Source organism: Gossypium hirsutum, chromosome D10 (genome assembly GCF_007990345.1).
Source record: "Gossypium hirsutum isolate 1008001.06 chromosome D10, Gossypium_hirsutum_v2.1, whole genome shotgun sequence".
Classification (NCBI taxonomy): Eukaryota; Viridiplantae; Streptophyta; class Magnoliopsida; order Malvales; family Malvaceae; genus Gossypium; species Gossypium hirsutum.
In genome coordinates, this window is record NC_053446.1 from 56,320,380 (window position 1) to 56,375,128 (window position 54,749).

At 31.5% G+C, this 54,749-nt stretch overlaps 3 long non-coding RNA genes and 3 other non-coding genes across 6 annotated transcripts; 4 read left to right on the top strand and 2 right to left on the bottom strand.

The window, feature by feature from the left end:
• Positions 1 to 5,077: 5,077 nt before the first annotated feature.
• TRNAN-GUU (transfer RNA asparagine (anticodon GUU)) lies at positions 5,078 to 5,151 on the bottom strand. The gene has a single exon. It is a non-coding gene; the product is annotated as a tRNA-Asn (tRNA).
• Positions 5,152 to 8,272: 3,121 nt separating this feature from the next.
• On the top strand, positions 8,273 to 10,406 carry LOC121222485 (uncharacterized). The gene is made up of 3 exons (XR_005919786.1): positions 8,273 to 8,310; positions 8,784 to 8,864; positions 10,367 to 10,406. It is a non-coding gene; the product is annotated as an uncharacterized lncRNA (long non-coding RNA).
• Positions 10,407 to 15,886: 5,480 nt separating this feature from the next.
• Positions 15,887 to 18,024, top strand: LOC121222486 (uncharacterized). Its single transcript, XR_005919787.1, has 3 exons — positions 15,887 to 15,924; positions 16,398 to 16,478; positions 17,985 to 18,024. It is a non-coding gene; the product is annotated as an uncharacterized lncRNA (long non-coding RNA).
• A 5,481-nt stretch (positions 18,025 to 23,505) lies between these two features.
• On the top strand, positions 23,506 to 25,642 carry LOC107894789 (uncharacterized). Its single transcript, XR_005919788.1, has 3 exons — positions 23,506 to 23,543; positions 24,017 to 24,097; positions 25,603 to 25,642. It is a non-coding gene; the product is annotated as an uncharacterized lncRNA (long non-coding RNA).
• An 18,051-nt stretch (positions 25,643 to 43,693) lies between these two features.
• TRNAN-GUU (transfer RNA asparagine (anticodon GUU)) lies at positions 43,694 to 43,767 on the bottom strand. Its single transcript has one exon. It is a non-coding gene; the product is annotated as a tRNA-Asn (tRNA).
• Positions 43,768 to 54,383: 10,616 nt separating this feature from the next.
• On the top strand, positions 54,384 to 54,457 carry TRNAN-GUU (transfer RNA asparagine (anticodon GUU)). Its single transcript has one exon. It is a non-coding gene; the product is annotated as a tRNA-Asn (tRNA).
• Positions 54,458 to 54,749: the final 292 nt, after the last annotated feature.

Consider the following 54,749-nt stretch of genomic DNA (forward strand, 5'->3'; position numbering starts at 1 on the left):
GTTTTGAAAAGTTTGATGAATTGTGCAAATCAGAAAGGATCGTGAGACACTTGATAATTCGTCATACTCTAAAGCAAAACGGTGTTGCATAATGGATGAATGGAACAATCATGAAAAATGTTCGATGTATGTTGTCAAATGCTTGTTTACTGAAGTCATTTTGGGCTAAAGCGGCCTCTACTGCATATTTTTTGATTAATCAGTCTCTGTCCATTGCCATTGAGAAAAAGACTCCATAAGAGGTATGGTCTGGTAATCCTGCTAATTATTTTGATTTGAAGATTTTTGGGTGTCCTGTGTATGCTTATGTTGATAATGTGAAATTGAAACCTAGATCCATTAAATATGTTTTTCTTGGTTATAGGGTTGGTGTTAAAGGATATATGTTATAGTGTCCTGAAAATAGAAAAGCTGTGATTAGCAGAGATGTTATTTTTGATGAAATTGCTATGTTGCCTAACTTGTCTCTTACATACTCTTCCAATAAAGACCATTAAATCCCAAGCTCACATGTGAAGCAGGTGGAGCTATTGATTGGTCCAGAATCTATAATAGAGTCTACTTCTCACGTTAGTATAGAAACTCAAAGTAGAGTTACCTTTTCACCAGAATATTCTATTGTGAAGAATAGACCTAGAAAAGAAATTAAACCTCCAAAGAGGTACGTTGAGGTTGATCTAGTTACTTATGCTTTAAACGTGGTTGAAGATATAGATACAAATCAATAGCCATCTACTTATTCTGAGGCAATTAGCTGTGAAGATTCAGGAAAGTGAATGTTTGTCATACAGGAAGAGATGAAATCATTCCATAATAATAGAACAAGGGATCTAGTGAAGCTTCCTAAGGGTAAAAAGGTTGTTCATTGTAAATGAGTGTTCAAGAAAAAAGAAGGGTCCCCAGGAATTAAAAAACTTAAACATAAAACAAGGGTGATTGCAAAAGGTTACAGTCAAATTCTAGGTGTAGACTTCACATATATGTTTTCTCCAGTTGTGAATTGGATTCTAGCTTTTCTTGGTATTATGGTCATGTATGATTTGGAGCTCGAGCAGTTAGATGTTAAAACAACGTTCTTACATGGAGAACTTGAGGAAGATATTTACATGCAACAACCAGAGTGTTTTATAGTCTCAAAAAAGGAGAACTATGTTTGCTTGTTGAAAAAGTTCCTTTATGGCTTGAAACAGTCACCAAGGCAGTGGTACAAGATGTTTGATTCTTTTATGACTACTCATGATCTCAAAAGAAGCAGCTTTAACAGTTGTGTTTATTTTAAGAACAAATAGTGATGATTCTTTTGTGTATCTACTCCTATATGTTGATGACATGTTGATAGCAACCAAAGATGAATGAGAGATAAGAAAGGTCGAAGCCTGACTTAGTAAAGAATTTGAGATGAAAAATTTGGGAGTAGCAAAGAAAATACTTGGGATGAAGATTCTCAGAGATAGAAAAGCATGTAAATTGTACCTAAGTCAGAAATGGTACATTGAGAAAGTTCTTCACAAGTTCAATATGCAGAATGCCAAGCCTGTTAGTACTCCATTAGCAGCTTATTTTAGACTTTCATCTACTTTGCCTCCATAATCAAATGATGAGAATGACTACATGGCACATGTTCTATATTCTAGTGCAATGGGATCTCTCAGGTATGCTATGGTTTGCTCACATCCAGATTTATCATATGCAGTTAGTGGAGTTAGTAGATACATGACGAATTCTCGTAAAGAATATTGGAAAGCAGTTTAGTAGATTTTCAGATACTTAGGAAGTACTAATGATGTTTGATTATAGTTCGGAAGAACTAGAGATGGAATCATGGGGTATGTTGCTTCTGATTTTGCTAGAGACCTTTTTAAAAGAATATCTCTCACTGGGTATGTCTTTACTATTGGAGGTTGCACAATTAGTTGGAAAAACACTTTACAAACTACAGCTGCTTTGTTTACTATTGAAGTTGAGTACATGGTAATTACCGAGGCTTGTAAAGAAGCTAATTGGTTAAAGGGACTCTTTGGTGAACTCAGTAAAAACCTTCAGATCGGTACAGTGTTTTGTGGTAGTCAAAGTGTTATGTTCCTTACGAAGGATCAAATGTTTCATGAGAGAAAAAATCACATTGACGTTTGGTATCATTTTGTGTGTGATATTATTGCTCGTGGTGATATCGTTGTGAGTAAAGTTAGTACCCATGATAATCCTGTAGATATGACGACTAAGTCACTTCCTATAACCAAGTTCAAGCATCGCTTGGACTTGGTTGTGTTCATTGTTGAAGAATACCCTTAAAGGGTTTCGTGGAAGAGGTGGAGAGCTTATTTGTTGAGAATTCGTGTCAAGGTGGAGATTATTAGAGTTTTGTGACCCAAATTCTAAGAGATTGCTTGAAAGTCAAGTTAAACAAAATATATTTTCTTTCTAGAAAATTTAGTACTTATTAGTATAATATATTTAGCATTTATTAGCATAATATATTTGACATTGATTAGAATTAGGTTTTTTCTTTCAACTTATAAATAGATGTAGTCAAAACTCCTCTTGTATCATTCGAATTCGACATTAGTGAATTTTCTTTTCCTCTACCCGTGATTTTTCCCGAAAGGGTTTCCACGTAAAATCTGTGTTCTATTTTTTTTTCTTTGCAATCTTTCTACATTGCCATTATCAACGTTCAGTTTTTTTAATAATAAGAACTTCTTGCTTACCATGTTATCATATTCGATTGAATATGTAAGTTTAATTTATTTAGTTTGAGTTGCATGTTTATATATAATTGAATATATATATGTGTGTGTGTGTCAGTTGAATTTATTTTTAAAAGTGATTTATGATGAATACATGGTTACAAGCCTAAAATAAATTTTGAGAAAAAAAGAAGAAAAAGAGAAATTATTTTATGTGGTAAATCCATAGTTGGTTACTAGAAATATGTGTGATAGTGTGAAAGTGCATATCTAGGAATAGTTTTGGCTAGGAAAACTTGGTACTTAAGAGTGTTATGTACAACACCTCTCTTTCGTGGGAAATTACCTGATGTTTATTATTCAATTATGCTCACTATTGTAGTATCCAATTGAGGTGACAAACTGGACCATTATATAACTCTATGCAGAAATCAATAATGGAGGAATGATAATCTTGTTAAGCCTAATATCAATTTGGTCGAAGCAAATTATATAATTGTGTGGCTATTTCTCAAATTAATATTTTGACTAATGTGAGAGAGTAAGGGATAGACAATAATGCCACTTGACACATTAGTGGTAAGTAAAGTACCTTAGCCTAAGTGAGGTGCTTCATATTCCTAATCTTCAAACCAATTTGGTTTTCACTGGATTATTAGAAAACGTTGAAGTAAAAGTTTCCTTCGATTGTGACAAGATCAGGATGACTAAAAATATATTTTTGTGAGAAAAGACTTTTGTAATTATATATTATTTATTGTTTGATTTTAGAAATTATTAATGATAATGCCTAGTATATCTTCTTGCACGATTGTTTATATCATGATCTGTTTGACATGTTAATAATGAGATTTGTGAGTATATGTTGTCGTGTAATTGAAATAAAATTAAGGTATTAAAATACATTCAAATATACTGAAATTATTTGCATATTATTTGTGCGTGTTAGATTCCTTATATGATAATGATAAAACACACTATGTTTTAAAGATTATTTTTTCTAACTTAAAATGTATGAAAATGTGGGGTGTCTAAAGATTATGTCTTTTGATCTTAAGAAAAGGAATACGAACTCTAATTGCATATTCATTGACTATGTTGAAATTAGTGTTGCTTATATATTTCTTGTTATAAATAGTGATGTATTTGATTATAATACTATACTTGAGATAAAAAAAATATTTAATTTTTATGCATATTTTCCTTCAAAATTTAATGATTTTTCTCATGCACTTGTTATACAAAATAATTGTAGATATGAGGATTTAAGAAGGCTTAAAGATCTGGTGTAACATCCCGAAAATTTGAGTTCCTGATTTGTTAATTTTTGTCAAGTAATTTGTTCTAGTTTAGTGGTTAAGTGTTGTGGGTAGTGTGTGAGAGGTTTTAGTTTTGAATCATTTCCTTGAAATTTTGTTAATTTTTGATTCAATTCTTGTCTTTGGATATCTAACTTAAATTTAATTCTTACGTAAGTTTTAACAAAAATAAGCCTGTTGATTCAGTAATAAAACTTTAGCTTACCTTTTGGTCTATTCCAGCCACCCATATAGTCGAGTGTTAAGTTTTCCTAACTAAGCAACACTATGCACATTTGGAGTTTAAATCACCTCATTTCTGGTCTTCTAAATGTACCAACAACCCACAACTAGGAATGTAATGAAGATTTCGAATAATTTTTAATCTAGTCGAATTTTCTTTAAAAATATTTAAGTAAGTTGAATTAATTGAGTGTAGGAATTTGTGAATTTTTTGCAGCAACATGTCTTAGGTAAATTTAATAAAAAATTAAAAACAAAATAAAGAAAAAAAAGTTAAATCATCGAGTCAAAAAGTGTGATAATGAAATGCATTTATTTATAAAATAGTTAAGATTGAATATGGTTATATATTTTAAAGGGGTAAAAATATAAAAATTCAAAGTGCAAACTAAAATTGTTACTATATCAATTAAAAAAGTGTCAATTAATAGTCAGGTGACAATAAAATTAATTTTAAAAAATTTAGTGATTAAATTGTAATTTTTTTAATTAAGTGATCAAAACGAAAATTTACTCATAATCGAGTGTCAGTTAACATTTTTTTTTCATGGCAACAACTCAATTACATATATATATAACTTCAAAGTGAGAAAATTTGACCTCAAAGGAGAAATATAGATTAGCTTTTAAATCAAAAAATAATTTTTAAAATAAATTTGTAATTTTTAAAAATATATAATATTAAAATAAGAACAGATGGTTCACAGTAGCATGGGTGGTAATTGATTATGTTACTAATTTTGGAAAAATAATAAATTTGTTAATTTTCGTAAATTCCTATGTATTTATTATTTTATTGGTAAAATATTGTTAATGTTTTCAAATTAAACCATAAAAATTTCTGAGAAACGTTAGAAGGAGGGCTAGAACCTCCGACCTTGTGGTTAACAGCCACACGCTCTAACCAACTGAGCTATTCCAGCAACTAGCATTGTTTTCATGCGTACTATATTTATTGAATTTTCTTGTTTTATAATTCTATGCAACCCACTTTAATTCAACAACGCCGGTTAAAGACCATATAAGTTTAAATTATTTGAGAACAATACTAGTTGTATATATAGTAGACAATATTATTGCAATAATTAGTATATCTTTGCTAGCAAATTTTTTGAATTTTTTTATTATATTACTAAATTATTTTTTTATATATTAATTTCATCTTAATATTTAATTTACAATTATCATTTTAGATTAATTGTCACTTAACTAGTGCTACAGTTATATGCCAATTAAAAGTAAATTGAGCTTTATAAACATTATAACACTTTCAAGTGGAATTTAAAACAAGCTAGGAAAAAAATAATTTTTGTTATTATTTATTAGGTTCCCTTGTTAACGTTAATAAGACACTAGAATGTGATGAAAAATTAATTTAATCGAACATGAGGCTGTTTTGTGATATTGATATTTTATTTTTATTCACTTTTTACTAGTTTAATTTTTAAATATCATGGAACTAAAATTCAAGCTTTGATGTTTAATGACGTTGTGCTAAAATTCAAGAACCAATTTTGATCGAAGATGACGACGAGGATGATGGATTGAAGAGGAAGATCAAGAAAGAGGATGATGACGAGGAGGATAGATTGAAGAAAAAGATCAAGATAGAGAACATTTAAATATGTTTATTGGATTTCATTTTAATTTTTTTAGGAAGTTGAATTTCGGTTTGGTTACATATAATTTAATTTTAATTATTTTTTATTTATCTTTGATTTACAATATATTGTTTTTTATAATAAAATTAAATGATTTAATTTCAATAATTATTTCACTTACAAAAAGAAATTACTATAAAATTTTAAAATAATTATTATGACAACCTCATCCCACTTAAATAAAATCAATTTTGAACATGAATTATGAAGTTTGATTGTACTTGATTCAATTTTATTTTACCTTTAAATTACATTTTTATTCTAAATTTAAATATATATTTTAAATATAAAATATTAAAAATTAGTTTTTTAAGTGGATTTCAAAAATTAAAACTAATGTTTTACTTTAAATTAAAATTTAATATTTAGTTTGAAATATTATTTTGAATGATAGGTTCGGAACCTTGGCGTACACTGAAATGGGCATTCCTAGCAGTAGTTCCTTGTATTTTTATCTTCAGCTGATAAAATTTTTGGAATACACCTAGAAATGGTGGTTCATTGTGTATACAATAGTCTATGAAGTAAGCTACCAAAGTCCACCAGGACAAGGTTGATAGTTTTCTAGGTGTGATACCATACTCATTCAGTTCCATACAAAAGAATGGATGTAGTGGAAAAATGAAAACTAACCTCTAATAAAATTAAGGGAAGAATAAAGTCTTGGGTATTGTCACTCAAGCGACACCTCGATGGTCGTCTAAATTCATGGGAAAATTTTGGGTGGATAATACCCTGAGTTCCTAAATACATGTGTATTTCTTATTGGGTGGTGCTACATTCATACGAAGGAGTCTCCACAGGCTGTAACATCCTAAAAAATGGGTTAGAAGAAATTGGATTTTGAAACCAAGAGTGGTCATCCCTCGACTATGAGTTTAGATCTTGGAATTTTCTAACAAGTATATTAGTCTAGTTTAAGTGGTCAAGTGTTTTAAATATGTGTGTGAGGTACTGGGTTCAAATCTAATTTTTGGAAATTTTGTTATTTTGCTTAAACCCATTACCATTGAACGTTTGGTTTATAAGTTAAATTCGATCAATTAATGATAAGAATGAGCCTGCCAGTTCACTAGTTAAGCTTGTATGACCTCTAGTCTTGTATTCGAGTCTCTATGTAAGCAAGGGGGAAATATTTTGCGCTATTCCTTAATTTAGTTTGTTTTGTTTTGATTTTAAAGAAAATAAGTTAAGTAACTTCCTTTCTTTTCATCTTCGGAGGGAAATTCTTTCCCCTTTAAATTTTCTTTTTGTTTTGCTTCTGTTCAGACTGAATATACTTCATTTTCTTTTGCTTCAATATCTTGTCGTTGAGTTTTTCTATATTCGTTACACCAAGTTCCATTGTGCAGTTAATCTTCAAGCGAATTGTAAATGGTCCTGATTCAGTTTTATTACTTGAGTTTGACAATGGTTGGTGTTAAATTCTTTTTGTCGAATTGGATTTATGTTTTGTGTAAGTTCTTGTCAGACGAAGATCTCAAGAATAACGTTCTTCCAATTCTACGTTTATACTATTGATTTCGAGCGAGGGCAAGCATTAGTTTTCGATTTGAGATTTCGTGTTAAATTCCTTCGACATAACTTCAGTTTTGGATGCTAATCGTAGTGATTTGTTTCGAATAAGTCGTCTGATTTGTTGTTGTAATTTCATTTTAAGTGCAGGAATTCATCTTTGTTGCTTCTGCATCGAATCCGTAATAGGTGAGTATTGAAAACCCCTTCCTCTTTGAATTTTAGTTGTCAAAAAATAGGATTGTCGATGTCATACAGCCATGTGACAAGCCGTGTAACTCACTGTTCATGATGGTTGGAGGCACACAGGCATTTGTTCAAGGTGTGTGTCATTGTGTGTTATGCAGGGTTCATACGAGCCAATGACACGGGTGTGTGTCCATGCCGTGTAACTTTCTGATTGTGGATTAGGACCATATGGACATGTAACAACCCGGTTTTGACCCTAATCAGAATAGTGGTTTCGGGACCACAAATCTGAATTAGAAAAATATTATTAATATTATTTTGTGTGTTTATTTCGTGTGCATTTGATTGTGTAAAATTTTCGTGTTTTAATTTCGTCGTTTAAGTGTCCGATTTAATAAAAGGGTTTAATCGCGTAAAATAAAAGTTAAAGGTTAAAATTTAAAAGCACCTATTTGTAGTTGTCTTTTTAAGTGGGAGGTCTAAAGATGTAATTAGACCAAGATTTAGTTAGTGGGTGGTATATGCCAACATTGCCCTTAAGTTATGTAATTTATAATTTATTTAATTAAGGTTAATTTAGTCATTAAGTAAATTATAATATTATAACTAAAATAAGTCATAAAAAGATGAATATGTTCATTTTTGTTAGCCGAATATTGGAAAGGAAGAAACCATCCATGGTTTCTTAAGTTTCGGCACTTTCATAGCAAAATTAAGGTATGCTTTGGTTTCGGTTTTTGATAATTTTTACGTTTTTGAGATCGTTGCTTTGAATACTACCCGACCCATGCTTGAATTTCTAATTTTAATGAATATTTTGAGTTATGCCATTGATGAATATTTGTGTTTTATGATGTTTGATGATGAATAATGGAAGATATGTCTTAGATTAACATGTTTTGTCTTGGGATTTTTGATGAATTTGAGTATTTAGGGCTAAATTGTGAAAATAAATTTTTGAGGGACTAAAATGTGAAATAAATGCAATGTGTGGACTTGTATGAGAACCATGAATATTCGGCCCTTATGTGGTATGGACAAATTTTGTGTATTTTGTGTTTTGTGCAAAAAGGACTAAATTGCAAAAAGTGTAAAATGTTAGGGGCAAAATGGTAATTTTACCATTTATGTATTTTTGGACTTAATTGAATGTCTTGATGAATAAAAAGGTTAAATTTAATTATGTTTAGATCAAGAAACGAAGAAAACGAATTTGGATCGGGGAAAAACAAAAGCAATCGAATAGTCGATTGTGTCTGCTGATATTCGAGGTAAGTCTATCAGCTATTTAATGTTATTAAATTAATATATATGTAGGTATATCTATTATGTTTGTTGTTGAGCTAAAATTAAAAGAAATTTAATTGAATAAATTCAAATTATAAATGGTATAAATATGTATATACAATGTTCGAATATATATATGCTTATATAAATATTTTTGAATTAAGTTAAAGTATGAATGGTATAAGGTATATATATATATTCAAATAATTATATATGTATCTATATGTATATATACTTGAATTTGGTTGGTTGTATGAGAATTATATATATATGTGCATATAATATTCAATTATATGTAAGTAAATACATGTAGAAATTCTTGCTTAAATTAAAGATATGTATAATACATATGTATACATAAGTTTCGAACATATATATGTAGGTAAAACATTGGGTTTGATTGAAGGTATGTATGTTGTAATTGTACAGATAATTTCGAATAAGTGGTTATAAGGGAGTTGGAACATCTATATATATATGAATAGGTCTTGATTATATTTTAAGGTATAAATGTTAAATACGTACTTGGGAGTTCGAATATATCAAAATGTATATTCGTGTACAGATTCTTGAATTTAATTGAATGTATGAATTGCAAACTCTTTGTGATTGAATATGGACTACAATGAATGTGTGTTTGCTATAAATAAATATTTGAGAAATTATTCTATATATGGAAAAATTGAGATTTTCAGGCTTAGAGCTTAGCAGGCTTATTGCCGGTGAAACACTTCAGACAAAATGTCTAGCAGGCTTAATGCCGGTGAAATATTTCAGACTATATGTCTAGCAGGCTAAGTGCCGGTGTACTGAATCAGGCTTTAAGCCTAGCAGGCTAAATGCCGGTGAATCTGTTTTTAAGTATGTGATTAAGTGTATAATTATATGATTTTGGATATGTTTAATTGATAAGTATATTTATATATACATTCGGCTAAGTGCGTTTGATGATTATATATATATTCGGCTTATGCACTTGTAAAATATATATATCTGCTTGGGATTTTGTATTTGATAAGTATATACTTATAAATATTTGGTACACATACTTGATTAGTAACTACATATGCATTCGAGATATATATATACCTTTGTTTATAAGTATTTGATAAAAAAAATGAATGCATTCATTCATATGTATTAGAATTGTATTTGCTTAATGTTTATCATGAGTATACATACATATTCGGTTATGATATGTGTATAATATATATATATATGCTTAGTTGTGTACATTCGGTTGTAATGTGGTTTGGTATAAATATAAAATCAATTGATCACATTCGACAAGTATATATATATTGGACTATAAATAAAATGATCTGAGTACAATAATGTATAAATATTAGGTATTCGTGTTAATTGAAATCTCAGTGAATTAGATTAAAGAGTTATATTATTTATATTTATATACATTTAGTTATGCTGTAGACTTACTAAGCTTTAAAAGCTTACTCTGTTTGTTTTCATCCATTTGCTTTTATAGATTTTGGAGACATGTTACGAGCTCGGGGATCATCAGCATAGTCCATCACACTATCGACTTCTTTTGGTATTTTGTTAAATATTTGAACTTAATCGTATGGCATGTATAGGTTTGAGTACAATGTTAATTACATTTTGATTGTAAATTATAATAGCTATGCGAAAGTAATTAAATTTTCATGTTGTGATCAGTTTGGTTTTAGAAATGGTTGTGTTTGTTCAGTAATGCCTCGTAACCCTAATTCGGCGACGGAGACGGGTTAGGGGTGTTACATTTTATTGGTATCAGAGCTACGGTTTAGTCGATTCTTGGGCTAACGTAGCATGTATGAGTCTAGCTATACATGCCATAATTTTTATATCGAGATAGTGTGATGACTGCTGATGTCTAAAAATGTGTTTTCGTATAGTAATGGATCCCGATCGAGCCGTAGCCGATGATGTTGAGAGTATAGCGCCTGCTCCCGCACAAGGACAGAGCCGGTAGATTCTCGACCGACCTCGAGTAACCAGGAGGGAGAGGTTAAACAAGCCTTCTACCAAATGATGAATGACTGGTTTACTCAATATGTCTGAACTAATCCGGTTGCACAACAACCTCCACCCCCGACTAATCCACCTTCAATTCCTGTTAGACCCCAAGTAAGTGATCTGATGAGATTACTTAAGCCTCCGGTTGACAAAATTCGAAAACACGGGGCCGAAGAGTTCAGAGCTACTAATGATGATGATGCTGAGCGAGCTGAATTCTGGCTTGATAATACTATTCGAGTGTTTGATGAGTTATCTTGCACCCCTGATGAGTGCTTGAAATGTGCCATATCTTTGCTACGGGACACTGCATATCACTGGTGGAATACACTAGTATCGATGGTTCCGAGAGAGCGAGTGACCTGGGAATTCTTTCAGACTGAGTTCCATAAGAAATACATTAGCCAGAGATTCATTGATCAGAAGCGTAAGGAATTTCTTGAATTGAAACAGGGTCGTATGACAGTGATAGAATATGAGCGGAAATTTGTGAGACTCAGTAGATATGCTCGAGAATGTGTTTCGATTGAAGCTATCATGTGTAAAAGATTTGAAGAAGGGCTGAATGAAGATATTAAACTGTTAGTTGGTATACTTGAGATAAAAGAGTTCGTAGTACTTGTTGAACGAGCTTGTAAAGCTAAGGAGCTCAGGAAAGAGAAGAGGAAAGTTGACTATGAAGCTCGAGATTCTCGTAAAAGATCATTCAGTAAATCGTTTCAGTCGACCTCAAGGAAATCCAGAGAGGATCATAGCCGATTTAAAGCTACTACAGGGTTTCCTAAGTATGATAGAGATCGACCCCCTGTGAGTTCACGAGCTACTTCAGTTGCTAGCGTTGGTAGTGTTCAACAAAATAGATTAGAGTGCAAGCATTGTGGGAAATGGCATCCTGGAGATTGCAGATTACATGATCGGTCTTGTTTTAAGTGCGGTTCAAAGGATCATTTCATTTGAGAGTGTCCGATGGTAGCTGAGCAAAACACTGTGCAGAATACCAGACCGAGTAATGTGCCAGTACGAGGTAGACCGCCGAGGCATTTGAGTAATGTAAGTGGTAGTCAGAGAGGAACAAAGGACACGGCAGTTCGATCTGAGGCTCGTGCACCTGCCAGAGCATATGCCATCCGTGCTCGGGAGGAGGCTTCTTCTCCAGATGTTATTACTGGTACTTTCACTCTTTATGATACTAATGTTATTGCATTGATTGATCCTGGTTCGACTCATTCTTATGTGTGTGAGACTTTAGTATTCAGTAAGACTTTGCCTATTGAGTCTACTGAGTTTGTAATTAAAGTATCGAACCCCCTGGGCCTGTGTGTTTTGGTTGACAAAGTGTGCAAGAATTGTCCGTTGATGATTCGAGATTTATGTTTTCTGGCTGATTTGATGTTGTTACCATTCGACGAGTTTGATATAATTCTGGGTATGGATTGGTTAACTCTGCATGATGCTATAGTAAACTGCAAACGGAAAACTATTGATCTACGGTGTCAGAATGATGAGATTATTCGGATTGAATCTAATGATCTGAATGGTTTACCAGCAATAATATCCTCGATGTCGGCTCAGAAGTATGTGAGAAAAGGTTGTGAAGCTTACCTTGCATTTGTTCTTGATAGTAAAGTGACCGAAAAGAAGATTGAATCTGTGCCACTAGTGTGTGATTATTCAGACGTGTTTCCCGAAGAATTACCGGGTTTGCCACCTATTCGAGAGGTAGAGTTTGGTATTGAGTTAGTACCAGGGACGACTCCGATTTCGATAGCTCCATACCGTATGGCACCGACCGAATTAAAAGAATTGAAAACACAGTTGCAAGAGTTGACTGATAAAGGTTTTGCACGACCAAGTTTCTCTCCTTGGGGGGCACCAGTTCTATTTGTGAAAAAGAAAGACAAAACGATGAGAATGTGTATTGATTACCGGCAGCTCAATAAGGTGACTATAAAGAATAAATATCCGTTACCACGGATTGATGATTTGTTCGATCAGTTGAAAGGGGCTACTGTGTTTTCGAAGATAGATCTGAGATCAGGCTACTATCAGTTGCGAGTTAAAGACTCTGATGTGCCAAAGACTATTTTCCGAACGAGGTACGGACATTATGAGTTCTTGGTTATGCCTTTTGGACTTACTAATGCACCTGCTGTTTTCATGGATTTGATGAATCGGATTTTTAGACAGTATCTGGATCGGTTTGTGGTAGTATTTATAGATGATATTTTGATCTACTCTCGTGATGAAATCGAGCATGCTGATCATTTGAGACTTGTGTTACAAACTTTGCGAGATAAACAGTTGTATGCAAAGTTCAGTAAATGCGAGTTCTGGTTACGTGAAGTTAGTTTTCTGGGCCATGTTGTGTCAGCATCGGGTATTCGGGTTGATCCAAGTAAAATTTCAGCTATACTTGATTGGAAATCTCCGAGAAATGTCTCTGAAGTTTGAAGCTTTCTGGGACTCGCTGGTTATTATAGACGGTTTGTGAAAGGGTTCTCTATGATTGCGACCCCGATGACAAAGCTACTACAAAAAGACGTTAAGTTCGAGTGGTCAGAAAAGTGTCAGAAAAGCTTTGATCAGTTGAAAGTTCTTTTGACCGAAGCTCCAGTCCTAGTTCAACCCGAATCGGGTAAAGAGTTTGTTATCTATAGTGATGCATCTTTAAATGGTTTGGGCTGTGTTTTGATGCAGGAAGGCAAAGTTGTAGCCTATGCCTCAAGACTGTTAAAGCCGCATGAAAGGAACTATCCGACGCATGATCTGGAATTGGCCGCTATTGTATTTGCGTTAAAAATATGGCGTCACTATCTGTTTGGCGAAAGATGTCATGTTTATTCCGATCACAAAAGCCTGAAATATTTGATGACTCAGAAAGATCTGAATTTGAGACAGCGTCGATGGTTAGAATTGCTGAAAGATTACGAGCTTGTGATTGACTATCATCCAGGAAAGGCTAATGTTGTTGCTGATGCTCTAAGTCGAAAATCACTGTTTGCTTTGAGTGCAATGAACGCACATATGGTTATGTCTGATGATGGTGCGATAGTAGCTGAGTTGAAAGTAAAACCGTTATTTGTTCAACAGATTTGTGAAGCCCAGAAGGTCGATAATGATTTACTTGCAAAACGAGCTCAGTGTGACTTAAATGTTGATTCAGAATTTCTAGTTGATGCTGAGGATTGTTTGAGATTCAGAAATTGATTATGTGTTCCGAGAAATTCAAAGTTAATACAGGTGATTTTGAATGAAGCTCATAATAGTCGATTTTCTGTTCATCCGGGAAGTACGAAAATGTATAACGATCTGAAACAGCACTATTGGTGGCACGGTATGAAACGAGACATTTTTGACTTTGTTTCAAAATGTTTAATTTGTCAGCAAGTTAAAGCCGAGCATCAGGTACCATCTGGGTTGCTTCAGCCGATCATGATACCTTAATGGAAATGGGATAGAGTTACGATGGATTTTGTATCCGGTTTACCGTTAACACCGAGCAAGAAAGATGCAATTTGGGTTGTTGTTGATAGATTGACAAAATCGGCTCACTTTGTTCCGATTCGTATTGATTATTCACTTGATAAACTTGCTGAATTGTACATTTCTCAGATTGTGAGATTGCACGGAGTGCCTATTTCTATTATTTCAGACAGAGACCCGAGATTTACATCGCGGTTTTGGAAGAAATTACAAGATGCTTTAGGTACGAAACTACATTTTAGTACAGCTTTCCATCCGCAGACAGATGGTCAATCCGAACGAATCATTCAGATACTTGAGGATATGTTGAGATGTTGCATTCTCGAGTTTGAAGGTACGTAGTAACGATACTTACCTTTGATTGAATTTGCTTATAATAACAGCTTTCATTCTAGTATCAAAATGGCACCTTATGAGGCTTTGTACGGTCGTAAATGTCGTACACCACTGTATTGGACCGAGCTCAGTGAAAATAAGATACACGGGGTTGATTTGATTAAAGAGACTGAACAGAAAGTGAAAGTGATTCGGGATAGTCTGAAATCAGCATCGGATCGTCAGAAATCTTATGCAAATGTGAAAAGAAAGGATATAGAATTTCAGATCAGAGATAAAGTGTTTTTGAAAGTCTCACCGTGGAAGAAAATACACAGATTCGGTCGTAAAGGCAAATTGAGTCCGAGATTCATTGGACCGTATGAGATTATAGAGCGTGTTGGATCGGTTGCTTATAGATTGATGTTACCGCCTGAGTTAGAAAAGATTCATAACGTGTTCCATGTTTCGATGCTCCGTAGATACCGATCTGATCCTTCACATGTGATTAGTCCGACGGATATTGAAATTAACTCTGATATGACATATGAAGAAGAACCGATTAGCATTCTGGCTCGTGAGATCAAAGAATTACGAAATAAGAAAATTCCGTTAGTTAAAGTATTGTGGCATAAACACGGGGTTGAAAAAGCCACTTGGGAGTCAGAAGATACAATGAAAGAGCGTTATCCAAACCTATTCGCCGGTAAGAATTTTCGGGGACGAAAATCCCTAAATGGGGGGAGAGTTGTAACAACCCGGTTTTGACCCTAATCAGAATAGTGGTTTTGGGACCACAAATCTGAATTAGAAAAATATTATTAATATTATTTTGTGTGTTTATTTCGTGTGCATTTGATTGTGTAAAATTTTCGTGTTTTAATTTCGTCGTTTAAGTGTCCGATTTAATAAAAGGGTTTAATCGCGTAAAATAAAGTTAAAGGTTAAAATTTAAAAGCACCTATTTGTAGTTGTCTTTTTAAGTGGGAGGTCTAAAGATGTAATTAGACCAAGATTTAGTTAGTGGGTGGTATATGCCAACATTGCCCTTAAGTTATGTAATTTATAATTTATTTAATTAAGGTTAATTTAGTCATTAAGTAAATTATAATATTATAACTAAAATAAGTCATAAAAAGATGAATATGTTCATCTTTGTTAGCCGAATATTGGAAAGGAAGAAACCATCCATGGTTTCTTAAGTTTCGGCACTTTCATAGCAAAATTAAGGTATGCTTTGGTTTCGGTTTTTGATAATTTTTACGTTTTTGAGATCGTTGCTTTGAATACTACCCGACCCATGCTTGAATTTCTAATTTTAATGAATATTTTGAGTTATGCCATTGATGAATATTTGTGTTTTATGATGTTTGATGATGAATAATGGAAGATATGTCTTAGATTAACATGTTTTGTCTTGGGATTTTTGATGAATTTGAGTATTTAGGGCTAAATTGTGAAAATAAATTTTTGAGGGACTAAAATGTGAAATAAATGCAATGTGTGGACTTGTATGAGAACCATGAATATTCGGCCCTTATGTGGTATGGACAAATTTTGTGTATTTTGTGTTTTGTGCAAAAAGGACTAAATTGCAAAAAGTGTAAAATGTTAGGGGCAAAATGGTAATTTTCCCATTTATGTATTTTTGGACTTAATTGAATGTCTTGATGAATAAAAAGGTTAAATTTAATTATGTTTAGATCAAGAAACGAAGAAAACGAATTTGGATCGGGGAAAAACAAAAGCAATCGAATAGTCGATTGTGTCTGCTGATATTCGAGGTAAGTCTATCAGCTATTTAATGTTATTAAATTAATATATATGTAGGTATATCTATTATGTTTGTTGTTGAGCTAAAATTAAAAGAAATTTAATTGAATAAATTCAAATTATAAATGGTATAAATATGTATATACAATGTTCGAATATATATATGCTTATATAAATATTTTTGAATTAAGTTAAAGTATGAATGGTATAAGGTATATATATATATTCAAATAATTATATATGTATCTATATGTATATATACTTGAATTTGGTTGGTTGTATGAGAATTATATATATATGTGCATATAATATTCAATTATATGTAAGTAAATACATGTAGAAATTCTTGCTTAAATTAAAGATATGTATAATACATATGTATACATAAGTTTCGAACATATATATGTAGGTAAAACATTGGGTTTGATTGAAGGTATGTATGTTGTAATTGTACAGATAATTTCGAATAAGTGGTTATAAGGGAGTTGGAACATCTATATATATATGAATAGGTCTTGATTATATTTTAAGGTATAAATGTTAAATACGTACTTGGGAGTTCGAATATATCAAAATGTATATTCGTGTACAGATTCTTGAATTTAATTGAATGTATGAATTGCAAACTCTTTGTGATTGAATATGGACTACAATGAATGTGTGTTTGCTATAAATAAATATTTGAGAAATTATTCTATATATGGAAAAATTGAGATTTTCAGGCTTAGAGCTTAGCAGGCTTATTGCCGGTGAAACACTTCAGACAAAATGTCTAGCAGGCTTAATGCCGGTGAAATATTTCAGACTATATGTCTAGCAGGCTAAGTGCCGGTGTACTGAATCAGGCTTTAAGCCTAGCAGGCTAAATGCCGGTGAATCTGTTTTTAAGTATGTGATTAAGTGTATAATTATATGATTTTGGATATGTTTAATTGATAAGTATATTTATATATACATTCGGCTAAGTGCGTTTGATGATTATATATATATTCGGCTTATGCACTTGTAAAATATATATATCTGCTTGGGATTTTGTATTTGATAAGTATATACTTATAAATATTTGGTACACATACTTGATTAGTAACTACATATGCATTCGAGATATATATATACCTTTGTTTATAAGTATTTGATAAAAAAAATGAATGCATTCATTCATATGTATTAGAATTGTATTTGCTTAATGTTTATCATGAGTATACATACATATTCGGTTATGATATGTGTATAATATATATATATATATATGCTTAGTTGTGTACATTCGGTTGTAATGTGGTTTGGTATAAATATAAAATCAATTGATCACATTCGACAAGTATATATATATTGGACTATAAATAAAATGATCTGAGTACAATAATGTATAAATATTAGGTATTCGTGTTAATTGAAATCTCAGTGAATTAGATTAAAGAGTTATATTATTTATATTTATATACATTTAGTTATGCTGTAGACTTACTAAGCTTTAAAAGCTTACTCTGTTTGTTTTCATCCATTTGCTTTTATAGATTTTGGAGACATGTTACGAGCTCGGGGATCATCAGCATAGTCCATCACACTATCGACTTCTTTTGGTATTTTGTTAAATATTTGAACTTAATCGTATGGCATGTATAGGTTTGAGTACAATGTTAATTACATTTTGATTGTAAATTATAATAGCTATGCGAAAGTAATTAAATTTTCATGTTGTGATCAGTTTGGTTTTAGAAATGGTTGTGTTTGTTCAGTAATGCCTCGTAACCCTAATTCGGCGACGGAGACGGGTTAGGGGTGTTACATTTTATTGGTATCAGAGCTACGGTTTAGTCGATTCTTGGGCTAACGTAGCATGTATGAGTCTAGCTATACATGCCATAATTTTTATATCGAGATAGTGTGATGACTGCTGATGTCTAAAAATGTGTTTTCGTATAGTAATGGATCCCGATCGAGCCGTAGCCGATGATGTTGAGAGTATAGCGCCTGCTCCCGCACAAGGGACAGAGCCGGTAGATTCTCGACCGACCTCGAGTAACCAGGAGGGAGAGGTTAAACAAGCCTTCTACCAAATGATGAATGACTGGTTTACTCAATATGTCTGAACTAATCCGGTTGCACAACAACCTCCACCCCCGACTAATCCACCTTCAATTCCTGTTAGACCCCAAGTAAGTGATCTGATGAGATTACTTAAGCCTCCGGTTGACAAAATTCGAAAACACGGGGCCGAAGAGTTCAGAGCTACTAATGATGATGATGCTGAGCGAGCTGAATTCTGGCTTGATAATACTATTCGAGTGTTTGATGAGTTATCTTGCACCCCTGATGAGTGCTTGAAATGTGCCATATCTTTGCTACGGGACACTGCATATCACTGGTGGAATACACTAGTATCGATGGTTCCGAGAGAGCGAGTGACCTGGGAATTCTTTCAGACTGAGTTCCATAAGAAATACATTAGCCAGAGATTCATTGATCAGAAGCGTAAGGAATTTCTTGAATTGAAACAGGGTCGTATGACAGTGATAGAATATGAGCGGAAATTTGTGAGACTCAGTAGATATGCTCGAGAATGTGTTTCGATTGAAGCTATCATGTGTAAAAGATTTGAAGAAGGGCTGAATGAAGATATTAAACTGTTAGTTGGTATACTTGAGATAAAAGAGTTCGTAGTACTTGTTGAACGAGCTTGTAAAGCTAAGGAGCTCAGGAAAGAGAAGAGGAAAGTTGACTATGAAGCTCGAGATTCTCGTAAAAGATCATTCAGTAAATCGTTTCAGTCGACCTCAAGGAAATCCAGAGAGGATCATAGCCGATTTAAAGCTACTACAGGGTTTCCTAAGTATGATAGAGATCGACCCCCTGTGAGTTCACGAGCTACTTCAGTTGCTAGCGTTGGTAGTGTTCAACAAAATAGATTAGAGTGCAAGCATTGTGGGAAATGGCATCCTGGAGATTGCAGATTACATGATCGGTCTTGTTTTAAGTGCGGTTCAAAGGATCATTTCATTTGAGAGTGTCCGATGGTAGCTGAGCAAAACACTGTGCAGAATACCAGACCGAGTAATGTGCCAGTACGAGGTAGACCGCCGAGGCATTTGAGTAATGTAAGTGGTAGTCAGAGAGGAACAAAGGACACGGCAGTTCGATCTGAGGCTCGTGCACCTGCCAGAGCATATGCCATCCGTGCTCGGGAGGAGGCTTCTTCTCCAGATGTTATTACTGGTACTTTCACTCTTTATGATACTAATGTTATTGCATTGATTGATCCTGGTTCGACTCATTCTTATGTGTGTGAGACTTTAGTATTCAGTAAGACTTTGCCTATTGAGTCTACTGAGTTTGTAATTAAAGTATCGAACCCCCTGGGCCTGTGTGTTTTGGTTGACAAAGTGTGCAAGAATTGTCCGTTGATGATTCGAGATTTATGTTTTCTGGCTGATTTGATGTTGTTACCATTCGACGAGTTTGATATAATTCTGGGTATGGATTGGTTAACTCTGCATGATGCTATAGTAAACTGCAAACGGAAAACTATTGATCTACGGTGTCAGAATGATGAGATTATTCGGATTGAATCTAATGATCTGAATGGTTTACCAGCAATAATATCCTCGATGTCGGCTCAGAAGTATGTGAGAAAAGGTTGTGAAGCTTACCTTGCATTTGTTCTTGATAGTAAAGTGACCGAAAAGAAGATTGAATCTGTGCCACTAGTGTGTGATTATTCAGACGTGTTTCCCGAAGAATTACCGGGTTTGCCACCTATTCGAGAGGTAGAGTTTGGTATTGAGTTAGTACCAGGGACGACTCCGATTTCGATAGCTCCATACCGTATGGCACCGACCGAATTAAAAGAATTGAAAACACAGTTGCAAGAGTTGACTGATAAAGGTTTTGCACGACCAAGTTTCTCTCCTTGGGGGGCACCAGTTCTATTTGTGAAAAAGAAAGACAAAACGATGAGAATGTGTATTGATTACCGGCAGCTCAATAAGGTGACTATAAAGAATAAATATCCGTTACCACGGATTGATGATTTGTTCGATCAGTTGAAAGGGGCTACTGTGTTTTCGAAGATAGATCTGAGATCAGGCTACTATCAGTTGCGAGTTAAAGACTCTGATGTGCCAAAGACTATTTTCCGAACGAGGTACGGACATTATGAGTTCTTGGTTATGCCTTTTGGACTTACTAATGCACCTGCTGTTTTCATGGATTTGATGAATCGGATTTTTAGACAGTATCTGGATCGGTTTGTGGTAGTATTTATAGATGATATTTTGATCTACTCTCGTGATGAAATCGAGCATGCTGATCATTTGAGACTTGTGTTACAAACTTTGCGAGATAAACAGTTGTATGCAAAGTTCAGTAAATGCGAGTTCTGGTTACGTGAAGTTAGTTTTCTGGGCCATGTTGTGTCAGCATCGGGTATTCGGGTTGATCCAAGTAAAATTTCAGCTATACTTGATTGGAAATCTCCGAGAAATGTCTCTGAAGTTTGAAGCTTTCTGGGACTCGCTGGTTATTATAGACGGTTTGTGAAAGGGTTCTCTATGATTGCGACCCCGATGACAAAGCTACTACAAAAAGACGTTAAGTTCGAGTGGTCAGAAAAGTGTCAGAAAAGCTTTGATCAGTTGAAAGTTCTTTTGACCGAAGCTCCAGTCCTAGTTCAACCCGAATCGGGTAAAGAGTTTGTTATCTATAGTGATGCATCTTTAAATGGTTTGGGCTGTGTTTTGATGCAGGAAGGCAAAGTTGTAGCCTATGCCTCAAGACTGTTAAAGCCGCATGAAAGGAACTATCCGACGCATGATCTGGAATTGGCCGCTATTGTATTTGCGTTAAAAATATGGCGTCACTATCTGTTTGGCGAAAGATGTCATGTTTATTCCGATCACAAAAGCCTGAAATATTTGATGACTCAGAAAGATCTGAATTTGAGACAGCGTCGATGGTTAGAATTGCTGAAAGATTACGAGCTTGTGATTGACTATCATCCAGGAAAGGCTAATGTTGTTGCTGATGCTCTAAGTCGAAAATCACTGTTTGCTTTGAGTGCAATGAACGCACATATGGTTATGTCTGATGATGGTGCGATAGTAGCTGAGTTGAAAGTAAAACCGTTATTTGTTCAACAGATTTGTGAAGCCCAGAAGGTCGATAATGATTTACTTGCAAAACGAGCTCAGTGTGACTTAAATGTTGATTCAGAATTTCTAGTTGATGCTGAGGATTGTTTGAGATTCAGAAATTGATTATGTGTTCCGAGAAATTCAAAGTTAATACAGGTGATTTTGAATGAAGCTCATAATAGTCGATTTTCTGTTCATCCGGGAAGTACGAAAATGTATAACGATCTGAAACAGCACTATTGGTGGCACGGTATGAAACGAGACATTTTTGACTTTGTTTCAAAATGTTTAATTTGTCAGCAAGTTAAAGCCGAGCATCAGGTACCATCTGGGTTGCTTCAGCCGATCATGATACCTTAATGGAAATGGGATAGAGTTACGATGGATTTTGTATCCGGTTTACCGTTAACACCGAGCAAGAAAGATGCAATTTGGGTTGTTGTTGATAGATTGACAAAATCGGCTCACTTTGTTCCGATTCGTATTGATTATTCACTTGATAAACTTGCTGAATTGTACATTTCTCAGATTGTGAGATTGCACGGAGTGCCTATTTCTATTATTTCAGACAGAGACCCGAGATTTACATCGCGGTTTTGGAAGAAATTACAAGATGCTTTAGGTACGAAACTACATTTTAGTACAGCTTTCCATCCGCAGACAGATGGTCAATCCGAACGAATCATTCAGATACTTGAGGATATGTTGAGATGTTGCATTCTCGAGTTTGAAGGTACGTAGTAACGATACTTACCTTTGATTGAATTTGCTTATAATAACAGCTTTCATTCTAGTATCAAAATGGCACCTTATGAGGCTTTGTACGGTCGTAAATGTCGTACACCACTGTATTGGACCGAGCTCAGTGAAAATAAGATACACGGGGTTGATTTGATTAAAGAGACTGAACAGAAAGTGAAAGTGATTCGGGATAGTCTGAAATCAGCATCGGATCGTCAGAAATCTTATGCAAATGTGAAAAGAAAGGATATAGAATTTCAGATCAGAGATAAAGTGTTTTTGAAAGTCTCACCGTGGAAGAAAATACACAGATTCGGTCGTAAAGGCAAATTGAGTCCGAGATTCATTGGACCGTATGAGATTATAGAGCGTGTTGGATCGGTTGCTTATAGATTGATGTTACCGCCTGAGTTAGAAAAGATTCATAACGTGTTCCATGTTTCGATGCTCCGTAGATACCGATCTGATCCTTCACATGTGATTAGTCCGACGGATATTGAAATTAACTCTGATATGACATATGAAGAAGAACCGATTAGCATTCTGGCTCGTGAGATCAAAGAATTACGAAATAAGAAAATTCCGTTAGTTAAAGTATTGTGGCATAAACACGGGGTTGAAAAAGCCACTTGGGAGTCAGAAGATACAATGAAAGAGCGTTATCCAAACCTATTCGCCGGTAAGAATTTTCGGGGACGAAAATCCCTAAATGGGGGGAGAGTTGTAACAACCCGGTTTTGACCCTAATCAGAATAGTGGTTTTGGGACCACAAATCTGAATTAGAAAAATATTATTAATATTATTTTGTGTGTTTATTTCGTGTGCATTTGATTGTGTAAAATTTTCGTGTTTTAATTTCGTCGTTTAAGTGTCCGATTTAATAAAAGGGTTTAATCGCGTAAAATAAAGTTAAAGGTTAAAATTTAAAAGCACCTATTTGTAGTTGTCTTTTTAAGTGGGAGGTCTAAAGATGTAATTAGACCAAGATTTAGTTAGTGGGTGGTATATGCCAACATTGCCCTTAAGTTATGTAATTTATAATTTATTTAATTAAGGTTAATTTAGTCATTAAGTAAATTATAATATTATAACTAAAATAAGTCATAAAAAGATGAATATGTTCATCTTTGTTAGCCGAATATTGGAAAGGAAGAAACCATCCATGGTTTCTTAAGTTTCGGCACTTTCATAGCAAAATTAAGGTATGCTTTGGTTTCGGTTTTTGATAATTTTTACGTTTTTGAGATCGTTGCTTTGAATACTACCCGACCCATGCTTGAATTTCTAATTTTAATGAATATTTTGAGTTATGCCATTGATGAATATTTGTGTTTTATGATGTTTGATGATGAATAATGGAAGATATGTCTTAGATTAACATGTTTTGTCTTGGGATTTTTGATGAATTTGAGTATTTAGGGCTAAATTGTGAAAATAAATTTTTGAGGGACTAAAATGTGAAATAAATGCAATGTGTGGACTTGTATGAGAACCATGAATATTCGGCCCTTATGTGGTATGGACAAATTTTGTGTATTTTGTGTTTTGTGCAAAAAGGACTAAATTGCAAAAAGTGTAAAATGTTAGGGGCAAAATGGTAATTTTCCCATTTATGTATTTTTGGACTTAATTGAATGTCTTGATGAATAAAAAGGTTAAATTTAATTATGTTTAGATCAAGAAACGAAGAAAACGAATTTGGATCGGGGAAAAACAAAAGCAATCGAATAGTCGATTGTGTCTGCTGATATTCGAGGTAAGTCTATCAGCTATTTAATGTTATTAAATTAATATATATGTAGGTATATCTATTATGTTTGTTGTTGAGCTAAAATTAAAAGAAATTTAATTGAATAAATTCAAATTATAAATGGTATAAATATGTATATACAATGTTCGAATATATATATGCTTATATAAATATTTTTGAATTAAGTTAAAGTATGAATGGTATAAGGTATATATATATATATTCAAATAATTATATATGTATCTATATGTATATATACTTGAATTTGGTTGGTTGTATGAGAATTATATATATATGTGCATATAATATTCAATTATATGTAAGTAAATACATGTAGAAATTCTTGCTTAAATTAAAGATATGTATAATACATATGTATACATAAGTTTCGAACATATATATGTAGGTAAAACATTGGGTTTGATTGAAGGTATGTATGTTGTAATTGTACAGATAATTTCGAATAAGTGGTTATAAGGGAGTTGGAACATCTATATATATATGAATAGGTCTTGATTATATTTTAAGGTATAAATGTTAAATACGTACTTGGGAGTTCGAATATATCAAAATGTATATTCGTGTACAGATTCTTGAATTTAATTGAATGTATGAATTGCAAACTCTTTGTGATTGAATATGGACTACAATGAATGTGTGTTTGCTATAAATAAATATTTGAGAAATTATTCTATATATGGAAAAATTGAGATTTTCAGGCTTAGAGCTTAGCAGGCTTATTGCCGGTGAAACACTTCAGACAAAATGTCTAGCAGGCTTAATGCCGGTGAAATATTTCAGACTATATGTCTAGCAGGCTAAGTGCCGGTGTACTGAATCAGGCTTTAAGCCTAGCAGGCTAAATGCCGGTGAATCTGTTTTTAAGTATGTGATTAAGTGTATAATTATATGATTTTGGATATGTTTAATTGATAAGTATATTTATATATACATTCGGCTAAGTGCGTTTGATGATTATATATATATTCGGCTTATGCACTTGTAAAATATATATATCTGCTTGGGATTTTGTATTTGATAAGTATATACTTATAAATATTTGGTACACATACTTGATTAGTAACTACATATGCATTCGAGATATATATATACCTTTGTTTATAAGTATTTGATAAAAAAATGAATGCATTCATTCATATGTATTAGAATTGTATTTGCTTAATGTTTATCATGAGTATACATACATATTCGGTTATGATATGTGTATAATATATATATATATATGCTTAGTTGTGTACATTCGGTTGTAATGTGGTTTGGTATAAATATAAAATCAATTGATCACATTCGACAAGTATATATATATTGGACTATAAATAAAATGATCTGAGTACAATAATGTATAAATATTAGGTATTCGTGTTAATTGAAATCTCAGTGAATTAGATTAAAGAGTTATATTATTTATATTTATATACATTTAGTTATGCTGTAGACTTACTAAGCTTTAAAAGCTTACTCTGTTTGTTTTCATCCATTTGCTTTTATAGATTTTGGAGACATGTTACGAGCTCGGGGATCATCAGCATAGTCCATCACACTATCGACTTCTTTTGGTATTTTGTTAAATATTTGAACTTAATCGTATGGCATGTATAGGTTTGAGTACAATGTTAATTACATTTTGATTGTAAATTATAATAGCTATGCGAAAGTAATTAAATTTTCATGTTGTGATCAGTTTGGTTTTAGAAATGGTTGTGTTTGTTCAGTAATGCCTCGTAACCCTAATTCGGCGACGGAGACGGGTTTGGGGTGTTACAGGACAGGTGACACGGGTATGTGTCAGGCCATGTGGAACACACGGGCAAGCACACGGGTGTCTGCTAGATCGTGTGGGGGCACACTGGCCAGCTATCCAGGTTGTGTGAAACCACACGGGCATGTGGACTAATGTTTGAAATTTTCCCTCGGGCCACAAGCGTCATTCGAAATGAACGCATGCCTACTGTAGGGTATGTATGATCTGAATTAGACTATATAATTTGATATCTGATGATCTGATGATAAACAACTTGTGATCTGTATGTATGTTTGCTGTACAAGCCCAATTTTAGCCCGGGGACCAAAACCCAAACCAAATTAAACCTAACCTAAACTTACCCAAACCCAATTACAATACCTAAATAACCCAGTACACGCCCAAAACCCAAACCAACTACAGCAGCCCAAACTCGAGGCCCAATATCCAAACCCAAAAAAAACCAAAGTCAAACTAAGGTTTCAAAAAAGCTAAAACCCTAGCTCCTGGCCGCCACCTGCTTCTGACCTTTGCTCTTCTGTCGCCGCCGCACCCTAGCCTCCAGACCTGGCGCCGCCATCAATCACCTGCAAAGAAGAAAAGCACGCAAAGAACAGTAGCAAACAGAGAAAAAGAAAAAGAAAATTAAAATAACATGTAAAATTGGCTATAAAAGCCGAGTATAATCTCTGTAACAACTTCTTCACCCTTTTCTTCACGATTTCAAGAAATAAAAAAGCAAAAAAACAGACTCAAGGATTCCTTTCTTCTTTTCGGCATAAGATCTATTTTTCTTTTTATTTTCTCTTTATTTTCCTTCCTTTCAAAACTGTTTATATACATACATATATTTCTTTAGTTTTCTTTTTTAACTATTTATACACATATATATTAAAAAAGAGTTTAAAAAAAAGAGAGAAACTTACCTTCCTTTGGATCGCCTGAAAAATGGGGGTTTTTTCGACCTTCCAGCCGCCGCATACGGCGACGCCGGTGCCGGCATAGATGGCTGACACAATGGCGATTGGCCGAATTTCAGCCGGACCCTTAGCCGGAGAAAAAGAGAGCTTGAGAGCATTTTCAGAAAATTTTTTTGAGAAAAGAGGGGAAAATGATTTTTTTAGACATTTTTTAACTTATATAAGGGTGATAAAATGACGTCGTTTTGGCTGGTGCTCAGAAGCCCCAAAGCGGCGTCGTTTTGAGGCCAACCCAAGAACCGACCCACTCCAGGTCAAGATCCGCATGTTTTTATTCAGAAGGGCTGATTGCACCTTTAGCCCTTCCGCTTTTTAATGGTTTTATAATCAAGTATTTTTATTGTTTTTAATTTTACCCCGGATTGTTTTTGCATTTTCAATTTAGTCCCTACTGGAACTCTACGTTTTGCAAGAATGGGATTATTTCCCATTTGCCCCCTCCTCGTTTTCCTCGCGTTCAAGCTGATCCTTTCTTCTTTATTTGTTTTCGATTTCGCCCCAAATGTTGCTTTTTTTATTTTAGTCCTTTTCTATTTTTATATTATTATTAAACCAATTAAGTTAGTACTATTATTATTATTATAAGTATTATTACTGTATTAGTTTATATATCTATTTACCTTTTTTATATATATTATTTTATTTTATTATGTACTGTTATTTTTATTCTTTTTATCATATATTATATCTAATTTCATAATGTATTAGTTTATGTTTTCATACTAATTCAATATTTTCTATATATTTTAAATAATTTTATTTTATTTTGTAATACATTAAATTTTTATATATTTTTATGCTTTAAAAATTAATAATATTTTTATACCATCCTATTTTATGTATATATAAATTATAATAAACTATTTTTGTTCTATATACATATCTTTGGTTTATATATGTACATACTTATATTTTCATATATATTTCTATAATTTATATACATATCTATATATCAATACACATTTTAATTTCATGAATATATATATACTTACATGTTTTTTTATCTTACAATTTTTTTATACATATATATATACATATATATATTACTTTTGTAATTTTATTCATTTCTTTATTTATATTTTCATTATTATTTTGAATGAATGTTTTAATTTTATTTGCTTATATGCATTGTTATTTTGTATGTTATTGATTTATCCTTTTATTTAACTTATTTTCGTTGTTATTACTCATATTATTTACGCTTACATCACTATATTCATTTTTATTTTGTTACGCATATCAACTTCGTGTTTCATTTCTACTATTTCAAGTTAGTTTAATTTATCTCGACGCATAAGTTTCGACTTTCAAATAATCAAAATTTTGTGTTTAGATTCGAGAGGATTGTGCCCTAATGTATTGGGTTCCAATTTTCTTCGTTGAATCTAATAATCGAGAATGCTCTTTAATCAAAAAATATATAAAAAGCTCATTGTCGGGAATTCAATAAGTTGTGTCCTAATGCATTGGATATGACACGTTTTCTCAAGATGAGGATTTTTTCTAAAAAATAATAAAGGCAATATTCAATGTTTAGAATTTTGAGAAATTGTGTCCTAACGTATTAGGCTGCGATTTTTTTCATCTGACTTAAACAATTGAATATCCTTTTAAACTTTATTGTACGAGTTTTCAGACAAGCTAATTTTTGAGGAGGTGAAATATCATGCCCTAACTCATTGGGTATGACATTTTCTCTCTTTGAAATGAGAGGGTCTTAAATGACTAATTTGATTTATCCAAGTTTTTTTTAATACAAGGATCGTATTTTAAAATCTTTCAACCTTCGACATTAAGACGTTAATTAATCAACTAGGTACTAATTTTGGGCGATACGAGGGTGCTAATCCTTCATCGTACGTAACCGACTTCCGAAACCATTTTCTGATTTTCATGGACCAAAATCGTTGTTTTGATAAAACCAAATTGTTTATTAAAGCAACCATTTTACAAGGTGACCCAACCACACCTCATCAAAAAAGATTGGTGGTGACTCCCAAGTTCGTTTTTGGTTTTCAAAATCCAAGTCGACCCCGTTTTATCAAAAAATGGTGTCAACATCTGCTATATTTGAACTTAAGTGAGTAGGATCTGTCAAAACGTAATGTGCTATTGTCTAATGTGTGTGAATTATCCAAGTACAATCTATATTTTGTTAAGTTTGTTAGTACGCCTCCTCGTTACTCTGTTGGTGAAGAATATGCGTTATCTAATTATGTTAGATTGACTGTTACTGCTTCTTATTTATAACTGTGCATATAACTTCATGACAAATTTGGTATGATTTGTTGAGGTTTGATAAGTCTAACTAAAACATGAACCCTCATGTCTATTGATTCTGTTATTGAATGATAGCAAGACTTACATGCCCCATCACTCCGATTTTGTATATGCATGCTATCACACATTGCATGGGGTTTGGGTTGATGTGAACGAAAGAAGTTCTAGCAGTTTAATGATCTGCATTATCTGGTGGTTTATCCACAATTCTGTTCTAGCAGTTCGAATGTAATATAGTGGTTTGACCACGTATATCTGGTCAGACAATTTCAACTACAAATATTCTGGTGGCACTTTCCACAATTATCTGTTAGTGTGATCTGGTTGGACGAGTTCTGGGGGAACTCTATTTTGGTGTGTAGAGAAGTTGGGTAGGATGTTTTTTTTGATAAATCTGCATTCTGATCTGTTTGAAAAATACTGCATCTATATAAACATACGTGCTCTGTTCTGTTCTATTCTATTCTGTTATGTTCAGCATTGCTTTGTTCCATTCCTTTCTGTTATGTTCTACTCTATTCGATTCTATTCTGTTTGAACTGCATTGTTCTGCTCTATTCTGTTTTGCTTTGTTCTGTTGTATTACATCTATTGAAACCTCTGTGATACTCTAGATCTATTTCATACTGGTTATGCAACTGTAATCAAATAAATACTTGCTTTACTATGATATATATATTACGCTCTGTTTATTTGTATTTTGAGTTTGGTTTTACGCGGTGCTTGGTGACTCACCCTTGTCTTACCTTTATCTGTTTAGGAAAACATTTGATTTAAGATCGGACGACGTGCAGGAGCTTGGATTGTTTTGCACTGAAATAAATACAACTTAATCCTTTGGATTTGTAATATGTTTTGGACTTGTCTTGTTTTTCGTTTTATAATCTTGCCAGCATCTGCCAAGTCCTAAAACAAAACTAAAAAATCACCTAAATCGACTAAAATGAATATCTGGTTTTCAAGGTTAAAACTCTAGAAAGAAATACATTTTTAATACATTGGTGTAACTCGTATTGTATGCCCTATTTGTCTGAGTACTGTGCTATTTGGGTTGTAATGTAACCTAGTTAAGAATTAATTGGATTGGCTAGTCTCATATCAATTACACAGGATTTTCATTCATTTTTTTTTTAAATTTGTAGGCCATTAGGAAAGACAAACTCTGAATTAAGTGACACTTGTTGAGTTCCACTTAGTGGGGTTAGGATATTTATATCTGTGTGTGAGAAAGGTTTTGGAAAAAGGTTTTTCTTTCTTCAGATATTACTCTCTATTTCTCTTTCTTAAATCTAATGGCATATCTTCCTCATTAAGCTAGAAGCTAAAGTTCTTGGTTTACTTAGTAGTCATTCCATCTTCGGGTAAGTGTTAAGTTCTAAAAGAGTATGTAACACCCCAAACCCAGCCTAGACGTTATGGCCGTATCTGGCAATGTCACACGATAGTGTTTTTGAAACCTCGTTGTTACATTGAAAACATTTCATGTTGTTATCTTTAGTAAACCTTTGTTAGAACTTAGGAAGTCGTCTTTATTCATTTAAAAAATTTGTTTTGAAACATCCCTCGTTGCAGAAGCTTTAATAAAATAGTCTAAGTGATCATGCGTCTAGAAACTACTTTAACTTTTTGAAAACCGAATTTCCTACGACCAACATGTATAAATCCATAAAGTAAAATAAATAAATAAAAACTCAAAATTTAAAACCAAAGTCCTAGAGGGTCCTTAAATTACAACCAAATAATAATTAAATCATAAAACGCAAATTGAAAACCATGAAGTCCAAAAATTTCTATGGTCACCGCCGAGTCCTCCGTCGCACCGATCTGTCTAAGTCTGGGGATTACCTATGCACATTAAAAAAAAAGGGTGAGTTTACGTAAACTCAGTGTGTAATCTCGCAGAAACAAACAAACAATTAGTATTCACAGTGCACAGTTGAACAGTCTTGGGCCTAAGCCTTTTTCAATATCAGTGACAGTTTGAGCCTTAGTCCATCTCAGTACAGTGTCAAAAATGCAGTAGGGCCTTAGCCCATCTGTAACACCCCTTACCCTTATCCGTCGCCGGACTAGGGTTACGAGGCATTACTGAATAAAACACACCTCAATACAAACGTTCAATAGAATTCAAGAATTTAACATTGATATGCAATTCGTTTGAATACATGTTTAAATCAACTATTTCTAAATCAAAATATAAGCATTGTATATATATATATAAATGGAAATATATTAAGCTTAGCCAAATTTTAAGTAAGTATAATTATAAATTCTACTTTAACCTTTTTAAAACAAAACATAACATTTTGATCCCGTTAAACCATAAGAAAATAAACCATTTTCGTATGGCTATTAATTTCATATACAATATATCAAAGTACGACTTCCAAAACATTTATCTAGCCTGTACATGCCAAAGTTAAAATTTAAACAGTTTAATACCGAGACAGTAGATAGAGTGATGAACTTGCTGACGATCCCCGAGCTTGAAGCTTGATCTTAAGTCTAAAAATCAGAAATACATAAACAAACAAAGTAAGCTTTTATAGCTTAGTAAGTCTATAGCATAACAGAAATTATAAAATAATTATGTAATTTCCTGATATACTTAATGAATTCGCAAATACTATATATGTTAACTATTACATATAGTCAAAAGCATACTTAATTATCAACTCTTAAAACCGAATGTAAATTCACCATAAACATGAATAGCTGAATGCTTATATACATATATGCTTAACAAATATTAGCTCCAAATGTATATACACTTATTATAACTAAATGTATATATGTATTTATCACCTGCATATATCTAAATGCATATATGTGCTTATCGCTTTCACTTCATCGAATGCATATATATATTATTCAAATACATATGCCAAAAGCATATACTTATACTTATCAACCACATGTGCCGAATGCACATATATATTTTTACTATAATCCACATATGTCGAGTGCATACACATATATATATCCAACAATTTCATGATAACCAACATATATATATACTCACTAAACACAAAGATTCGAACGTTTATATGCTCATCAAATACTTAGAAACAAATGTTCATATATTTATCCATTACATATAACCAAAATCATATATATACCTAATGCAAATAATCACTTAATTTAAACAGGTTCACTGGCACTTAGCTTGTTAGGCTTAAAGCCTGATTTAGATCATCGGCACTTAGCCTGCTAGGCTTATAGCCTAATCCAGTTCACCGGCACTTAGCCTGCTAGGCTTATAGCCTGATTCAAATCACCGGCACTTAGCTTGCTAGGCTTATAGCCTAATTCAGTTCACCGGCACTTAGCCTGCTAGGCTTATAGCCTGATTCAGTTCACCGGCACTTAGCCTGCTAGGCTTATAACCTGATTTAGATCACCGGCACTTAGCCTGCTAGGTTTTAAAACCTGAAATCTCAATTTCTCATATACAGAATAATTCCTCAAATATTTATTAACAGCAAACACATATTCACCGTAGTCCATGCTCAAACATAAATGAGTTTGCAAATCATATTTTCAATCCAATTCAAGTACTAATAACTTATAATCATATAAATATATATATTCGAACCTCATTTATAAAAACATAAAGTTTTATGTCTTTAATTCAATCTAAAAACTTGTACACAAATGTACATATAGATATATATTCAAACTCCCGTATACATATTTAACATTTGTACCTTTTAAATAAAAATTAAAAGCCTATACAAGTATGTTTATTTATATTCGAACCTATATGAATTTATATATACACATTCTTGCCTTTACCTAAGTTCACAACTTATTCATGAATATATAAATATACATAACTAAATTTAATACAAATAATTTACATGTACTTATGTATACACACCTATTCGAGCATAATATATATATATTTTTTGTATCTAAGCTCAATATGAAAACATATTTATGTACATCCATACATATTCAAAACTATACATACATGCTTAACATTCATATCTTATAATATAATCAATACTTAATTATATATATAAATGTTCCATCTCACATATAATCACCTTATTTAAAAAAAAATTACCTATACAATTACAATATACATATCACTAATCAAAACCCAAAGTTTTTTTTTACATAAATATATGTATATTCGAAAACCCATGTATACATGAGTATAATACGTACCTTTTATCAAAGCAAGAATTTATACATGTGTTTATTTTCTCATATTCGAATCTTATGTGTATATATATAACCTTCAAACAATCAATTAAATTCAGAACATATTCATATAGATACATATATAAATATTAATACATTATATATTTATATATATATGCTTTTATAGCATTCCTACTTTAACTTAATTCAAAATTTTATATAAGCATATATATATATTCGAACACTTCATACACATATATATACCATTTATAATTCTAATTTATTCAATCAAATTACTTCAAATTAAAGCTCAACAACAATTACAATCGATATACATACATATATACTAATTTAATATCATTAAATAGCTAATAGACTTACCTCGAATATAGACGGAGACGTTCGACTATTCGACTACTTTTGTTTTTCCCCGATCCAAATTCGACTTCTTTAATTCTTGATCTAAATAAATTCAAATTAAACTTATTTAAACATTATTCCATCAAATTTAGCCTAAATTCACATTAAATGGGAAAATTACAATTTTGCCCCTAACATTTTACATTTTTCACAATTTAGTCCTTTTTTTGCACAAAACACAAAATATTCCAAATTAATTTTACTATAGTATGGCCGAATACTCCTAATCTCATATAGGTCCTTGCATGTCATTTATTTCACATTCTAGTCCCTCAATTTAATATTTTCTTAATTTAGTCCTTAATACACATTTTTATCAAAAATTACTAATAATAACATGAAAATCTAACAACATATATTTATTTTCCACCTATTAACATCATAAAACTCAAGCATTCATCAATGGCACATTTCAAAATTATCCACAATTCACAAAATTAAGACATGGGTTTTAAAGTATACGAAGCAACGATCTCAGAAACGTAAAAATTATCAAAAGCCAAGCAAAATACATACCAAATTTTAGCTTCCTAACTGCCGAATGTTTAAAACACCAAAGGTGTTCTTTGTTCTTCAATTTTCGGCAAAACAAAGTCAAATGCATGGCCACTTTCATGTTTTATTTTATTTAATACATATAAATACCTAATTTACTATTTTAACCTTTATTTATTCATTTAAAATCCACTAACACTTGTCTATAATAGTCCACTTATAATTTATTTGGTATAATATCAACATAAGGACCCCACATTAGAAAAACCATAGCAATAAAGTACTTTAACAATTAACTAGCCACTTTTGCATTTTACGCGATTAAGTCCTTTTATCAAATTAAACACACAAATAGTCAAATTAATTTACGAAAATTTCACACAATCAAATTCAAATATCACAGACATAGAAAATAATACTAAAATATTTTTTCTCAGACTTGGATTTGTGGTCCCGAAACCACTATTCCGATTAGGGTCAAAAATCAGGCTGTTACACCATCACAGTATCAGAAGCCGTAACAGTTATGTAGTAGCAAAATCCTACCCATCCATGCTCTACACACCATCACCGTCCAACCCTACACTCCATGTGGGGATATAATCAACCCACATATCCCTACACTCCAAGTAGTACCGAATGCGACACAAAACAGTAGTTTGTAGCTGAGCTGCCAGTAAATCAGGCTTAAAGCTTTTCAGTACACTTCCTCCGAACAACAACCCCCAACCCAATGCAATGCAACATACAATGGATGATATGTTATTATGAAATTTCAGTACATATATTTGGTTCAAATATTAACATGCTCAGTACAGATATCATTCAATCAATTTCACACATTTAGGGGTTTAAGTAGCGCTTACCGACCTTACAGTAGGTTCACAGTCGACTTGATCGACTCGTGCAACCTTAGAATCCAGTAAAAATGGGCCCACACGCCCGTGTATGCCCGTCTGGCCCACTCGACTGAGATTAGCCTTGGCCGTGTGATCCATTTTTAATGTAACCCATCCTAGCTAAATATTCATATATATTTTCACTATTTACTTATATGTTCATTCAATGTTGTTTACTTGAGTCATTGTCCCTAAATTATTTTTATCTTGAGCTACAGAATTCCAAATTAAGATCTGCTTAATGTTTTCGAAACTAGACTCAAATACCTTTCTACCATAAAATTTTTAGATTTTATAGTTTATCAAATAAGTACAGTAAAATCTTCAAATCTATCCCAATTCTGCTATTTGCAGTTTCAACCTTTCCTTACTAAAAATTATTTATATCTTAGTACGGAATTCGGATGATGTTTCAGTTTGTTTCTCTTGAAAATAGACTCGTTAAAGATTTAAACATATAAATTTAAGCCTCTAATTATTTTTTTATAATTTTCGATGATTTTTTCAAAGTCAGAATAGGGGAACTCGAACCCATTCTGGCATTGTCTCACAAAATTCATTATATCTCATAACTTACAATTTCATTACTTACACTGTTTCTTCCATGAAAAACTAGACTCAGTAAACTTTAATTTTGTATTTTATTCAACCTCTAACTCAATTTCCACTATTTTTGAAGATTTTTCAAAGTTAGACTACTACTGCTATCCAAAACTATTTTAATGCAGAATGTTGATTTCCAAGTTTATAACACCCTTATTTCCTTTCTCTACAATTTTTCGCATCATTTTCTCTTATTTCTCTTATTTCTCGACAGCAAGCAATTTTGGCTTTTCGCCAAATCCCATTTTCATCATTTCGGGTACACACCTGGTATCTTTTCTGATGCGTAAGCACTCCTAAGCCTCTAGAACCTCGCTTGAGATACCATGACTTTGCACAATCACAGCGTCAATTCAAAACCATCAACCCCTTGATTAACTCCTAAACACCAAAAAGGAATCCCCCTTTCAGAGATTAACCAACAACAATTAACAATAGAAAAAACCATTACTTACCGAACACACGCAACCAACGATGAACAACCAAATCAATTGGAAAATAAAGAAAGAAACGGAAGGGGAAAAATAATGGAAATTTCGGCAGCAACTAGGGGAAAGAATCGGCAGAGGTGGGAAAAAAAGAAGAAGAAAATGTCAGAAAAAGTTTGGGTAATGAGAGAGAAAACTGAAACTCTTCTTTTTTTCTGCAACAAAAAGATAATCAAACTATTTTCTGATAACCTCTCCCCCATTATCTCCTAAAATCACTCTTTATTAACCCACTAAAACACAACTACTCAGAATTTTCCCCCAATACAACTCTTAGTCGAAATTGGAGCAAAAATACTATCTCCACGCCATCACAGAGAATTGAACACAAGACCTCCTTTACACCAACACTCCATTTATCCACCAGACCAGTAGGCACATTCTGTTAATTATTTGCCAACTTTTACTTAAAAGCCTACTGACCAAAGATAGAGCTTATTCACAACAATACCAAAATTTGCCCAAGTCCTGGCTTGAACTTGGGACCTCTCACACACCCAAAACACTTTCGCAAGAACAAAAATAAAAATTTTGGGGCATTACACACACGGCCACACCCACATCACCACACGGTTGTGTCTTGCTTACGACCATGCCTTCATCGACTACACGGACGTGTCTTCGCACACCGCCAACCACACGAGCGACCACACGCCCGTTGTGGTATCGACAGTTTGCACTTTCAATTTTCGTCGAAACTCGATTTTCAGCGTAAGGGGTACACACTTGGTACCGTTTCAATGCAAAAAATCTCGAGCCTTCAAAAACCTAGAAACATAATACCCAACACCAATTTAGAAGGTTGAGTAATGAAATCGTTAACAAAAACCAACACGAAAATGACTTACCACCGACGACAAAACACCTCTAACACGCACTAACCGATGTAGTGCAGTTATTCACTTCACAATCTTCACCTAAACACCGAATCCGCTAATTAAACACAACAACCTAACATCGCTAAGCCAAACCAATGAGAAAGGATACAAGGTTTTACTTACCAACTGAATAAAGAACCAGAGATTCACAACAACAATGATTGAACAACATATTTCAGCAGAAGTTAAAGGAGGCAATGAAAATCAAAGGTGGAAGATAGATAAAAACAATGTCAGAGAGAAAGAGTTTTGGGGGAAAAGAAAAAGAATGAAGGAAAATCACGTCAAAAATTCTGGAGGAGAGAGAAAACCAAATTTTGAAACCAAAATAAAATAAAAATTCAATAACCACCATATCACAACTCCCCACAAACCACATAATCTCAACTTCCTCAGAATCCCAATACCAGTCAAACACTGACATTAAATTGAGCAAAAATTACACCCACACTCGCGTAAGAATTTGAACACAAGACCTCTAACACAACAACCCCTTACCACTCAAACCAATAGACTCATTTTAATATGGATTAACAGACAATTTTATACAAGCCCGCTCAACAAGGGTAAGGCTTGAATCAAAAATAACAAAATTTGCAAGCATGGGACTTGAACCCAAGACCTTTCTCACACACCTAGAACACTTAACCACTGAAACATATACACAGTTGTGTAAAATATTTTAAAAAATAGAAATAAATTATTCAGGGCATTACATATTAGCTCAATTTCGTTATTTAGATACCCCTAAAATTCTGCATTTTTCAATTTAGTTGTTAAAATTGAAACTATCATAATTTTCATATTTAAGCCACGTTATTCATTCTGATTTCATTTTCATCCTTGAATAACCCTCTAAATTCAGTAATTATAGAAATTTTGTGTAAATTTCAAAATATTTTCATTTTAGTCCTATTACATTTCTAAGCTTCAACTCCTACCATTAAACATTAAAAATCTCAAAAACCATCAATGAAAATATTTTAAAACTTTAAAATTTTACAATTTAATACCCTGGCTAACTAGATTAAGCTACAACAATCTCAAAAACATAAAAATTATGAAAAATCAACCTCAAAATCACTTACATGTAAAGGATGAAAGCTTGAATAATTAACAAAACAAAGTCAAAATCTATGTTCCCACTATCCACTAATATTAAAAAGTGGTAAATTGTCACTTAAAGCCTTAAATAATTTCTAATTAAGTATATTAGTTAATAAAATTCAATAGTAGTTAATTTTTGTAGTTTTTACGATTTAGTCATTATACCTTAATTAGTCACTAATTTGGTAAAATTACCTATCCAAACCTCAATTCACCTATAAAACAACCTTATAAATATTTAATGAAAATATTACAGACTCTTTTTTAGGGAAATGAGGTCCTGATACCTTATTTTTGAAAACCACTAACTTTAGGGTCGGATCACTTGTACTTTTGCTAACTATCCAATAGATAAAATTCATTAGATCAAAATTCAATATAACACTATAAAGAACTTATAAATATTAGTAAATAATATTTACTAACTCAGTTGTCGGAGTATAGGGTTCCAAAACTACCGTTTTCGGTACCACTAAAAATAGGTTGTTACAATTCTGATTTCGTGAGGTAGAATTTTTGGGACATGTTGTATCTATTGAGGGTATTCGAGTTCACCTTAGTAAGACCATTGTCATTATGAATTGGAAACCCTCGAAGAATGTTACAGAAGTGAAAATTTTCTTTGGTTTGGTTGGATACTATAGGAGGTTTGTAAAATGATTTTCGATAATCATATATTCATTGTTGAAGATACTTTAGGACAAGTGCTTTAAAGTCACTTAGAATTCTTTTTAAGAGTTCATTTAGAAATTTTTATGTTTGAAGTATGTTGAGAATGAACTTTCAATGTTTTCAAGTATCTTTGAGCCTTAATTTGTGTTGGCATATTTATCAGATGTTTTGGGAAGGTTTTAAGGGTGTTTTCAACTTATTTTTAGTCAGTTGACAACAAAAATAATTTTAAAAAGTTTAGTGATCAAATTGTAATTTTGTTTAATTAAGTGGCCAAAATGAAAACTTACCAATACCCGGGTGAAAAGTTTAGCATTAATGGCAATAGTGGGTGTAACACCCCAAATTCGGCCTAGACGTTATGGTCGTATCTGGCGATGTCACATGGAAAGGGATTTGAAGACAAGATTGTCGAGTTTAAAAATCATTACAGTAAGTTAACTTTTATTTAATTTGAAAAAAACTAGTTGATTTACTTTAAAACTTGTCTTTTAGCGGAAGCTTTTGTTTAATTTAGGGAAAATCGTTTCTATTTACAAAAAACCTTAGTTTTTAGAAAAAAAAATCATGTTTTGTGGAGTTTAAGTTTAAAAAAAATCCATAAAAAATAGTATAAAGTCCCAAATTTAATGCCAGCCAGTCCATAGTCCAGAAGATACATTAAAAACCCCAAATAAGTAATAAATTCTAGGCATTAACAGAAAACAGCCTAAAATTTACATGTGGCCATTGTCGAGTCCTTCGCTGCACCGACCCGTCAAGTCTGAGGATTACTTGTATAGATTAAACAGAGAAAGGGTGAGTTTTCACAAAATCAGTGTGTAATCCCCACAGAAAACATGCATACAGATAATCAACAGAATTCAGTTGGATACAGTATGGGGCATGTGCCCATCACAAAATCAGTTTGGGCCTTAGCCCATTTAGATACAGTCTCAGAAATACATTAGGGCCTTTGCCCATATCAGATACAGAATGTAGATACAGTAAATCAGAATCCTACCCACCAACCTCTACACACCATCTCCGTCCAACCCTACACACCATGCAACCTTATAGAACTTTTTAGAAAAATGGGCTCACACGCCCATGTGGCCCACTCGACCCAAATTGGCCTTCGCCACGTGATCCATTTTTAATGTAACCCGTGCTAGTTAATTATTCATATATGTTTTCACTATTTACTTATATGTTCATTCAAAGTTGTCTACTTGAGTCACTGTTACTAAATTACTTATATCTTGAGCTACAGAATTCTGAATTAAGATCCGCTTGATGTCTTTGAACCTAGACTCAAATACCTTTCTACCATAAAATTTTGATAATTTTTGCTTTAGCCAATAAGTACAGTAAAATCTTCAAACTCACCCCTGTTCTGCTGTCTGATAGCTTCATCCCTTCTTTGCTAAAAATTAATTATCTCTTAGTAAAAAAATTGGATAATGTTTCCATTTGTTTCTATTGAAAATAGACTCATTAATAATTTAAACATGTGAATTTTAACCCCTAATTATTTTTCTTCAATTTTTGATGATTTTCCAAATTTATAACAGGGGAACCCAAATTCAATCTGACCTTGTCTCACAAAGTTTATTATACCTCACGATTTACAATTCCATTACTTACACTGTTTCTTCTATGAGAAACTAGACTCAATAAGATTTAATTTCATATTTTTTAATCCTCTAATTTTATTTCCAAAATTTATGGTGATTTTTCAAAGTTAGCCTACTGCTGTTGTCCAAACAGATAGCAATTTCGGCTTTTCACAGAATCTTTTTTTTTTGCGTTTCAGGTACACACCTAGTTTTGTTTGATGCTAAAATAGTCCCCGAGTAGTTGAAAGCCTATAATCAAGATCTCAACATCAATTTAACAGATTTACAAGCGAGTTGACAGTCAAGAACGAATAGAAACCCAACTTACCACCAATGATAACCCTTCGTTTAACTATTGTTAAGACGAGAACATTGAATTCACCAGTCCGAGCCTCCCCCTATGCCCATATCGTAGAGAAAAAACCGTTTAAATATTGTTAAGACGAGAACATTGAATTCACCAGTCCGAGCCTCCCCCTATGCCCATATCGCAGAGAAAAAAAATTACCACTTCAGTCGTTAAGAGATTCATGACAGAAACGAAGAGAAACACTTACCGAAATTAAGCAAGCACTAATTGCCAGCGAAAACGAAGGAAAATAAATAGATTAGGGAAAAATCAAGAAGAAGAAAAAGAAGAGAAAGATGGAAAAACTCAAAGAATTTAGGCAAGAGGAGAGGGAGAAGAATAGACTGCAGAATTTTGTTTAGAAAAGAGAGTCAAAATTCGATTATGGGAAATAAAATAAAATAAAATCCCGATAACCCCCAAAATCCCTTAATCTTCTCTCCTAATTCCCACTACACATCTACTACTTAGAATCCCCCTATTACATAACTCTATCTCGAAATCTGAGCAAAAACAAATAATACCCTAGCCTGCATAAGGATTTGAACACAAGACCTCCACCATAATAACACACCATTTAATCACCAGACCAGCAGGCCCATTCTAATGTAATTTCCCCAACAATCAAATAAAAGCCTACTAAACAAGAGTAAGACATAATTCATTCAAAATACCAAAATTTGCCCAAGTGAAGGCTTGAACTTGGGACCTCCCAAACACTCCAAAAACACATAACCACTAAAATTGACAGAAATTTGTGTCATATTTTCACAATAACGAAATTAGAAATTTTTGGCCGTTACAGTGGGTTAAGGAGAAACTTAAGTATATGCAAGGTTTTGGGCGTGATTGTAACATATTTTACGTGTATGGTTTTAACCAGTGGTAGAGCCAGGATATTAATCTTGGGGGGAGGGGCAACCTAAAATTAGAAATGGTATGTAACAGTTGATTTAAACATATAAACAATCGATTGAAAAGAAGAAGTATTCCAACATGACACTCGATTTAAACATATAAAAAATATATTCAATACAAGCAGTATTCTAACAATTAAGACGAAATAACTATCATTTGACTCGGTTAACAATTTTTATTTCGTTTTCATAGGAATGCTCACTACTTCACAAGCTATCATTTGACATAATTTTAAACAAAGTGACCAAGATTTTCTTCCTCCCCTTCACTTTGGCCGAAATTTACTATAACATTATCTAACTATTTTTGTTTTATTTTTACACTTCTAACAAGTTAGAAACTATCGTTTAATCATTATCCATCCAAAAATAAACACATTTCACTTAATTTTATAAGCTTCCAAGTTCCATTAATATCCTTTAATGGTAACTTTTAATATACTTGATAAAACAAAAAACTATTGGTACATATATGTAAAACAAGTTCCAAATATTCAAAATCTATGAAAAGTTTGAAGAAAAACATACCTTATACTTCAAATTTGGAGGAAAAATGATAAAGAAATTTTTTTTTCTTCTTTCCTTGCTAAGCACCAATATGAAGAAGAAAGATGATAAAAGTCTCTTCATCTTTTCTTTTTATATATATTATTATATTACTTATAAAATATTATTATGTTAAGTAAACTATTAAATAAAAAATAATTTATTATTATTTAACAAAACTATCATTCAAAAGTCATCATGAGTAATTTAGCTTCTTCAAGAAGATTTTCTCTTTGATTTTATCAAGAATAAATTTTTTAATATTATTTTTAATCTTATAAAAATATTGGAGGGGCCTATTTATATTTTTAGAATGGCTATAATATATATACAAAGGGAAAAATTGCAAAAATCTTAAACCTTGGGGGGTTTACTTATATTTTTGGGAAGGCCATAGTGTAAATTTACAAAGGATTAAGTTGGACAAAAATAAACTTTGGGGGGGCCAAGGCCGCCCTGGGCCTCAACGTGACTCCGCCACTAGTTTTGACAATGGATAGCAGAGACACCAAAAAATGTTGTTGAAGAACTAATATGTATATAAAAAAAAAAAGTTATCATTCAATATAATTCAATAAACTAAAAACAAAACAAAGCAAAAAAAAAAAAGGAAGGTTAAATCATTATACGCTTCCTCAATGTTTCTTGAAACCCCATTAGTAATATCTTTCAGTCAAGTTCTACGCCTATGAAGAACATCCAAAACTAATATTACAGAGGCTTGTGAAATGGTCTCTAATGCCATTTTTCTTAAGAAAAAACACAAAATATACAACAAAATTTTCAATTCATTTATTTTTTTTCAAAACACTAATTGCAAAAATAAATTATATTTTGTTTTTCTTTTCTTTTCTTTTCTTTTCTTTTAAGGAAAAAACCCATGTTAAGAAACAGAAGAGATAAAAAATAAAGAACCAACAATTTTGCTTAATGTTCTTTTTCATGTTTTTTAAAGTATGGGTATTGGATATTTCTATACAAATAATGCACAGAGAAAAGTTGGAAGGTTTAGAAACAATTTTCCCTCATTTTCTCTCACTTTATATATTTTTGAAATTTTTATTTACTTTTATTTTTTATAATTTTCTAAAATTTTTTAAAAGAATCTCAGCTTTTATCATTTTATCATTTTAAAAAGAGATAAAAACAAACAAAGGAAGACTTGGTCAAGCTTTATCATTAATATGCCCCTCAAGTTTTAGGGTTGTGGAACAACACTTATTTTGGAAAGTTGATGAACAAAGGCAAGTTTGGGTAAGGTTGATTGACATTGAAAGTTTTCCACTAAATGTGGTCTTAGATAAAATGAAGATCGATTAATTTTTTTTTTCAAGACAATAATAACTCAATTAGAAATATAGATTATCTTTTAAATCAAAAAATAACTTTTAAAATAAATTTGTAATTTTTAAAAATATTGTTAATGTTTTCAAATTAAACCATAAAAATATGTGAGAAGCGCTAGAAGGAGGGCTTGAACCTCCGACCTTGTGGTTAACAGCCACACGCTCTAACCAACTGAGCTATTCCAGCAACTTACTATAAATTTTATGCTTGTACTTGTGTGCAACCCAATTTAATTCAACAACGCCGGTTGAAGACCATATAAGTTTAAATTATTTAAAAACAATACTAGTTGTATATATAGTAAACAATATTATTGCAATAATTAGTATATCTTTACTAGCAAATTTTTTGAATTTTTTATTATATTACTAAATTTAAATTTTAAAAATTTATTTTTTATATATTAATTTCATCTTAATAATTAATTTACGATTATCACTTAACTAGTGTTTCAGTTATATGCCAATTAAAAGTAAATTGAGCTTTATAAACATTCTAACACTTTCAAGTGAAATTTAAAACAAGCTAGGAAAACAAAATCATTTTTGGTATTATTTATTAGATTCTCCTGTTAACGTTAATAAGGCACTAGTATGTGATGGAAAATCAATTTAATCGAACATGAGGTTGTTTTGTGATATTTATATTTTATTTTTATTCACTTTTTACTATTTTAATTTTTAATTATCATGGAACTAAAATTCAAGCTTTGATGTTTAATTATGTTGTGCTAAAATTCAAGAACCAATTTTGATTGAAGATGATGACAAGGATGATAGATTGAAGAAGAAGATCAAGAAAGAGAATGATGACGAGTAGGATAAATTGAAGAAGAAGATCAAGATTGAGAACATTTAAATATGTTTATTAGATTTTATTTTAATTTTTTTAGGAAGTTGAATTTCGGTTTGTTTACATATAATTTAATTTTAATTATTTTTATTTGTCTTTGATTTACAACAATACTAGTTGTATATATAGTAAACAATATTATTGCAATAATTAGTATATCTTTGCTAGCAAATTTTTTGAATTTTTTTATTATATTACTAATTTTTTTATATATTAATTTCATCTTAATATTTAATTTACGATTATCATTTTAGATTAATTGTCACTTAACTAGTGCTACAGTTATATGCCAATTAAAAGTAAATTGAGCTTTATAAACATTCTAACACTTTCAAGTGGAATTTAAAACAAGCTAGGAGAACAAAAATCATTTTTGGTATTATTTATTAGGTTCCATTGTTAACGTTAATAAGGCACTAGAAAGTGATGAAAAATCAATTTAATCGAACATGAGGATGTTTTGTGATATTTATATTTTATTTTTATTCACTTTTTACTCTTTTAATTTTTAATTATCATGAAACTAAAATTCAAGCTTTGATGTTTAATGATGTTCTGCTAAAATTCAAGAACCAATTTTGATTGAAGATGGTGACGAGGTTGATAGATTGAAGAAGAAGTTCAAGAAAGAGGATGATGACGAGGAGGATAGATTGAAGAAAACTGGTAGAGCTATTGAGAGAACTTTTGAGAGAATTTATTCTCAAATTTTAAATATATTTTTCTAGAATAACAAATTTACTGGTTTCTATTAAGAAGAGAGAATTCCCTTTTTCACCCCAAAAGAAAAGAAATTTTTTTCTAGTTTTATGTTTTGATTCAATTGGTTCGAGCCCAAACTCGAAGCAGTTCCTGGTAGGAAAATAGAGGAGAAGATCGTTTGATTGAAAGCCGGAAAACATTAAGGATCCGCTAATCCTAAAACATAGCTACAAATTCGATTAACATTTATTGCTATAAATATTACAAACCGGGTTTGTTTTCAAAATTTTAATTTTTTACTGTGCAAAAAAACCGTTTTCAAATTGGATTTTTTCCAATAATTGGTATCAGAGCCAGGTTTGTGCTATGTTTATGGTGTAAATCGAGACCGAATCTCTCTCTTCATCTTGTTTGATTAATATTTGATAAGATGTGGCATTCTTGTGATTATTTGCATGTTTAAAGGGAGGTATGTGAATGAATGCAATATTATATATATTTGTTTTATTATTATTATTTTAGTCAAGTTTGTGGTTTTTAGGAAATAGACCGTGGGCTATCATCTCCATGTAGGATTATTTTTGCTTTTAAAATTCTTATGAGCCAAAAACGAATATTGGACATAAATGTATTTTTTTCTAAAAAAGAGTCCACGACGAGGAGAAGATGGAGCGATGGCGGTCAAAGACACAAAGAATGCCTTCTGGTGAAAAACTATGTATTTTTTGTTTTTATTTTATTTTCTAGAAATAGAATCATTGAAACCTTGGCTAGCAATTTTATTTGAATTACCTATCTCTTTATATATATATATGTTTAATAATTATTTATGATATAATTGTGATATATATATGTATGAGATAATCCACATTTGATCAATTAAAGATAAGAAGTGTGGTAATGTGAAAATACATATGTTGTATTGTTCCATTCACTTATTTAGGTTATTTGATAACTGTGAGAAGTGTGGTAATAAGAAGGTGCATGTCTAGGATTAGATCTGGTTAGGAAAGACTTGGTTTTTAAGTGGTCAAATATGACTCACCTCCTTTTCCTAGGATCCTACCTGTATGGGTCACATTCATTTCTTTAATTTTTCCATAAAAGAAAAACTATGGAAAATCAAAATGTTGATTTTTTATGAATGAATGAATGTGAATATTATAAAATTGTCAAAGTATGTCATGCATACATGAGATAAACATGCCATATAGTTTAATAAAGAATGTCACATGTACTTGTCATGCATATATTGATCATACATGATTGAAACTGGATATGATAAAAACCTTGCATGTTTTTTAAAATATTGAGTGAGAGAAGGTCCCTAAACAAGACCTACATCCTTCATCAATGATCTCTTGTGATGGCATGAAATGGACCTACCCTAAGGTAGACGTTGTCATGTGGTTTTCACTGAGATGACTTCCTAAAAGTGAGCAGAAGTTTCTTATGATCATATGATAGTTGGACCGACCCCTTTGGTAGGTATTATCATGCGATACATGAATAAATATTTTCTTCAAAGAGGACAACTAGTCATAGCATGCTACTCAATAAGATTGTCCCAAGATGACTCATTTGTGGTGTATGATGTGATAGGTGTTGAGTTGATGGTTATACATTCAAGATCATCTAGTTAAGTAACTCCCCATTAAGCTATGCTTAAGTTAGAATGATGGCCAAACGTTACATGATTATTAGCACGTGTGAATGCCTAAGGAATTAGGTTCATGTACTAATTGGATGGAAATCCAAACTCTTACTAGTTGATCATGATCACAACAAGTGGCTTGATTCAATGGGTGTAGATTGAAAAGACTACATTAGTTACTGAAATGGCTAAGCTAACTTACGTTACTTTTGAAGACCTTAAATAAACTCATTTTAAAGAAAAACCATAGTTGAACTTTGAGTTAGTTTAAAAACATTCATTTAGTGTGTCATCTATACTTAAGATTCATTTTATTATTGACAAAGTTGTTTTAGAAAAATCATTTGTTTATCACTTTACTTTTTAAAAACTTGATGTTAACTAATGCAGCGAAAAAACCATTATTCATGTCATTTTGGAAATTTAGTTGCCTTATCGATTTGTTTTTTTTTCAAAATTGGATTCTTTGCAATACAATAGAAACTAGGGAACAATGTCAAATTTTACTTAATCTAGATATCATGCACTTTCTGGTCATTGTGCTTGAGTAATCCACGCATGCAAAAATCCTCAAATGAAAAGTTACCAAGCCACAAACCAAAAATAGCTAAATATTACAAACCAAACTAATAGAGACTTAATAATACTTATTAAAAACAGTCTGAGGTCCAAGGTGATTCTCTGGATGTCGGGTTCAATCCTAGTTTCGAGGTTTACCGAAAATAAATCATTTGGTTATAGTGAACATGGTGAGTTGTGACATATTGAACATATTTTTTCAAAATTTTACCAGAGACAAAATCGTTAAAATGTTACCAAGGGTAAAATCGTCAAGATTTTGCTTGGGGAAATAAGGATGAAAAAAAATGTTTTTATATATAAATATTAATTTTTATTTTGGGAAATAGAAAAACTAAATCTAGTGTTGTGTTCATCCGAAGAACCATACTTTTAATATGTCGTAGCTTTTGAGATACTTGAAGCTTATTAACGTTAACAACGAAACCTAATAAATAATACCAAAAATGATTTTGTTTTCCTAGCTTATTTTAAATTCCATTTGAAAGTGTTAGAATGTTTATAAAGCTCAATTTACTTTTACTTGGCATATAATTGTAACACTAGTTAAGTGACAATTAATCTAAAATGATAATCGTAATTTAAATATTAAAATAAAATTAATATTTATAAAAATAATTTAGTATTTAATTGTAATCTAAAATGATAATCGTAATCTAAAATGACAATTACTCACCCTTCTAATTCATCTATTCAGGTAATCCCTAAACTTAGGCGGATCGAAGCGGCGGAAGACTCAGCTGTGGCCACACGACTCCTATTTACTGTTTCGTATTTAATTATTAAAGCTTTATTTGGCGTATTTTTCTGTAATAATGGCCGCTATGAGTTTTTGCTTAAAATTTGGATTTTATATTGCTTTATGTTTTATATCTGCTAGAGGTAGATAAAACACGGGTTTTTAAAAGAAATGCATGTGTTTTAGCAAAATACCCACAAGGACACAAACTGTTTTAAAAAGCTTCCATTCTCAAGGCAGCTAAGAATGTCAACCAAATAATGGGTTAAACTCAGCATGTTTAACTCAAAACTCAGTTTTCCAGAAACTTGCAAAACCCCAGCTTGCTAGATACTCTACTTTCTCGACTCAAAACTCACGCTCACCACTCCATACAGAGTTTCCCATAATTATCACTTCTTCGGAATAATCAAGGAAAAAGAATTCTCCTTGGGAAGTCATTTTCCTAACTATTTTATAGCTCTTTTCACTCAGCTATCAAACCCTTAAGGAATTTTTTGTTGATAATCATTTTGTCTCCCACTAAGGAAATCAATGGTTCTATTCTAACCGAACTAGACTTGGACATCAATCCTATACAATTTCAGTTAATAACTTTTCCTGATTTTTCAATAGAGGCCACCAACTTACAATTTCTTTCAATTTAACCCTTAATTTGTTCCAAATTTTTGGGTTTTAAAGGAAACCGAGTGTGACAACATCTCCTATCCGTATTGGATGCTGGGAAAGGTAAGGGGTGTTACATGGTGAGTGTTAATGCCTAAAATCACTTGTTGTACGAGGTGTTAAGATAATGAATTATCTCTATGGGCAAGGCCCCACTATAACACCCCCATACTCGACTAGATCGCCAGGTCAAGGCACTAGGATTTTACGTTTGTTGCCGAAGCAACAAAAAAATAAACTACAATTCAATTTATCATATCATTTAGGTTGTTAGAATCAAATTGTACTCATAAAAAATTTAACCTTATGTTTGAACTCTATACAAGCTTACGATAACTCATTCAATAGTCTACAGTCGCGGAGTCACTTACTGACTTAATCTTGTTGCGATGTGAGAAGTTTGACGTCATGACGTGCACTCTATTTTTATGAAATTTCTATGCTTCATTTCTTAACACCCTAAGCAATGCTCATATACCTTATTTCAACCAATTCAATGAACATACCATTCTCATGTATGTATTTTCAATATTAAATATCATATAATTGAACATACTACTTAATTAAATATAACTAAGTTTTTAAGGTTAACAAAATGATCAGAAATTTACAAGTGTGTCTACTAAGAGTTTTACTTTCATATACTTGACTAAAACCTATGTACATGTCATAACTATTACCAAAATGACAAACTGTGCTTTCTTCCAAGCTTGGGATGTGATCAGATGAGTAAAGGTTGATATTCACCCTAGAGTTTCAAGTCTAGCCTTTACCTACGCATTGGAAAAATAACGCGTCAAGCTTGTGACAACTTAGTAAGTATACCAAAATTAAAATTTAATTTAACATTTTAACCACTGAATATATATATATATATATATGTAACCTAATACTACCATATATAACATTAATTAGAGAATAACTATACTAGATTCTCAACCAATCAATTCATAGTTCACTTCCAATCTCGTTAGTAAAATAGTTACCATTAATATTTATATAGGCCAACTGTAGACTCAATAGAACATATGGGATATACCGAACAGTCATTGCATTGCATCGAAGTGCCACTTTCATTTGCACGCATAAAATTTCCTAATTGCATGTCATTTATGTCCTATTAGTTCTCATATTGTCTACATGAGCTTTTAATACATTTGAATCCATTGTATTCACACAATGAAAAGAAAATAATTCAAACTTTACACTATTTACAATTTAGTCCTTGCCATCACAATTATTCAATACACTTTATAACTTCACTACAATTTCACTTTTCATCCATTCACTAAAGCATTACATATTCTATTTCACAATATATCATTTCACATATAATATTTTTATATTTTTCATAATTTAATCTTTTCTTACTAGCATTTCAATATACCAAATCTATTCATTCTATAATTAAAATTCAATTCACATCTTCACCATTCATTAATTAATTTTTCTGCATAACATCAACATATTTACATATAAATTAACCATTTTAACAAAATTTATACTTAGATTAAATTAAATAAAGTAAATGCTTGAAGTACTTACAACCAATGCTTGAACAAACTCCTTTCTTCTTCCTTCACTCTTTTACTACCTCCTTGCCTTTTTCTCCAACTTACTTTTCACTTCTCTTCTCTTTTTCTTCATTTCCGTATCAAGTTCATTTAATGAAATTCATAAAAATTATCATACTTACTATGATTTTCTTGTAATCAAAGCCTAATTCTTATTTTTGCTCCCCTCCAAGACAACTTTATATGTACTTCTCAAAAAACTTCATTAGATTTTTTGAGTTTCTTGTAATCAAACACTGCTTTTAATTTATTAATAATTATGAAGTTAAATATTAAATTTAAATTTAATGTAAAAACATTAGCTTTAATTTTTGAAATCCACTTAAAAAAACTAAGTTTTAGCATTTTATATTTAAAATATATTTTTTAATTCAGAATAAAAAATTAATTTAAAGGTAAAATAAAATTGAATCAAGTAGAATCAAACTTCATAATTCATGTTCAAAATCGACTTTATATAATTGGGATGAGGTTGTCATAATAATTTTTTTTAAAATTTTATAGTAATTTTTTTTGGTAAATATAAAGCTTAGATAACAAATCTAAGATAACATTAGCAGTTAATGTGCTCTAACTATAATCAACAACGATTGTCGAATGTCATCATCCAATAATTCTCTTACATATCTAGGAGGTTCCTCAAGAATAATCAATTGATTCATCACATCATCATCTGTCTTCGCGATGCAATCCCCAACTCTGTTAGCCTCCCTCTAAATACGTCTTCACTTAAATCATTTAATTGTATTATAAAAAAACAATATGTTGTCAATCAAAGACAAATAAAAATAATTAAAATTAAATTATATCTAAACAAACCGAAATTCAACTTCCCAAAAAAATTAAATTAAAATCTAATAAAAATATTTAAATGTTTTCAATATTGATCTTCTTCTTCAATCTATCCTCCTTGTCATCATCCTCTTTCTTGATGTTTTCTTCAATCTATCATCCTCGTCGCCATCTTCAATAAAAATTGGTTCTTGAATTTTAGCACAACATCATTAAACATCAAAGCTTGAATTTTAGTTCCTTGATATTTAAAACTTAAAATAGTAAAAAGTGAATAAAAATAAAATATAAATATCACAAAACTACCTCATCTTCAATTAAATTGATCTTCCATCACATTCTAGTGTTGTGTTCGTCCGAAGAACCATACTTTTAATATGTCGTAGCTTTTGAGATACTAGAAGCTTGTTAACGTTAACAAGGGAATCTAATAAATAATACCAAAAATGATTTTGTTTTCCTAGCTTGTTTTAAATTCCACTTGAAAGTGTTAGAATGTTTATAAAGCTCAATTTACTTTTACTTGGCATATAATTGTAACACTAGTTAAGTGACAATTAATCTAAAATGATAATCGTAATTTAAATATTAAAATGAAATTAATATATAAAAATAATTTAGTATTTAATTGTAATCTAAAATGATAATCGTAATCCAAAATGACAATTACTCACCCTTCTGATTCATCTGTTCAGGTAATCCCTAAACTTAGACGGATCGGAGCGGCGGAGGACTCAGATATGGCCACACGACTCCTATTTAATGTTTCGTATTTAATTATTAAAGCTTATTTGGGGTATTTTTCTGTAATAATGGCCGCTATGAATTTTTGCTTAAAATTTGGATTTTATACTGCTTTATGTTTTATATCTGCTAGAGGTAGATAAAACACAGGTTTTTAAAAGAAATGCATGTGTTTTAGCAAAATACCCACAAGGACACAAACTGTTTTAAAAAGCTTCCGCAACGTATAATATTTTGCAAACTAACAACTGAATAAAAATCACTATTTTAGGATTAATAAAAGATAACAACGAGATCTAAATGGAAAATGTTTTAAGCAAAGTTACGGGGTTTTTTTCAACACGAGCATCGATTTTCAAACACACTATCATGTGACATCACCAGATTCGGCCATAACGTCCAGGCCGGGTTTGGGGTGTTACAAAATATATATATATTTGTTACCTAATACTACCATATATAACATTAATTAGAGAATAACTATAATGGATTCTCAAGTAATCAATTCATAGTTCACTTTCAATCTCTTTAATAAAATAGTTGCCATTAATATTTATATAGCTCAACTGTAGACTCAATAGAACGTATAGGATATACATAACAATCATTGTATTGCATCGAAGTGTCACTTTTATTTGCACCAAAGTGCAACTTTCATTTGTGCGCATAAAGTTTCCTAATTGCATGTTATTTATGTCCTACTAGTTCTCATCTTGTCTACATGAACTTTTAATGCATTTGAATCCATTGTATTCACAGAAGCAATTGAAAACAATTCAAAGTTTACACTATTTAGAAATTAGTCCTTAGCATCACAATTATTCAATACACTTTATAACTTCACTACAATTTCACTTTCCATCCATTCACTAAAGCATTACATATTCTATTTCACAATATATCATTTCACATATCAAATTTTTATATTTTTCATAATTTAATCTTTTCTTACTAGCACTTCAATATACCAAGTCTATTCATTCTATAATTAAAATTCAATTCACATCTTCACTATTCATTGATAATTTTTTATGTATAACATCAACATATATACATATAAATTAACCATTTTAACACAATTATACTTAGATTAAAATAATTCTTGAAATACTTATAACCAAGTTTGGACAAACTCCTTTCTTCTTCCTTTACTCTTTTACTACCTCCTTACCTTTGTCACCAACTTAATTTTCACTTCTCTTCTCATTTTCCTCATTTCCATATCAAGAAATACAATATTCTCTTATTAAAATCATAATCAAATAATATATCTATATATTCATTTAAATAAAAATAGCATGAATTTAGTTAGATTTAATTTATCAAAAAACAACTTTATATGTAGTTCTCAAAAAATTTCATTAGATTTTTTTTATTTCTTGTAATCAAACCCTGATTTTAATGTATTAACAGTTATTAAATTAAATATTAAATTTAAATTTAATGTAAAAACATTGGTTTTAATTTTTGAAATTCACTTAAAAAAACTAAATTTTAAAATTTTATATTTAAAATATATTTTTTAATTCAGAATAAAAAAATTTAATTCAAAGGTAAAATAAAATTGAATCAATTACAATTAAACTTCATAATTCATGTTCAAAATTGATTTTATTTAATTGGGGTGAGGTTGTTATAATAATTTTTTTTAAATTTTATAGTAATTTCTTTTTGTAAGTGAAATAATTATTGAAATTAAATCATTTAATTGTATTATTAAAAAATAATATGTTGTAAATCAAAGACAAATAAAAATAATTAAAAATAAATTATATGTCACCAAACTGAAATTCAACTTCCTAAAAAAAATTAAAATAAAATCTAATAAACATATTTAAATATTCTCAATATTGATCTTCTTCTTCAATCTATCCTCCTTGTCATCATCCTCTTTCTTGATGTTTTCTTCAATCTATCATTCTCGTCTCCATCTTCAATAAAATTTGGTTCTTGAATTTTAGCACAACATAATTAAACATCAAAGCTTGAATTTTAGTTCCATGATAATTAAAAATTAAAATAGTAAAAAGTGAATAAAAAGAAAATATAAATATCACAAAACAACCTCATGTTCGATTAAATTGATTTTCCATCACATACTAGTGCCTTATTAACGTTAACAATGGAATCTAATAAATAATACCAAAAATAATTTTGTTTTCCTAGCTTTTCTTAAATTCCACTTCAAGGTGTTACAATGTTTATAAAACTCAATTTACTTTTAATTGGCATATAACTGTAACACTAGTTAAGTGACAATTAATCTAAAATGATAATCGTAAATTAAATATTAAGATGAAATTAATATATAAAAAAATAATTTAGTAATATAATAAAAAATTTTCAAAAAATTTGCTAGCAAATATATACTAATTATTGCAATAATATTGTTTAAACTTATATGGTCTTTAACAGGCGTTGTTGAATTAAAGTGGGTTGCACAGAATTATAAAACAAGAAAGCCCAGTAAATAGAATACCCATGGAAGACACAGCAAGTTGCTGGAATAGCTCTGTTGGTTAGAGCGTGTGGCTGTTAACCACAAGGTCGGAGGTTCAAGCCCTCCTTCTAGCGTTTCTCACATATTTTTATGGTTTAATTTGAAACCCAACTCGATCCAATATCAAAACTGACCCAACCCAATACTAAAGGAAAACAAAACATTAACAATATTTTACATACATCGGAATTTACGAAAATTAACAAATTTATTATTTTTCCAAAATTAGTAACATAATCAATTACCACCCATGCTACTGTGAATCATCTGTTCTTATTTTAATATTATATATTTTTAAAAATTACAAATTTATTTTAAAAGTTATTTTTTGATTTAAAAGATAATCTATATTTCTAGTTGAGTTAT